This window comes from Lampris incognitus, chromosome 9 (assembly GCF_029633865.1).
Source record: "Lampris incognitus isolate fLamInc1 chromosome 9, fLamInc1.hap2, whole genome shotgun sequence".
In the NCBI taxonomy this organism is placed as follows: domain Eukaryota; kingdom Metazoa; phylum Chordata; class Actinopteri; order Lampriformes; family Lampridae; genus Lampris; species Lampris incognitus.
In genome coordinates this window covers 37751825-37823913 of record NC_079219.1, presented here as the reverse complement: position 1 = coordinate 37823913, position 72089 = coordinate 37751825, and the positions used below count along the sequence as shown (strand labels likewise).

The following is a 72089-nucleotide window of genomic DNA, read 5'->3' as shown; positions in this document are numbered from 1 at the left end:
TCATCAATGAATCTGAAAGATTAATTAACGGAACTGAGGTTGTCTAAGGAAAATAAGACATACAGCTGCATATCATCAGCATAGGAATGGTAGGATATATTGGGATTTTGTATGATGGTACCAAGAGGGAGCATGTATCAGTAGGGCGGGTCATACTCAGGTGCCAACATAAATCTGAAAGAAATCCTAACATGTAGGGTATCTAAAGTATGTGTTTTTTTATGGGAAATTCAAATATGAGTTTATTTTTTGGATAGGATAACTCTAACCTACATCATTTTGTATTTAATTGTCAATTTTACCCTTTTGAACCCCATTTACAAGATATTAAAATATATAAGGGAAATCATTTATATTGACAAAGCCAAATCAAATTTACATATTTATTAACAGGTGAACTGCATGTATATCACTGGATACAATTACAAATATCTATCTCCTGACTTCTTGAACTTTGCCAGGTTGCACAAGTCCTGCTTTAAGTCATTCTTGGACATCAGCCTCCTGCTGGTCTCCTGAGCCCTGATCCCCCATCCCTCTTTTCCTGTGAGAAGTACTTAGCAGAAGTTTCAGTCACCATTTTAACAGCCCTCTCAATGCTTTGTGTGTGGCAAGGCCAGTTGAGCACCTCCATGGGGGTGTTGATGAAGTTCTTCACCTCCGAGGTGCTTAGGGAGCAGGTGAGAGGTGGCTCTGACACACCTTCTGACCAGCTGATCAAGTCACCAATGCTGGAAGCATCACAATTGATGTCAGGTGTCTTTCTGGTCCTGACAGAGGAGTTCCCCAGCTGAGTGTCTGGGTCCCCCTCTACCCTGGTGTCCAGGATTCTTTCTACCCCCTCAATCCTCTCCTTCTGACCCTCAGAGCACAGCAGTGTTTTGAGGATGGCTTCACTATGGGCATACCAAGCAGATCTTCTCACAGTCGGCATCACAAGGTCCAGCACCTCCTTCCTCTGGGACTTGAGACAGTCCAGCTGAAACAGGATGTGCCTAAGCCGTTCGATACATTAGTGCTTGACCTTCATGTTGAATCAACATGGATAATACACTCCAATGAATAATTCCACAATGAATTGCAGATTTTTCAGGTTCTTTCCTTTAATTTCATGTTTTGACACCCAGAGCCTGAGAAGTCTGTTCGCTGTGGTGAGTCAGCGGATGTGGCTTACTGATCCAATCTCCAACAGAGCCAGCCTTGCAGGAAGCACTCCACCCCTGACTGCACAGAAAACTTAATAGCCATAGTGTTGATCAGTTGAGAGCTCTTGAATGACCTTGTCAGGCAGCTTGATCAGAGGAGGGCCAACACAGATCCGGGTGAAGTTTGGATTGATATCCAAGTCTGTAGCAGAATGAAGGAGCTCTCCTATTGGACAGGATAATTTGTTGCCTGACAGAGTAGGGCCATCGAGGTCAACAATGAGATGGCGGGTGTCTGGGTGGCGTGGCAGTCTTTCCCCGTGTTGCCTCCGGCTTGGTTGGGCGTCCCTACAGAGACAATTGGCCATGTCTGCGGGTGGGAAGCTGGATGTGGGTATGTGTCCTGGTCGCTGCACTGGCGCCTCCTCTGGTCGGTCGCGGCACCTATTCAGGGGGGAGGAGGAACTGGGGGGAATAGCATGATCCTCCCATACGCTATGTCCCCCTGGTGAAACTCCTCACTGTCAGGTGAAAAGAAGCGGCTGGCGACTCCACTTGTATTGGAGGAGGCATGTGGTAGTCTGCAGCCCTTCCCGGATCGGCAGAGGGGGTGAAACAGCGTCCGGGACGGCTCGGAAGAGTGGGGTAATTGGCCAAGTACAACTGGGTAGAAAAAGGGGCAAAAACAAAAACAAACAAACAAAAACAAACAAACAACGAGACGGCGCAGGGGATGTTCACCAGCGTGCAGGTTGCACACTGTGGTGGCAAACTTTGTGATAAAAAGAAAATAGTCAGTCTTCTCTTTGAGTAAGTTTAATTCACAGAAAATTGCACGTACGTGGTCTCAGTCTCACCAAGGCAAGAAAGAGCCAAGAGCATTGGATACATGATTTTTTTTATAGGGTCAGACAAACAACTTGCATATGCAGGATGGAATGTGATTTTCTGCTGACACCATACAAAGGGAGCAGCCCCCCCCCATCTGCAGGTGCAAGCTACTCCCCCCTCTGCCATAGGATGGCCACGTACCAGCCATATTTGTCGTGGGGAAGAGCACTTATAGACTAAGTTAAACATGGAGAAAGCAGCCACTGTCTCAGCCCCAATGACGCACTGAGTACGTGACGTCTAACTAGAAACAAGTGGCTCTGTTTGTCTCAGTAAAAAGGTTACAGCAGAACCTGTATTAGCTTGTAATTTCCCATTACATTCCCCCCCTTTGAGCGTATCATGTTCACACAAAAAAACCCAAAACATAATTGTTATACCCCCTGGGGAACATCTTACCTCACACAGAATGACTGTGAAGCCTGTCTGTCAGTTATAAGTCAATTGAAATGCTTCAGATTTATATGAAAAACACTCCCTATAAACTCGGCAGTCCGACAGGAATCACAATTGTTGTGGTTTCACCGCCCCGAGCTGCTTCGCTGGCACGTTCGAGCCACTCCTCCAGCTCGGACGCGCCGGGAACATCCGAGTGCTCGGTTCGCGCTCTGAGGAGACGCGCGCAGCGCTGCACCAGGTGTTTGCCATCATCCATCAGGCACACCTGCGGCAATCAGGCAGCCCTCTACAAGAAGTCCCCCCAAAGGCCTCTCTGTGCTTCGACGTACTGAACCCTGCGGTAAAAGCTCTGAGAAGCCTAGTCCCGTGATTCCTAGCAACCCTTTTCTCGTGTCTGTTCCCACGCTGCTGTTTTGTTTTCCCTGTGTCGAACTCCTGTGTTCCTGTTTTTCGTCTCGCTGTTTTTGTTTCCCTCAAGACCCTCCCTCCGCGACTTCCACGGCTCCCCGCGTCTCCCTCGCTCCTCGTCCCCAGCGACCATCACGTTTCCCCGGACCCCCTCCAGCGATCTCCCTCCGCGTCTCTCTCCCCGGACCCCTCCCTTTGGAATTGACTTCCAGGATCACGGACTCGGACTTCCGCGGACAAGCCCTCGCTCAGCGGATTTGGACTTTGGTAGCCAGGCGCACGCACATCGTCACAACCTCCCCGCCAAACATTATTACACGTCGGTAAGATTTTGCAAGTTAGATACCAGCTTTCATTACGCACACGTAGTATATATCTCACAAACAGACCCCGCTATCTGCACCATACACCCCCCCCCCCTCACCTTAGATTCCCCTGTTATTATTTTGTGACAGTTTATCCTGCATTAAAAAAAATGCCTTCAGGTTTCTCAGTACTCTGTGTCCGTCTGCCTTGGGGTTTCGCTACTCTGGTCTTCATTCGAGTGGCATAACAACAATCATCCCGTGTCTTCTCGAACCAAACATCTCACTTCACTCTTGACTAGAAATGAGTAAAAGACTTGAGAAGTTACTGTATAGTAGGTTGCAGTATCACGAGGAGGCAAGATATAAGTTTACTGGTTTAATAGAGAACGATTGGTACATGGGTACTGTTATGTCTGCACACATCGACAGTGCTGCATTTGATTTGGTGCTGTTCTATTGTGCTGGGATCGATTGGTGATGCCTGCGGGCTCTGGGTTGTTTGATCGGGTCTGCCTTTGATGCTGAGTCAGTCTAAATAAAGAATGCAACGGAGAGGTTGTGTCGAGCGACAGCGCTGTGTCCTGAAGTGATTTAAAAATACAATATTGGCGACGAGGATGGCTGATATCTCTCTCCCACCACCTGCCCACTTCCTGGCATTACCTGGCGAGCCTCCGGTACCATGGACTCGCTGGCTACATAGTTTTGAAAATTACATCATCGCCTCAGGGCTCGACGACGTGAGCCAGGCTAGGAAGACGGCTCTGTTGCTACACTGCTTGGGAGCAGAGGGTCATCGTGTGCTCGGGACTCTGGGGAACGTCACAAGCTTTGACGAAGCTGTGGGACTTATGAGCACCCATTTCGCTGCTCCACAGAGTGCCCTCCTTCGGCGATTTATATTACGACAGCGACACCAACTGCCTGGTGAGTCTGTGCGGCAGTACGTAGCTAATTTGCGAGGGCTAGCTAGCTCATGCAAGTTTGGCGCGCTTCAGGACGAGAGGGTTCGCGACCAGCTAATCGAACACACCAACAACGCAAAGGTGCGTGAGACTCTCCTGCTGGAAAAAGACGATCTGCTGCTGTTCAGAGCAATTACCATCGCACTACAGGTTGAGGGAGCAGCTGAGTGTGCTGCTATGCTAAATACACAGCAAGTGGCCACCTCCAGTCAAGCTGCCAACGACTCCTCCCTCTACTCACGGCTGCCCCTCGGGACGCAACCCAACCAGAGCGAGGCGGGCGCCGACTCCACTGGGGACGTCTTGCAACTGCAACGACGGCGTTCTCGGCCCCGCCCTCAACAGTCCTGTGGTAACTGTGGGTCTCGGTCTCATGTTTCAAGGGCTCAGAACTGCCCTGCCCGTGGCCAGACATGCCGTAGCTGCGGTAAGCACAATCACTTTGCCAACGTCTGTCGATCTTCCCCGGCTGGGTCAGAGGGCCACACCCCCCCAGTCTTCAACCGCCGTCATTCACAAGGTGGGCTCTGGGCCAGTGTCATTCAAATCATGCACAGTCAACACTAATGATGTGTGCATCCCCTTGCTGTTGGACACCGGTGCAAGTGTGTCTCTCCTGAATGTTGATACCTACAGTCAATTTTTCGGTTCACTGCCACTGTCCGCACCCTCAGCTATCCTCTGTGGGTATGGTGACTCCAAAATCGATCTGGTTGGCTCTCTCCAAGTGACTGTCCGCTATGGAACCAAGCTGGTGCCCAATGCAGTTTTTCATGTGGCATGCCGTGGGGCCAACCTGATGGGCCTGGACCTGTTCTCCGCTCTGGGGTTCTCCCTCTTAGACACAAGGGGGGCAGCAATCCTGACTGTTGCCACACCTTGGCAGCAGAAGTGGCCATCGCTGTTTATGGGGCTGGGCTGCCTCTCCGCCTTCACCCATCAACCTCTCCTCGACCCTGCTGTGAAATCTGTCATCCAACCACTGCGCCGCATCCCGTTGGCTCTCCGTGATGGGGTCTCCGCCGAGCTGCAACAACTGCTGGAAGCTGTCATCATTGAACCGGTGGACGCGTCACCTTGGGTCTCAAACCTCGTGGTGGCTAAGAAGAAGTCGGGGGGCCTGCGTGTCTGCGTCGATCTACGTGCAGTAAATAAGGCAGTGGTCCCTGATAAGTATCCACTGCCCACCTCAGAAGAACTCACTGCTCAGTTCTATGGCTCTGAGGTGTTCTCCAAGCTCGACCTCAGACAGGAGTACTTACAGGTGCCCCTCCACCCCAGCAGCCGAAACCTCACAGCCTTTGTGACACACGCAGGAGTGTTTCACTACACCAGGATGCCTTTCGGTCTCAGCTCCGCCCCTAGCTACTTCCAGAAAATCATGGTCCCCGTGCTGGCTGGCATACTGGGCGTGGCCATTTATCTGGACGATATAGTGGTACACGGGCCCACCAGTGAAATCCACGACAAGCGCCTCAACATGGTCTTCGCAGCCCTGTCCAAGCACAAGCTAACTCTCAATGCTGGGAAATGTGTCCTCTCTGTGCCAGCCATCGACTTCGTGGGGTTCCGGCTGTCAGCGAGCGGTGTAACTCCACTACAATCCAACGTGGACGCCATTCAGGCCATCCCTGAGCCCAGCTCGGCCGCCCAGGTCGCCTCCTTCCTGGGTATGACAAGTTACTACCTGAGGTTTCTTCCCCAGTACTCTGCGACCACAGCCCCCCTGCGCCAGCTGCTGCGTAAGGACGAGCCATGGGTGTGGTCAAAGGCATGCAGTGACGCTGTGCGTGATCTCAAGACTCAACTGACTTCCCCACCAGTGTTGGCTCACTTCGACATCTCCAGCTCCACCTTTGTGACCTGTGACACATCAGCCACAGCGATAGGGGCTGTGCTGTCTCAAACCCAGAACGGTGTGGAGAAGCCCATTGCCTTCGCCTCCCGTGCCCTCAACCTGACCGAGCAGCGGTACTCCATGGGTGAGCGTGAGGCGTTCGCCTGTATCTGGGCTTGTGAAAGGTGGCACCTCTACCTCTATGGCCGCTCCTTCACCCTCAGGACAGATCACCAGGCCCTGACAGCGCTGCTGTCCACATCTGGGACAGACCACAAACCCCTGAGGCTGCACCGCTGGTCTGACCGCCTCCGCCAGTACAACTTCAGCCTGCAGTTCACCCCAGGCAGAGACAATGTTGTCGCCGACCTGCTCTCTCGCTCTGTCTCCACCCCAGCTCCACAGACGGACACTGACTGTGTGGAAAAGGACATTGTCCAAATGCTACACACACCCCTCCGGGCCACTGTCTCTCTGCAGGAGCTGAGGGCAGCCTCCGAACAGGACCCTGTCCTCTCCCAGCTCCGCACCTACATCCAGAACGGCTGGCCTCACAAGGTCCCAGAGGAGCTGGCTGCGTTCGCCCGAGTCAGACAGGAGCTCTCCTGCTGGAACGACACCTGCGTGGCACGTGGGTTTTGCACAGTTGTCCCAGCTGCTCTCCGTGCACGTGTTTTGAATACGGCCACCTGGGCATTGTGAAACTGAAACAGCGCTGCCGAGACCTGGTGTGGTGGCCGGGGATAGACAGAGATATTGAGGCTCTGGTGAAGGACTGTTCTGCCTGCCTTGTGAGTGGCAAGACTGGCCACCAGGCTCCCCCACCCCTGCAACCTCTCGCCTGGCCCTCTCAGCCCTGGGAACACCTGCAGTTGGACATTTGTGGTGAGATCCATGGAGTTCCCCACCACCAACGCTTCATGGTGGTCGCCTACGATCTACACTCAAAATGGCCTGAACTCACCACTTCCGGCACTGTGACCTCACAGATCATCATCGACTTCCTGGACTCTCTTTTCTCTCGCTGGGGCCTCCCAAAGACCATCACCACTGACAACGGCCCTCAGCTGGTCTCTGCTGAGTTCACTGCTTATCTCGAAAGCAAGGGCATCCGTCATATACGCACTGCGTACTACCACCCCCAGGCCAATGGCAGCGTTGAACGTTTTCACCAGTCACTGAAGAACGGCCTCAGAGCACACATGGCCCAAGGGTGCTCTTTCACGCAGGCCATCCGTCACACTCTGCTGCACTATCAGGCCACACAGCACTCGACCACAGGCGTCTCCCCAGCCTCTCTCATGCTAGGCCGGGAACTGTGCATGCCCCTTGACAGGCTCCGCCCCTCCACACCTCAGGCACCTCCCTCTGGGGTCAGAGCCTCAGTCACTCGTCAGCAGACGCGGATGAAGCAACGGTTTGACCAGTCAAAACGAACCAGGGTGCCAGACATCAATGTGTCAGACTGGGTCAGGGTCCGCAGGCCCCACAGGGACAATAAAATGGCTTCATACTGGTCCTCTCCTCTCCAAGTCACCCGTCAGCTGGGCCCAGCCACTGACCTCCTCAGCGATGGCACTTGGTGGCACTCCAGTCGTCTACGGAAGGTGTCAGCTCCGCCACACACGGCTGGTGACACAACCATAGCCATTCCCTCAGCATGGCGAGACGCCCCGGGGCTACATGCAGCTCCTACACGGGCCCCAGACATTTCTGGGCCTCAGCTTCCCCTGCCATCTCCCTCCCCACCTCGGCCTGCCCAGCCTCAGGCCGCCCCGCGACCTGTTCGCACACATTTACGCCCTGGCCACCTAGAGGACTTTGTGTCAACCTTTCATGTTTGAAATCCTGCCGGGGGGGGGGGGAATGTTATGTCTGCACACATCGACAGTGCTGCATTTGATTTGGTGCTGTTCTATTGTGCTGGGATCGATTGGTGATGCCTGCGGGCTCTGGGTTGTTTGATCGGGTCTGCCTTTGATGCTGAGTCAGTCTAAATAAAGAATGCCACGGAGAGGTTGTGTCGAGCGACAGCGCTGTGTCCTGAAGTGATTTAAAAATACAATAGGTACACTACAATCGGATGCGCTGTCACTACACTGAATGCCCTCTAGCGGCAACGTAGCATTTATAGTCCACTGTATTAATGCGAACAATAAAGTAGTCCCACAACACATCTCCTTTCCTTTGAGACAGTGCTTTCTATATGAACATATTATAAGGAAACATTTTTGTTAAAGTTAACTTACGAAACATTTCAAAGTGATTGCATTTCCAAACTGAACATCAACAAGTCATTAAACAAGAATTAGTCCTACTCTAAGATGATCTGGGTAGACTGCCAGTCACCAGCACAGTTGCAGTGGATTATTCTGCCACTCAATGCATACTGTGTACTATTCTGGAACAAAGTCTTTAAATCTTTCTGGGGGTCTAACAACTCGGCCACGAGATGTCATTTTCTCTTGGGCTTGTGGTACCTCTGCTGCAGCAGGCAGATCCTCGTGGGAAGCGGGTAGGTCTGGCATGTTGTCGTTGGCAGCAGGTGGGTGTGGTACATCGCTTTCAGGTTGTCCTTCAGGTGGAAGCGTGGCAGTGCTAGTGATTGGTTTCAGGTGACGTCGGTTTCAGTGAAGGACCCCTCTCTCCGTCTGTACAAGTTAAGACCTAGGTGTGTCACATTGTCGTATGACTTGCATTTCTCACCCATCCCTGCTCATTGTCCAGCTTTACAGCCACTCTGGCACCTGGATGGAGTATTGGTAAGTCTCTGACATTGTTTCTCCTATTGTAGTTACGTCTGTAGCTTTGTTTTGCCCTTTCATCAGCTAGTCTCACCTGCTCAAAGTCTGGCCATGCCGGCTGTAGGTTTAACTTGAGTGTGGGGACCATTGTCTTGATTTGCCTGCCCAGCATGAGTTGTGCTGGGCTCACTCCAGTGGCTTGAAGTGGTGTTGCTCTGTAGCTCATCAGAGCTGTGAAGGGGTCAGGCTGTTTCAGGATCTTTTTCGCTGTCTGCACCGCCCTTTCTGCTTCTTCATTGGATTGAGCATAGTGGGGACTCGAGGTGATGTGCTGGAAATCAAAGTCAGTAGCAAACTGGTCAAAGGCTTGTCCAGTGAACTGTGGGCCGTTATCCGTTACAAGAACATCAGGGCATCCCCAGCGTGAAAACGTGTTCTTTAAGCGTGCTCTGGTAGTCTCTCCTGACAGGTTCTGTAGGTAGGCTATTTCTATATATCTGGAAAAGTAATCTACAACTACCAAGTAATGTTTCTTGTCTACCTCACAGATGTCCGCAGCTACCCTCTCCCAGGGGCGGTTTGGTAATGGAGTTGTCATGAGAGGTTCTCTCCTTTGACTTGGCCTTGACTGTTGACAGTGTCTGCAACTACTGACCATGTTCTCAATATCTTTCCCTATCCCAGGCCACCAGACACTTTGTTGGGCATGCTCCCTGCATTTAACGATGCCCTGGTGGCCATCATGACTATTCTTTCTCCATGTAACAACAGGTCTTGGGAGAAAGAGAGGTGCTGTTGTGCGGTGTAGTATGGCTTTACCTGGTGGATGTCCGCTGCGTGTCTGGGCCACCCAGCACACACGTACTGCTTCACCATCTGTAGTTCCTCATCTTGCTCGGTCTGCTCTTTGACCATGTCTAGCTTTGTGGGTGATATGGGCCACGTAGTGTGGACAGCCTCCTCAAGTGCCCTGATGTCGCTGATGAGCTCTGCGATCTCTTGGGTGACTGCCGGTCTTGGATGTCTGGAGAGAGTGTCAGCAACAACCAGCAGCTTGCCTGGAACATACTCTGCCATTGGATTGAACCGCATCATCCTCATAAGTAGCCTCTGACAGCGTAACGGCACTGAATCAAGGTCTTTGTTGTTGAACAGTGGTACGAGTGGTTTATGGTCTGTGTGAAGGGTAAAGCTATCTAAACCATAGAGGACCCTAGAGAACTTTTCACATGCTCACATAGCTGCCAAACATTCTTTTCCTATTTGTGCATAGCGCACCTCTGTGTCCATGAGGGTTCGTGAGCAATATGCCACTGGCTTTAACTGTCCATCGTGGTCCTGTAGTAAAACCCCCCCTAGGCCGTGGCTACTAGCATCAGCACTGACTATTGTGGGCTTGTTGGTATCATAGAAGGCTAACACTGGTGCTTCTGAGATGAGCAGCTTCACCTTTCTGAAGGCCTCGTCTTGTACTGCACTCCAGACCCATGCCGTGTCTCCTCTCAGTAGGTCGTTGAGTGGTTTTGTCACTTCCGATAGATGTGGAAGGTACCTGCCCAGGTAGTGGACCATCCCTAGCACCCGTCTGAGTTCTGTGGTGTTCCTTGGTGGCCCCAGCTGTGTGATGGCCTCGACCTTCGCTGTGTCTGGGCGGACCCCATCCTTGTCTATGATGTGTCCTAGGTAGCGGAGCTATGTCTGGCGCAGGAGACATTTCTCATTGTTGAGCTGTCATCCTGCCTCTTCAAGCGTCTGGAGCATGTTCTGAAGTCTTTGCTCGTGTTCCTCTGGCGTGTTTGCATATACCAGGATGTCATCCATGAAGACGATGACGCGTTCCTGGTGCTGCAGGACCTTTGACATTTCTCGTTGGAATATTTCTGGAGCACTAGTAATACCGAATGGGACCCGATGGAAAAAGTACCTTCCAAACGGTGTGATGAAAGTAGTGAGCTTGGCGCTTTCTTCATCTAGTGGCAGTTACCAGAAGCCACTGGCTGCATCTAAGAGTGAGAACACCTGTGCATTGGCTAGCTCTGGAAGAATGTCGTCCATGGTAGGTAGGATGTACTTCTCTCTTTTGACTGCCTTGTTTAGTTGCTTGAGGTCAACACAGATTCTCACCTCTCCATTCTTCTTTGGGACAGGAACCATGGCTGCACACCAAGGTGTTGGCTCTTGGATCTCCTCTATCACGCCACTTTTAACCATCCTGTCCAGCTCCTTTTTCACTTTAGGAAGCATGTGTACCGAGACACGCCGAGAAGTATTGACACTATACGGCTCAGCATCTTCTTTCAGGCTTATCTTGATTGGCTCTATCTTTAAGAGACCTATCTGGGGTGGGCAAGCACTACTGAGCTCCTCAATTCTTTTCACTAAGCCCATGGCGACTGCTACGTTCCTGCCTAGCAGATTGTTAACATTTGACCCTGTTATCACATATACTGTAAACATAAACTGGCGGCCTTTTACTCTGGTTGTGACTGTGAACTGCCCTACACACATCAGTTTGCCTCCTGGGCTCACTAGGTGGGTCGTAGCATTCTGCAGTTGGGGTTTGTGTTTTAGGCTTTGAAAGGTGCTTTCAGATATGACAGTCGCGTCAGGTCCCGTGTCTATTTTAAAGTTTACATTCGTCCCTTTTATTGGCAGCTTCACAGTCCATGCTTTGTCTGAGTCAGTTGTTTGGTTTATCTCTCCTAGAAAATGTCTCGCTTCTACTTCCTCTTGCGGTGTAGTTACTTCATTGACCACACGGGTGAGACATACTGCAGCATAATGGCATATCTTTCTACAGATTCTACATTTCTGGCAGGACAAAAGCCTGCTTTTCCATGAGGTCTGCCACATCTGTTACACTTGTATCCATTTGTGTTACCTCTTGTTTCTTGTGCATTTGTGGCTCTTCTTCGTCCAGTCCTGTCGTAGCCTGCCGTTCTCCCTCTCTTACCACCACGGGGTGTGTATCTGCTGCTAGCCACTTCGTCTAGCTGTGTGCTACAGTTAGCTGCAGCTCCTTGCTCGCTAACATGACTCTTCACTTGCTCTGACTGCCTCACTAGCTCGACTGCTTTGTTTAGAGTCAAATCCGGCATCAACTGTAATTTCTCTGACAGCTCTCTGTCTAATATCCCTACGACCAGTCTGTCTCGGATATTTTCCTCCTTTACAGCCGCGAATGAACATGTGGATGCCAGCTCATGCAAACTCCTAATATACTGTTCTGCAGACTCACCCTGCTTTTGCATCCGCTGGTGAAACTTGGCGCGTTGGTGTGAATAACATTGACTTTGGGCACAAAATAATTTTCTAGTTTCTGTAACACCGTTTCATAATCATCTTCCTTTTCATCCGCTCCGAACGTGAACGTCTTGTAGACTTTTTCAGCCTCTTTGCCCAACGAATATAGCAACGTACTGACTTGTATTTCTCCGTCTTTCTTATGGAGCTCCGTTGCAGTCCTGTAACGTTGGAAGCGTTGGCGCCACTCCGGCCATTGTTCTGGGTGAGTGAAATCAAAGTTTTCTGGCGGTGAGAATTTCGCCATTTCGTCCGATTGTCTTCTGTGGCTATGGGTACGTAGACTTCTGACACCATGTATAGTAGGTTGCAGTATCACGAGGAGGCAAGATATAAGTTTACTGGTTTAATAGAGAACGACTGGTACATGGGTACACTACAATCAGATGCGCTGTCACTACACTGAATGCCCTCTAGCGGCAACGTAGCATTTATAGGCCACTGTATTAATGCGAACAATAAAGTAGTACCCCAACACAGTTACCTACACTAATTTGAGCGGTTATATCACAAGAAAAATCCAGTGTTGACATTTGGGAAAAACTTATATGAATGCTCAAAATTCATCAAAAACACAACATAGTCCCCAATAACATTAAATGGTGAAACAATACATGGAATAAACCATGAGTAAATGATGAAACAATAAATGGAATGAAAATCCATTATCCATCCATCCATTATCTGAACTGCTTATCCTGCTCGCGGGGATGCAATGAACAATACATGGAATAAAAACTGTTGAGCTGGGGTGGGTGCGCGATCTTCTTGTTGCGTATGGAGGATAAGCAAAGCTTGACTCGGGTTTTCTCTTTAGCCGTTAACGTTGGGCATATTTATTTGGGCAAATACAGCAGGTCTTAGCTCTCCACTACCGACTCTTACAACACACACTGTCGCACACAGAGAACGTGGCGACGTCATATCTGAATGTACCGTAATACAATGAGTAAGGGCGCCATCAACTAACAACACTTAACACCCCCACTAGCTCTTGGCTCACTTGGTTACCTGGAAAACAAAACAACAAAACATATGGCTGCTTCTTTACCTTGACAATGAGAACACACTCTGCATTTCTAAGTGCCAAACATGTCTTGAGCAAACCTCTTTAGCTTTAGCTTGGTGCCTGGCTTTGTCATTACATCAGCGATCATTTGCTCAGTAGGACAGTATCCAAGATGACCTTTCCATTATTTACAGTTTCCCTTATGAAGTGGTACTTAATATCAATGTGCTTGCACCTCTGCCTGTTTACTAGGTTTCTGTCTAGGACTATAGTACCTTTGTTGTCTTCATACGCCTTTGTTTGTGCATGTTGGTATTTGTCTATAACTCTGAGTAGCTGTTCTAGGTAGATACATTCCTGTATGGCTAATGCTAAGTACATGTACTCTGCTTCGCAAGTAGATCGTGCTACTGTCGGTTGTTTTCTTGTCTTCCATGAGATCAAAGTGCTTCCTTCACTTAGACTGACACAATAGCCTGACGTACTACGTCTGATTGTTACATCTGATGCCCAGTCAGCATCACTGTACACTCTTAGACCTAGTCTCTCCATGTCATTTCTCTTGAAGTATAACTCTTGTTCTGCTGTACCTTTGAGGTATCTGAACACGTGTTTTACAGTGTTCCAGTGTTCTTCTGTTGGTTCAGCAAAGTGCTGAGATAGTTTACTGTCCACGAAACTTATATCTGGTCGAGTGCACGTGGACAAGTAAATTAAACTTCCTACTGCCTCTCTGTACTTTCTTGGCTCTTTCATTTTTTCAGCATTTTCTGAGTACTCAAGTTTTGGCTCACATGGAATCTCTCTGGACCTGCAATCCTGCATTTCAAATCTCTCCAGTATTTTGCTCACATATCTCTTCTGTGACATTTTAACTTGACCTTCTGCTTGCTCAAAATCTATCTCCAAGAAATATTTCAACTTTCCCAGGTCTTTCATTTTGAACCTTTCAGTCAGCATCCCCTTTACACTTTTCAGTACACCCTTGTCGCTAGCTGCTATGATCAGATCATCGACCCATATTATCAAGATTACCTTTTCGTTATGTTTTTCTCTTGTATACACAGTGATCAGCGGGATTCTGTACAAAACCATTTTCACTCAAACATGTATGTAACATAGTGTTCCATTTTCTGCCTGACTGCTTTAGACCACAGAGAGACTTATGCAACTTGCATACTAGCTTTTCACACGTTTCTACTTTTTCTCATAACCTTCTGGTTGCTCTATATAGATTTCAGTCAACTGGTGCATGCAAATAGGCTGTCTTAACGTCCATCTGGTGTAAGACTAGGTTCTCCTGCGCTACCTTCTCCATGACCCCTCTTACACATGTCATTATCAGCTGTGGGTGAGAATGTCTCCTCGTAGGCAGTTCCTGGTTTCTGACTGTATCCTTTTGCTATGAATCTCGCCTTGTACTTATCTGATCCATCAATGTCACACTTGAGTGTGTAGACCCATCTACCCCCCCCCCACACACACACACTGCCTGTTTACCTGGTGGCAACTGGGTGAGGCTGAAGGTCTCGTTCTCCTCCAGTGATCGCATCTCCTCGTTCATGGCATTTTTCCACTGCCTTGATTTGGTTGATGCTATGGCGTCCTGGTAGGTTTGGGGAATGTCACATACTGCTCTATAACAAGAGTCCACGTATGTTTGCAGTTTGTCCTCTGTATCCTCAGTCTTGAATTCCTGTGGGTGCGCTGGTCTCCTCTTGGTTCGGTTCCTTCTGATTACAGTCTCGGTGACTTTGCCCGGCTGTGTGAGTTCAGTCTGTTCAGGTAGTTTTTCGGTAGTTTTGGGAGAAGAAGAAAATGAACAGCGTCTCAGTGACGTAATCAATCCGCGCATGCAAGCGCAACACCGCCCACTTGTGGCCAAACAAAGTCGTAAACAAAATAATAGTACACAGTACCACATAGTCATACAAATACACTGGTGTCATATCTCAACAGGTTGTTTTTATCGTAGCCAATGAAAACACCTTGCTCGCACCTAGAGTCTAGCTTCCCTTTCTCTTGCTTGTAAGCAAAACAGATTGATCCACATTTCTGCAGTTTGGATATATTTGCTTTCTTGCCTTTGAACAGCTCGTATGGCGTTTTCCTTGTGTGCCTGTTGTAGCACCTGTTCCTCAGAAGCTGCTGTCTGCATAGTGTAGTTCCATAGCTTATCTGGTAACCTCGCTTTTTATTAGTAAGCATCTGCTCATATCAGAGAGAGTTCGCCAACCTTTCTCTGCTGTGCCATTTTGGTGGGGTGAATAGGGCACAGACGTCTCGTGTCTAATCCTATTCTTGGTTAACAGTGCCTGGAAGTTTCGGTTTATAAACTCAGTGCCGTTATTTGAACGGATACACTTGACTTCTCCGTAAGGTGCTATGTCTGCTAAGAACCTTTCTGTGGCTTGCACTGTATCACTCTTGGACCTTAGAAAATACACCAGCACGGTACATGAGTAGTCGTCTGTAAAAGACTGCATATCTGTACCCAGGGTCCGAAATTAACACTCACCACCCGCCAAGGGCGAGTAGATTTTCTGATAGGCGAGTAAATCTCAGAAGCCTACCCGCCAAATGGCGAGCAACAAAAAAAGTGAAATCCAATTAACCCCCCCCCATCTCTCTCCCTCTCTCTCTCTCCTTAGCAACAGCAATAACACAGCAACAACAATAACAGAAATTAACCAACCAAAGTGCATTAGAAAAATAACATAGCGACAGCAATAACAGAAATTAACCAATCAAAGTGCATTAGAATGTTGCTAGACACTACTGGCGGGTGACATTACGCACACGCTCGAGAGGAACAACGACAGCAGCACCCGTCAAACTTGGTACTAGCCTACTCTATTCTTTTAACTAACGTTAGCGAACAACACCGGTTACGTGGCGATATTTAGAAGGCGCAAAACCACCATCAAAAAGACAACCATGCCTCGACGAGGAGGAAGAAGCCACCATCACCACCAAACCGAAAAAAAGAAAGTTTAGTGAAAAGTGGGGGTATGACGATAAAAGAGCTACGAGAGGCTGGCTGGAGTATAATGCACAGACCGTTACACTACCCTGGTCCTTCAGGAAGCGCTTCTGACACCAATGTAGCGAGTTAAGGGGGCAGCCTGGGACCGCCACAGCCGGGACGCGAACCCGTGTCTCCCACACCGCAAGCGACAACGTTAACCAGTCGATTAAAGGGTCCGACCTGTTAGCCAAGAGCTATTCATCCGTGATCGTTACATTGCCCACTTCCTTCGAGATTCGCGTCCCCGCGAATCGCCACAGCCAGGACGCGAACGTGGGGCTCCCGCACCCCGGACGACTACGTTAACCAGTCGACTAAAGGGTCCGACCCGTTAGCCAAGGGCTACCGAGCCTATTCATCCGTGATCGTTACATTATTATTACTGTTAGCTATATTAGCTATCAATAATAGCAAGTAGCAAGCTTAGCTTGGAGCAGACAGATATTTTTGTTGATTTTGGATGGATTAAACTGGCCACGGGATCTGCTATACTGCGAAATCCATTGCTGACGTTGCGCTTCTTGTGTACCGTTTGACACTCAAGTAAAGCCAAAAATATTGGCGTTATGGTTGACCCCAGCCTTTCGTTTGATGAGCAAAATTAAAGAAATCACCAAAACAGTTTTTTTAATTACATAACATAGTTAAATTCTATCTTTCCTGTCCATGTCTGATGCAGAGATTCTAATTCATGTATTTGTTTCATCCAGATTTGATCACTGTAATGTTCTGTTTTCAGGTCTACCACATGCTAGTACTTAAAGTCTTCAGACGGTTCAACATGCTGCAGGTAGAATCCTAACTAAAACTAGAAAATTTGACCATATTACACCAATTCTTGCCTCCTTTCATTGGCTTCTTATCCATGTTGGATCAGACTTCAAGTTGCTTCTATTGACTTATAAAATCCGACTTATAAAATTCTAAATGGGCTTGCCCCATCTTACCTGTCTGATCTCCTTAAACCATCTATTCCATCTCAGCTCTCAAAATACAGGGCTCCTGTGTGCACTCACATTTAAAAAGAAGTCAGCTGGTGGTGAGGCCTTTTCCCATTGGGCCCCTTTCTTGTGGAATAATTTGCCTGCTGCCATCAGGCAATCAGACTCTGTTGAGTCCTTTAAATCTAAACTTAAAACTCATCTTTTTGCCTTAACCTACAGTTGGTTGCCTTTAAATTGAGTATTTCATGACCTGTACTGCATGGCGGGTCGGTTTCTGTCTCAATAAATTTACCAAGCACGGTTATAGCGATGAGATTATAGCATATAGATTGATTGTTGCAACAGTTTCCTTCTCTCACGTCTTTTCTCTCTCTCTGAATGATGTTTTCTCTTCTCTCTTCTCCTGTGTATGTGAATGGTGTGATGTGAGTCTCCCCCATGTGCATGTGTAATCTGTCCTCCTCCCAGGTCTCCATGGTGATGGCGGTCACCACCTGGACCCTGCTCGGCATCCTCCTCATCACAGTCTTTACATATCTTATACATCCATATAATTTTGCTATTCTGTTTCAGTGTTATATCCTTCTCTCTCTCCGATGTGTGACTAAGGTCTTTTCTTGTCTCTTCTCGTATGTGAATGTTGTGATGTGACTCTCCTCTGTGTGTGTATGCTGTCTGTCCTCCTGCCAGGTCTACATGGTGATCATGTGGCTCAGGTCCTAGGCTGTTCTAGTGGCATCTGGACACTGGTTGGAGTTCTCATCATATTCTTCATATATTTTATAACTTTGTCATACTCTTTCAATGTTGTATTCTGGAAATTGTGTTTAATTCTGTACACACAACATCCATTGCAAGTCTTTCCATCGTGGGAGAGAGATCCCTCTTCTGTTTTTCTCCCTGAGGTTTCTTCATATTTTTTGTCTCCCTGTTAAAGGTTTTTTTATAGGGAGTTGCTCCTTATCCAATGTGAGGGTCTGAGGGCAGGATGTTGTATAGCTGTAAAGCCCCTTGAGACAAAATTGTAATTTGTGAAATTGAGCTATACAAATAAAATTGACTTGATTTGATTTGGAGTGCCCTGAAGAAGGCTGTGCACAGGAGATACCCTCGCAATTTGATGGATCTAGAACGTTTTTGCAAGAAGAGTGAGAAAATATTGCCAAGCCAAGATGTGCAAAGCTGACTGACTCTAACCCAAAAAGACTGGGTGCTGTAATAAAAAGCAAAAGTTGCTTCAACAAAGTATTAGATGTGTAGTATTAAGGTGTGCACACTTATGCAGCCAGGTTATTTTAAGTTTTTTATTTTTTTTCCTAAAATGTTTTTTTTCCACTTGAATTTTATGTTTCCATTTTTTTAAAAAGTGGAAAAATTTCTGACATGATTTATCTTTGTTGCATTTTTTTACATCATAAAAACTTGACATTTTAACAGGGGTATGTAGACTTTTTATACCCTGCGTGCGTGTGTGCATGCATGCATGCGTGTTTGTGTAGCAACTGGATCGCTCAGTAGGTAAGAATGTTGGCTTTCCCGCCGGATATTGGGGATTCAAACCCTGGTTGGGGCAAGTCTCCAGTAAGAGTCCATGGCTTACACTCCTAATGTTATACAAGCCAGCTACCTCAGACATGGGTGAGAGTAACATGAATAGAGTTATACAGGCTTGGACGTCACCTGGGTTAACAAGGTCTGCACCAGGTGTTGGAGAATCAGGACAACCTGATGAGAAATGGACTACTGGAACAAGACATTCATGGACAAGGGCCGAGAACCTGGAACTAATGCAATGCTACTATAACAGCAGCTATGCGAAGTGTATGTGGGAACTGTGGACCAATAGGAGACCTACTTCCACACTGACTCAAAAGCAGCTAGTAGCTCAATGCTTGAACATCAATAGAAGGAAGCTACTGTCACAACTTGAGATGGAAAGGCTCCAATAAGAAGACTTTACAATTCAGGCCACCCAGCAGGCATTCGATACATGAGGACAGACTCCAACCAGCTGAAACAATCCTATCAGCCATGACAGCTGAAGCTACTGAGGTTCAAATGAGCATCATGGCCCGACTAAAGACAGTCAACCCTGGGGCTTGGCTTCCATGACTCAGTGACAAAGTACCATCACAAAGTCTGCTTGCGGATATGAACATAGCCTTATGCAATATCTCAACAGCAACCATAACAGAGACCAACGAGCTTGTTTATGCCACTGCAGCCATAATCCTGGAGATGCATGGGTGCAGGATTAAGAACACAGGTCAGCAACAATACCCTATATGGAAGAGAAGGCTGGAAGCTATGATCAAATCAGCATGGAACAGTGTTAGCCAGTTAACAGAGGTGCAGGAAGGTGTGATGAAAGACAGGTTGTGGTTGAAGAAGTACAGCAAGACGTCCATAAGTGAGGCCCTGGAAACTGCCAAACAAAGGCTGACAGCTCTGGCTGCTTGGCTGAAGAGATACACTAGAGAAGCAGAAGCCAAAAGAGTAAATGGCAGGTTCCTCAAAGAAACATCCAATTTGTACTCCCAGCTACAATGTAATAAAGGAACAACATCAGACCCACCCAGAGCAGAGACCAAGTGATACTGGAAGGATATATGGTAAAAGGAGACACCATACAACACCAATGCTCAGTGGCTGGTGGACCTAAGAGCAGACCACAGCAATATCCCAGAAAAGGAACCAGTTATCATCACAGTGGCCGACATTCAGTGACAAGTCTCACACATGGACTGGACTGCACCAGGCCCTGACATGAGTCATGACTAGTGGCTGAAGAAGCCAACAGCACTTCATGAATGCCTGGTGACACAAATGCTAACATCAGGGGTCTCACCCTGACTGTCTAACACAGGAGAGAACAATACTGATCATTAAGAATCCCCACAAGGGTACAACGCCTTAAAACTACCAGCCAGTAACCTTTCTCTCCATAACATGGAAGATCCTGTCAGGCATCATAGCAGCTAACCTGAAAGGGCACATGAGTAAATAGCCTGACCCCTGACCAAGGCAATGGAAAGAAGAACTGAAGTTGGTCCCCAGGCACTGCAGCTGCCCACTGCTACAAGCATAGGATGGGTTAAATGCAGAAAACAAATTTAATTGTAACCAAACAATTATACAATGACAAAATGAGGTGGCTTTCTTCTTTTTTTCTTCTTTTACATGAGTGAAACTCAGAAAGGAATTTGGAACAACACCAGAGGGTCAAAGCATCATCTACTGGTTGATAGAGCAGTCACCCAAGACTAAGACCAAACAGACCAACCTGAGCACAGCCTGGATGGAATACAAGAAAGCCTATGATTCAATGCCCCACACACGGCTACTGGAGTGCTTGCCACTATGCAAAGCCAAGTGGACACTAAGCCTTCACCAAGAACTCAATGTGGCTGTTGAAAGCAGCATTAGAAGCCAACTGCACTATCCCCACTGCTGTTCTGCATAGGCCTGAAGCCCCTCAGTCAGATCTTCACAAAGAAGTGGAGTCACCATCAGCTGCTTCCTATACATGGATGACATCTAGCTGTATGCCAGCAATGAGCGAGACATTGACTCGCTGATTTACCTCACGAGGATCTGCAGCAATGGCATTGGGATGTCATTCTGACTGGACAAGTGCAGTTGGATGGTGGCAAAAAGAGGAAAGATGGTGAGGACTGAAGGGGTTGAATTACCAGATGGCAGGATAACAGACATACAGGGCAGTTACAAGGACCTGGATATTCCACAGACAAATGGAAACCATGAGGAGGCAGCAAGGAGGTCAGTTACAGCCAAATACCTCCAGAGAGTGAGGCAGCTCAATGGGAAGAATAAGATCCAAGCCATCAACACATATGCCCTACCAGTCATCCAATATTCAACTGGAATAATAAGCTGGCCAAAGGAGGAGGTAAAGGCCACAGTTATCAGGACACAGAAACTCCTCACAGTGCACAGAGGGTTCCACCCTAAATCCAGCAGCCTGAGACTGTATGATAAGTGAAAAGATGGGGGCAGAGGATTAGTGAGTGTCAGAGCCACCATCGAGGATGAATCAAGGAAAATCCACAAGTACACCAGAAAGAAAGAGCCCCCCCCCCCCCAGGGAGGAACTGCTGAGTGAGTACCTCAGGTAGCAGAAGACAGACAGTGGGGAGGAAGAAGAAGAGGGGGTATCATGGAAGACCAAGCCCCTCCATGGGATGTACCATTGACAGATAGAAGATGTGGCTGACATGATGAACTGGCACTCAGCTTCAGATCAGTTGATACAGTGGTCTACCACACCAGAAAAGACCCAAGATGCAGGCTGTGCAAAGATGCTCCTGAGACAGTGCAGCACTTAGTAGCATGGTGTAAAATACTAGCTGGGAAAGTGTACACTGAAAGGCATAACCAAGTGGCTGGAATAGTGTACAGGAACATCTGTACTGAATACAGATTGGACGTCCCCAAGTCCAAATGGAAGACATCACCAAAGGTGGTTGAGAATGGCAGAGCTAAGATCCTGTGGGACTTCCAGCTCCAGACTGACAAACAGGTGCTGGCTAACCAACCAGACATTGTGGTGGTCAACAAGGAACAGAAGACAGCAGTAGTGATCGATGTAACAATTCAGAGTGACTGCAACAAGAAGAAGAATGTGCATGAGAAGCTAGAGAAATACCAAGTGTTGAAGAAAGAACTAGATCGGATGTGGAATGTGAAATCCACAGTAGTCCCAGTGATAATAAGAGCACTAGGGACTGTGACCCCCAAACTGGGAGAGTGGCTCGATCAGATTCCAGGAACAACATGAGGTCTCTGTCCATAAGAGTGCAGTTCTAGGAACAGCTAAGATACTTTGCAGAACCCTCAAAATCTCAGGCCTCTGGTAAAGGACCCAAGCTTGAGGAAGACACACACCACCTGAAAAAAAAGGGTACGAGGGATATTTTCTTTATATAGTATAGTTTGTTTGAATACACATCTCAGTTGGCAGTCGTAGCATTTTGTTAGGTCTGTTCAACCTTTCATTTGGCAGAGAGGAAATCTCGTCTCTTTATTAGTTTGTTTATCTCTCTATAGCTCATTTAACTTGGGTAGACAAGCAGGGAAGTCTCACAATTCGGCTAGTCCACAGTTCCAAAAAAAAAAAAATCCCATCACACTGGCTCACACTCATCACATCTCCAGCTGTGGTCTGCTGTGATTTACCATGTTTTGCATCAACAAAGGGCAAGAGAAGGAAGAATAAAACTGCAAACATCTGATATGCTTCATGGAAAGATTTCCAAAAAAATGTTGGTGTGTTTTCTCGCCCTAATTTCCCCCCCGGTTCTATGGCTATCTGCTTTTGCATTCTTTGCCTCTTGTGTCCTTCTTAAACTGAAAATGGTACAACTGTTGTAAATAACTGTTAGGAAAGTTTGAAACAATTACAGGATGTAGCCAGTTTCTCGGATGTTTTTTTTCCCCTCTCTATTTTGGTTGAGTCACAGAAAGTTGAGTCAGTTCATCTGGACACAACGTTTATTGACAGAAACGTTTCATCACTCATCTAAGTGACCTCTTCAGTCTCAACTGACTGCAGGTATCCTTGCCCTTATAAACATAGAGTGGCATAATGACCGAAAACAACGATCGGTCTCATATGCAAATTGCCGTGCCCATTAACTAGCGTTGCAATGGAAATGTGTACTATTTACAGAGGATTGGGAAATGGTTGCAATCACAACAATGTAAAATTTACATCCCCCGGTTCAGTGATGGTCGTTCCCTCTTCACATAAATGGTGTCTTTAACTCCATGTTCAAACCAGCGTTCCTCCCTATCAAGGTTGTGCACATCCTCATCCTTTAAAGAGTGGCCATTGGCCTGTAGATGGGTGTAGACTGTGGAGTCCTGGCCTGGCGCGTTAGCTCTTCTGTATTGTGCCATCCTCTTGGTCAACATGTTTGGTTTATCCGGTGTACAAGTCACGGCAATCCTCCCCACATTTAACAGTGTACACTATTGCTCTGTTTGTGCTGGGGGACCTGATCCTCGGGGTGGGCCAATCTCTGGCCCAGCGTGTTTTGGGTTTTGAAAGCAACCAAGATGCGGTGTTTGGAAAATACACGTCTCAACTGTTCCGACACTCCCACCTGTAATTAACCTGTAATTTTTCACATCCTCCCAGGTGAACTTAATGTGGCTGCACACAGAGTTAATGTGGTCAGTGAAATGTGGTACATCCTGAGATTTAATTCTAACCCAGGTGTCGTCCACAAATCTAAACCAATGGCTAAGTGGTGCCCCTGGATAGGACATCAGAGTCCTCTTTTTCACTTCCTCCATATACAAGTTGGCCACTACAGGTGAAACTAATAGGAACCCATAGCACACCCATGCCTCTGCCTATAGTACTGCCCCCTATCGATTGAAACTGAAGAGGTCACTTAGATGAGTGATGAAACGTTTCTCTCAATAAACATTTTGTCCAGATGAACTGATTCAACTGGATTATTGAGCATGCATTAAAAAAAAAATTGGTTGAGCTTATTCCTTTACGAGAGTTAAGGGACAGTCCTCTGCAGATGGTACACAAACAACACAAAGAGGCTATGCGTTTTGACAAGGATGGTCTCATTTTTCCCCCACTGTAAATGTTCTGTCATTACAATGACTTTGATAATTGGATTTATATTCAATATTTCAAAGGTTATATTGAAGCAGAAGGTTTGATTTTGGGTTAACTCAACAGTAATACTGTCCCAACATTTGTGATTTTAATTTACACTGTGAGCATGACACCGAGTTTCATTTGGTTTTCTTTTTTTATTCTTTATTTTTTTTTACACTCACCTTATAATGACAAAAAAATAAAATAATTAAACAGGGTGCAATGAAGATAAATCATTTAATGTAAAAACCAGGGTTGGGGTCAACTGTTCAGCTGTTCTTATTAAGCAGATTTGAGATTCAGTTCACATATATGTCACTTGAAAGCCAAATAATCAAAATTTCTATTTAAATATTAACGTAAGACAATAATAAGCAAACTGAAATTCAATAGGAGACATTTGGTTTTGTGAGCCTTGTGATCCATTAACATCACAACAGCTCAAACTATCTTGCAAAAATGGAGGCCTGAAAATACAGATGGTGTCAATTGGTTATCAATTTGCAAGTCATCCATAAAATTCAGCTTTGACCAAAATCCCAATTCAAACACAGGCTACAGCGTATTCAAAAGTGCTATTTTGTTCTCAAGCCTGAGATTCAACAGAATTACAAATCAAGAGACGACAACAGCCAACATTTTGGCCTTTACATACAAAGTCATTCCTTCAACATTGGCACTTTCTCATCTGCATAAGAGAAAACAAACTTCCCTGATGTTTGCAATAAATTAAATCAATAAACACTAGCCAAACTTAATACACAACAAGGACATTCGGTCCTTTTGACTTTTTTTAAACAGAATGAAGCTCATACAGTGTAATATAAAAATATCAACTAAAGGGGAAGGAATGTTTTACTTTGCCTAAAGACAGCAGTGTACCTGGGTTGTAGAAGAATAACTATTGCACTTTCATCCAATCTGCGACAGACACAAATGGGGTTACAATCAGCAGAATATAGCACAATCAATCCCCAAATACTGTTCCCCTTACATTCACATAAACCATACTGCAGTCCTGCCCAGTAGTGTGCCCACATATCTATGTGATGTTACATCTATCATGCATCCACACACACCAAGAAACTCTCGCTAAACATAATCCCTCTATTTCACACACACACACACACACACACACACACACCCCTGCAATTTACTTTTTTGCCCTCCCAACAGCACACCACAGAGGCAAACATCCAAAATCGATGACCCATCTCCAGTTTCACACCTGACAACCCCCACATGACTCTTTCTGGACAGGAAGCAGGTGTCTAGTAGCAAGACAGGACGTCCGAGGGGAAGAGATGAGCACACTGAGGGGACGCGTGCTCCTACTTTAGAGCTACTCTTTTAATTCACTTGAATTGGGACTGGAATTAAGAGAGACAATACTTGTGACTGCAGGAAAATACCTTATGAGTGAATGTGTGTACACATGCACGTGTGTGCACATGCACAAACACACACACACAGACAATCATCATCATCATACACACACACACACACACACACACACACAGAGTCATCATCATAGTCATCACACACACAGCCACTTTCTCTTCCATTATAACACACACACACACACAGACAGTCATCATCATCATCATCATCATCATCATCGCACACAGCCAAACACTCTCTTCCATTTTAATACACACAGACACACACACACACACCATCATCATACACACACACACAGCCAAACACTTTCTCTTCCATTTTAACACATACACACACACATACGCACTGTCGTCATCATCATCATCACCACACACAGCCAAACATTCTCTTCCATTTGAACACACACACCATCATCATCATCATCATCATCACACACACACACACACACACACACACACACACACACACACACACACACACACACAAGCAAACACTCTCTTCCATTTTAACACCAACAGACACACACACACAGATACACACACACACACACACACACCATCATCACCATCACACACAGCCAAACATTCTCTTCCATTTTAACACACACACACACACACACACACACACACACACACACACACACACACACACACACACACACAGGCAAAAGCAGGTGATAGTTCCATCTGCATTATCTCCCTTTGGCCTATTATTTCTTTGTTACTAAATAATAATTTCCAGCAACAGTGGGAAAACATGAACACAATTCAGTCTATCACTTAAAAACAAGACAGTATTTTATAAAAGATAAAGATGTTTAAAATCACATCCTCTGTCCAAAATCCATTTGGTTTAAGTGTACCGAGTGTACAGTTTGCAATCGTAGACTCATAATGAGTGTTTATTTGAATGAAAGCAAACACAAATGTGTGTACAAATTTGTTTTTCCAAGAAAATGATGAAAAAAAGTGTGTCTACATTAGTGTGGTATGTTGTCACATATCTATAATAGGCATTTAAGTACGATTTGGAAATTGCTTGCAAACAAGCAAGTTAGAGGAAAGCTTGTACCAAAAATGTTTCCTTTGAATAGGCATGGTTTCTGGGCAAGGTGCCTCTTGTTCAAAAAATACCTTCTTTGCACCTCTGTGGATTCAAGATTTAGCGAACATGATTGTTGGGGAGTGTGTGTGTGTGTGTGTGTGTGTGTGTGTGTGTGTGTGTGTGTGTGTGTGTGTGTGTGTGTGCTGAGTCCTGAGCAGGCAGGTCCTTAGCTGTCCACCACTTGGTGTGGCAGAGTGACAGAGGAGCCATTGATAAAAGAGCCTTGTTTGTCTCTCCCCTTTAGAAAGTAGGTGAGCAGCTCTCCTTTTCCCTTCACAAAGATTGGACCTCTCCGTACAAAACGGAAGCCATACTCCTTCAGAATGCTGTAGCAGTCCTCAACCACCTGGGGGAGATAAAGAGTGAGTGTATAACAGTGGTCGGAGTGTATTCATCTCAATGTACTACAACTTACACGGATGAGCCAAGACATTATAACCACCCGCCTAATGTGTTGTTGGTCCTCCATGTGCTGCCAAAACAGCGCTGACCCGCCAAGGCATGGACTCTATAAGACCCCTAAAGGTTTCTTGTGGTATGTGGCACTAAACACATTAGCAGCAGATCCTTCAAGTCCTATAAGTTGCAAGGTAGAGCTGCTATGGACCATACTTGTCGGTCCAACACATCCCACAGATGCTCAGTCAGATTGAGATTTGGAGAATTTGGAGGCCAGGCAACACCTTGAATACTTCATCATGTTCTTCAAACCATTCCCGAACAATCTGTGCAGTGAAGCAGGGAGCATTATCCTGCTGAAAGAGGCCACTGCTATCAGGGAATACCATTGCTATGAAAGGGTGTACCTTGTCTGCAAAAATGTTTAGATAGGTTGCACATGTCAAACTGACATCCACATGAATGGCTAGACCCAGGGTTTCCCAGCAGAATATTGTCCAGAGCATCACACTCCCTCCACCGGCTTGTTGTCTCCCCACAGTGCATCCTGGTGCCATCACTTCACCAGGTAAACGGTGCACACGTACCCGACCATCCACGTGATCTAAAAGAAAACGGGACTCATCGGACCAGGTGACCTTCTTCTACTGCTCCAAGATCCAGTTCCAACACTCGTGCCCATTGTAGGTGCTTTTGACAGTGGACAGGGGTCATCATGTGCACTCTGACCAGTCTGTGACTACACAGTTCCATATGCATCATGGTGCGATGCACTGTGTGTTGTGACACATTCCTCCCGTAACCATCATTAAAATTTTCTGTGACTTGTGACACAGTAGACCGTCTGTCAGTTCGCACCAGACGGGATAGCCTCCGTTGCCCTCACGCATAGATGAGCCTTGGGCACCCAACACCCTGTCGCCAGTTTGTGGTTTGTCTCTCCTCGGACCACAGTCTATAGGTACTCGCCACTGCTGACCAGGAACACCCCACAAGCCTTGCCATTTCAGAGATGCTCTGTCCCAGTTGTCTGGCCATAACAATTTGGCCCTTTTTGAAATTGCTCAGGTCTTTACTCCTGCCCATTTCTCCTGCATCCAACACACTGACTACAAGAACTTATTGTTCGTTTACCATCTAATCTACCCAGACCTTGACATGTGACCTTGTTTGGAGATGGTCAATGTTAGTCGGTTCGCCTGTGAGTGGTCATAATGTTTTGGCTCATCAGTGTATGTTAATTTCCTGGCTAATTCCTCTTTGAAATGGCTAAAATCAAAGTCCTTATCCAAGATGTCATTACACAAAGGAACACTAGGCTTCCATAGGCCTTAATTTGAAATAACCTTTTAATGACAGTATTTTAAAATCTTTTCTTTCTTATGTAGCTGGAACAGCTGGTCGATATGTTGATGATGGAATGAGATAAGTTAGAGCTACACAACATCCTATATCTTGCCACCTGTTATAATTAAGCGGCAATCTGATTCACTGTATTTGTGTTATCTAGGAAAGCTTGTCTGTTTGCATAGATTGTGTGTCAAATAATCCATGAAACAAAGGAAGCTAGCTTTACCTGGATGTTGCCCATTACCCCTGTTGACTCCATACGACTGGCCACATTCACAGTGTTGCCCCAGATGTCATAGTGGGGTTTCCGGGCACCAATCACTCCTGCTAAGACTCCACCTTTATTTAGACCTGGAAACAATTTCTGACATTAGCATGTGGAAGGATTATAAAATAAGACAATTTAACATTTAAAATTCAATACACCCAATTGTGCATGCTAACTCAGACAAAGACACAGAAACACACCTGACAGGTTAGCACTGACCTATCCGAAGCATGAAGTTGTTGAACGACTGGTAGTTAATGTTCATGAGTGTGACTTTCATGGCAAGAGCGAAGTCAGCCAGGTCTGCTAAGTGTTGCCAGCGTTCTCGATCTGACAGCTCTTCCTTCTGCCAAGCAAAAACAGTTTAAACATACCACAGCTTTTCACTGTCTCAATAGTCATTACTATCCACCTTTGCCACCGCTAGATAGCTTCTTTCATTACAAAGCTTTTGTTCTGACCTAAGTATCCCTCTATCAACACATCACCCACTCCCAACAGCTAGTCTCTTGTCTATCGCTTGACATTTTAAGGCATACAGCTGGAGAAGCCACAATGTTAACCTTCAAGCAGGCGTAGCCATTGCTAATGTCAGGGGTGACGCCGGATGCTGCCATGTAGGTGCTGCCGATGGTCTTGATCTTTGTAATGCAGCGGAACTGAGACTCATCCAGCAGCTGTCAGAAACAGGGCAAAAGGTTATTAGTTCCATTTATATTGGAAACTGTAACTACTAGAGCTTCAATCTCCCGCTTATGTTCCACAAATAAGAGCACTGTTGTTTATCAAGTGAGCATCTTGATGGTTAAAGGATATGTGCGGTTATAATTGCATGTCTATACTTCAAAGGGTAGGATCACGAGTTCAGTTTAAGATGATCACTGCAACACAGAATGCTTTCAGACCAAGGCACTACCAAACCAGAGAGGCATAACAATGAACCCTGCTTAGCTGCTAGACTACTAACTAGAACTAGCCGTAGGTCCCATATTACCCCTATTCTTGAATCCCTCCATTGGTTTCCCGTAAAATTCAGAATAATCTATAAGATCTTATTGTTTACATTTTTCAAACTTATATTTATTGGATTTTGCATTTTACAAATCACAGAATCCACATATGAAATAAATCCAGTATTATTCCCATCCCTCCCCTGCTCCCCAACATGTCCCCCCCCCAAACATCCTTCAAAATGACATCAAGTACAAATAAATATACGACAGATATATAACGACCTCATTCACATAAACACAGACAAGGGAGAAAAGAATTTTTTTTTTTAAAATGAATAATAAAAAATAAATAAATACACTCATTTTTATCTTTTTAAACTAATTCTTCATTAGACTGCTACAGTTCTGCACCAACCAAGAAATTATTAGGTTATAAACTATCCCAGTCTGTTATTTGTGTTAGGTTATCATAGTAGGTAAGAAAAGGCCTGCCTCCAGACTCTTTCATGATCTTGCCCCCAGTTACATTTCTGATCTTCTCATTCCTCATTCGACTTCCCGACCACTCCAATCCTCAAACCTCAGACTTTTATCCATCCCTCACTCCAACTGCAAAACAAAAGGTGACCACGCCTTTGCAGTTTTAGCCCCAAGCCTCTGGAATAATCTTCCCCAATCCATTAGATTCGCTGAATCTTTAGACTGTTTTAAGCGGCTTCTAAAAACCCATCTCTTCAGGCAAGCCTTTTTATAGATCCCCACCCCCCTGCCTTTCTGGTTTGGTTCGTTAATAGCTCGGTCTGTTATGTCATTTCTTATATTCATTCAATTTATTTTATGTATTTATTTGTATTTTGTGTATTGAGTGTAAAGCACTTTGTAACTGTATGCTTTTACAAGTGTTATATGAATAAAATTTTGCTTGCTTGCTTACACTGTCAAAATCGGAGATGATCTCGTTGAGAAACCTTAGGCATTCAATTCCTCCATTATTGATGCTCTCCTCTGTGTAAAAGTCTGAGAAGTTGGGTATGGAGGCGAACATTACTCCAATCTCATCATAAGATTGGCTGTACAGTTCCTAAAAGATAGGTAAGAAGGGTAAGAAAAAGAACAAAGAGGGATATGGTATTCTGAAAATTACACATTTACTTCTTTTTCTATCGCTATTCTGACCCTATACTGATATGTACCTATGTCCATCATATCCATCATATCCATCTATCTATCTATCTAAATCAAATCATAATATGTTAATGATGTAACTCAGCATATCAGTAAATTGTTATTAAATCCTATTCAAACAGACTGAACTCTTGGTTTGTGACTTAAATCTTTATAAACATATAGTCCTAAGTAAAACATGGATCAGGTGTCTGTAGATTTGGGTTTGTGTTACCTCATCCCTTTTCTTGGAGCCCAGAAAGTGGCGTGCTACATGTTCTGGCAGCATGTTTGTTACTAGTGCTTCATTCCAGCGCCTCATCTCATAGACCTTCTCCTTCTGCTCGTGGACCTCAATCTTCCACAGGAACAAGGTACGAGCTAGCTTCTCCACCTGAAGCCACATGAAAGGTGGATTAGATTGTGACTGCAGATTGTGACAAATTAGCTCAGCATGCTGTAAAGTCAAATGTGGTCACATTTACTTACATGGCGGGAAAAGTAATAGAAGCTGACCATCATGATGAAGATCATAATAGTCATTGTAAACTTGGAGGGCACAAGGGACGATCTGAAAACAAGACAAAAAAAATGACAATACGACAGTTTCATAGACTGACTTCAAGCCTTAAAACCAATAGTTAAATTTCAGAGCTTTATATTCATACACCACAACTTTTTTTCCCAACCCTTCATACAAACAGACCATAAAAGCTTATTTCTCACCTATAGCCTTGAAACCGAGACATGTCATAACGGTCAAATATGTCCCTCCAACTGTAGATGTTGACAATTCCCGTTGCCAAGGTGATGAGCAGCATAAGTGTGAGCTTGACCATGTGGCTGACCTGCACCAGCATGGTGGTTGCCATGAGTGCAAGTACTGAGATGTAGCTGTAATACTTGGGGTTGTCTAGACAACCCTCTGGGCCAGACAACATGAAAGAGGAGGGGGAGGAAGGCGCCACTGTAGCACTGCCTGAAGCAGGTGGAGTCTGAGGCAGACAGCTCAGCTAGATGGGACAGACACAGGAGAGAAAGACAGAGGAGTAGTTACAAATAAAGGAACAGAGTTAAGACAGCAGCCAGGTAAAATAGTAAGGGGGCAGATGATTTAATCTGTGAGCCACACTAGAGATATTATTCTCAGGACATCATGTCCTCTCAGGATGTATCAAGACCCTACCAACCCAGTGACTCCACTTATAAAAGGCTTTCTAACAAGTTGTTGAACTCATTTTAATCAGCAAGTATTCCAAGCAAATTCTCACTCCCAACTTAAAGACGCCATGTGTTAGTGTGGAAACGTGTGTTCTTGTAGTTTTTAGATATGTGTTTTTGTCTTTGTGTTGCACTGCTGTGGGCTGGGGGAAATGATGTTTCGTTTCATTTCATGTGTGCAAGTGCATGAAATGAAATGACAAAGTGTTTCTGATTCTGATACATGGACAAATGAACAAACAAATCAGGGAAGGAGTGCACACACTGTATAATTCTGAGAGTGCTGCAACAGTCATGAGGTGTATCACTCCCCTGACGTTTCATCAAAATCCAATGACTGGGATATCACATGTGATGCATGGATGAGCAAATGATTTATGTGGCACTTGCCTTAGGCCAATTGGGGTAATGCTGTTCCCAACAAATAATGACTCCAAGGACAAACCATGTGCCAAACTACCCAGTTTGCGAGTCATTTTTCTCTGAGAAAAAGAAGGAAGGTGACTCACCATGTCTACAATATCTGCCATGGTGAGGATGAAGATGGCTGCCATAGCCCAAGTGTTCCGTGCCCAGCGAGTGTGGTCGATCCAGGTGGAGAAAGACACCAACTTCTTAGGAAAGACCTGACACAAACATCCCATTTCAATTATCTTTACGTAAGGCAAGTTTTTTTATATAGCTCATTTCACACATGAAGACAATTCAAAGTGGTTTTTACGTAAAGGCATAAAAAGACGATAGCAAACAAGATAAAAAGATTAAATAACAAGAAGAATATCAAAAGAATAAGATAAGGAATTAGAAAAGAGAAGTTAAAGAGTCGTAGGCATTTCAAGGGTGTGCAAGATGTTGCTGAGCTTACTATAGTCTAGTGAGTAACATGACTAATGGTGGATTACTTATGCTCAAGGCTCAGCGTTTTCGGTTTTTACCGATTTTCACTGAAAAATCATGTGAGGTTATGTAACAGTGTCCTCTTGGGGCGAAATTCAGCATGCTGGATGGCTTTGAAAAATAAAAACCGAAAACGCTGAGCCTTGCTTATGCTGCATTTGATATTTGAGTTTTTTATGTTTATTGTTTTTAAAATTTGTGAGGATATCATTGTATTAGGGCAGCATGGGGGCACAGTGGTTAGCACGGTCGCCTCACAGCAGGATGGTCCTGGGTTTGAGCGCTGGGGTAGTCCAACCTTGGGGGTTGTTCCAGGTCATCCCCTGTGTGGAGTTTGCATGTTCTCCCCATGTCTGTGTGGGTTTCCCCCAGGTGCTCCGGTTTTCTCCCGCAGTCCAAAGACATGTAGGTCAGGTGAATTGGCCATACTAAATTTTCCCTAGGTGTTAATATGTCGGCCCTTGTGATGGCCTGGCAGCCTGTCTAGGTTGTCTCCCCGCCTGCCGCCCAATGACTGCTGGGATAGGCTCCAGCATCCCGCAACCCCAATTGGGATAAGCGGCTTGGATAATGGATGGATGGATCATTGTTTTAAGTGAAATGACAGCAGGTATAAATGTTTTTTGTACACATGACTGTTTTTATACACATATAAGTAATGCACACATGCTTCTGTTAATGGACAGTGTTCATGCTGTCTCTGTGGTCTGTGGGTGACTGAGTGAGTGGGTGTGAATTCACCCATGTTGTACATGGGGTGAAAAGCCTAGGGAGGAATATTGCTTTTTAGGGTGTCACCAGTCAATATTAGCAGCTGGTTACATAACTCTAAACATCAATACATTTGAATTTCCATGATCACGTTAATGAGGTTAAATCAGAAAGTGCTGGAACATGCAGCAAGAACCAGTAGCTAGCAGAAAGTGTTGTCAACTATTATGTGACAAGGGTCTGTTCTTTCTGTGTTACATCAACTCAGTATTGATATGGGATCATAATGAACATAGATATTACTTTATGCATGTGTGTACTGTAGTGTGCCTTGGAGTGAAGAGAAAAGTTTCTTTTCAACAGCATAACAGAAATCCAGACTGAAAGCTAAACAGAGGTGAATGTGTGTGTACTGCATCTTACTCGGGGGAAGATGGCGGCCAAAGAGCAGATGGTAAGGATGAGCAGCAGGACCTCTCCCACAGCGAGGGTAATGTAGTTCACAAACAGCCTGTCAATCAACAAATGTACAGAATGGACACATGAAGAAAACAGAAGAAAATCACTAAGGATGAAAAAAAAAAGTCTGAGGATTAAAGATTGAAATGAAAAAGACTATACTGATAGCACAAATTACTACTTTCAGCTGCTCCCGTTAAGGGTCGCCACAGTGGATCATCCGTTTCCATCTCTTCCTGTCCTCTGCATCTTCCTCTGTCACACCAGCCACCTGCATGTCCTCTCTCTCACCACATCCATAAACTTCCTCTTCTCCTCTTTCCTGGCAGCTCCATATTCAGCATCCTTCTCCCAATATACCCAGCATCTCTTCTCCACACATGTCCAAACCATCTCAATCTTGTCTCTCTTGCTTTGTCTCCAAACCGTCCAACTGTCCGTCTAATATACTCGTTCCTAATCCTGTCCTTCTTCATCACTCCCAATGAAAATCTTAGCATATTCAACTCTGCCACCTCCAGCTCCACCTCCAGTCTTTTTGTCAGTGCCACTGTCTCCAAACCATATAACATAGCTGGTCTCAGAACCATCCTGTAAACTTTCCCTTTAACTCTTGCTGGTACCCTTCTGTCGCAAATCACTCCTGACACTCTTCTCTACCCACTCCACCCTGCCTGCACTCTCTTCTTCACCTCTCTACTGCACTCCCCGTTACTTTGGACAGTTGACCCAAAGTATTTAAACTCATACGCCTTCGTCACCTCTACTCCTTGCATCCTCATCTTTCCATACTGATAGTGCAAACTAAAATGCCAAAAAAGAAAAAACGAAAAAAAGAACTAAATGTTCTCGATGAAAAGTGAGTGAACTACAGTTGAGCGAGGCAGAGAGTAATGATGAGAGTCATGATACTCTGACTGTTAAACTCACCCCGGGTCTATGAGAGCCCCCACAGCTGCTGTGAAGAAGAGAACGACACAAGAGCAGCTGAAAGCGGCCCCGCTCTGCTTCTCCTTTTCCACAGAGTACCGTGTTTCCAGGTCAGGGTTCACAAAACGCAGCGACAAGCGGTTTGTGTGCTTGCCCTTCAGACTGAAACACATTGAAAAAAATTGAACGGATTCACTGTATGTTCATGAAAGGAGGACTGTCACTGTTGCAATGTTAACAATCAAAAATTATGGATAACAATAGGACTAGGAGGAAAATCGGGATGGATGATTGTCCGTGCACAGCGGGGAAATTTTTGATTTTTTTCCTTGAGACAAAGGCTTACAAAATTGAAGGATTCACACAATTATGACCACAGATTCCCCTACAGTAGGCATCCATCATTTACATTAGATGGAGATGACTGAAACAAAAAGAAATCGTAGCGTATCGTCATTCTCACACAGATGGTTTTTACTTACGCTTGTACAGTCTCTCTCTCCAACAGAGCTTCATTGAGGAGTTTGTTGAGTTCCTGTTCATTTTCTTGAGCGTCGATCACTCTTTCCGCCAAGTCCCGCAACCGCAATCTTCGCCGAGGGTTAGGGAAAGATGGATTCACAACCTAAAGTCCAAAGAGGAGGGTGGGACTTTTTTATATATTGTATTTTTTATACCTTACACCACAAAATCTGAATACATTCAATAGTCAATCGGAATAATCTTTATTTGGCCATGTATGTTTACATATACATAGAATTTGACTGTTTTAGTGGCTCTCAATGTATTTACATATAGTAACAACACAACAATCTTCAGGAATACAAGGAATGACTACGTACAGGTGAAACAGGAAGGCAATAGTGCAATGGTGTTGAGTGCAAAGATGCTGGAATAAATGTTAGCAGGTTACTTATTTAATGAGGTAGGTGAACATGACAGAATAGGCATGTAGATACGTACAATATGCAGTATACATCGATCAGCCAAAAACATTAAAACCACCTGCCCAATATTGTGTAGGTCCCCCTCGTGCCATCAAAACAGCTCTGACCTGGGCGTCCGGGTAGCGTGGCGGTCTATTCCATTGCCTACCAACACGGGGATCCCAGTTCGAATCCTCGTGTTGCCTCCGGCTTGGTCAGGCATCTCTACAAACACAATTGGCTGTGTCTGTTGGTGTGTAGTTGGATGTAGGTATGTGTCCTGGTCGCTGCACTGGCGTCTCCTCTGGTCGGTCAGGTCGCCTGTTCAGGGGGGAGGGGGAACTGGGGGGAATAGCGTGATCCTCCCTCGCGCTGGGTCCAATTTTACCCCCACTGCCCCCCCCCCGTCCCTTTCAGCCGTCCTGATTTTAATGTTGGAATTTGCTCCTGTATCTCCTCAGTTACTCGTTAATACTGTAGTGTAGACCTCATGCATCCCTCCTCCAGTCCCTGTGATATACACTCACTGGCCACTTTATTAGGTACACCTTGCTAGTACCGGGTTGGACCCCCTTTTGCCTTCAGAACTGCCTTAATCCTTCGTGGCATAGATTCAACAAGGTACTGGAAACATTCCGCCGAGACTTTGGTCCATATTGACATGATAGCATCACGCAGTTGCTGCAGATGCTGCACATCCATGATGCGAATCTCCCGGTCCACCACATCCCAAAGGTGCTCTATTGGATTGAGATCCAGTGACTGTGGAGGCCATTTGAGTACAGTGAACTCATTGTCATGTTCAAGAAACCAGTCTGAGATGATTCGAGCTTCATGACATGGCGCGTCATCCTGCTGGAAGTAGCCATCAGAAGATGGGAACACTGTGGTCATAAAGGGATGGACATGGTCAGCAACAATACTCAGGTAGGCTGTGGCGTTGATACGATGCTCAATTGGTACTAAGGGGCCCAAAGTGTGCCAAGAAAATATCCCCCACACCATTACACCACCACCACCAGCCTGAACCGTTGATACAAGGCAGGATGGATCCATGCTTTCATGTTGTTGACGCCAAATTCTGACCCTACCATCCGAATGTCACAGCAGAAATCGAGACTCATCAGACCAGGCAACGTTTTTCCAATCTTCTATTGTCCAGTTTTGGTGAGCCTGTGCGAATTGTAGCCTCAGTTTCCTGTTCTTAGCTGACAGGAGTGGCACCCGGTGGGGTCTTCTGCTGCTGTAGCCCATCTGCCTCAAGGTTCGACGTGTTGTGCATTCAGAGATGCTCTTCTACATACCTCGGTTGTAATGAGTGGTTATTTGAGTTACTGTTGCCTTTCTATCAGCTCGAACCAGTCTGGCCATTCTCCTCTGACCTCTGGCATCAACAAGGCATTTTCGCTCACAGAACTGCCGCTCACTGGATATTTTCTCTTTTTCGGACCATTCTCTGTAAACCCTAGAGATGGTTGTGCGTGAAAATCCCAGTAGATCAGCAGTTTCTGAAATACTCAGACCAGCCCGTCTGGCACCAACAACCATGCCACGTTCAAAGTCACTTAAATCACCTTTCTTCCCCATTCTGATGCTCGGTTTGAACTGCAGCAGATCGTCTTGACCATGTCTACATGCCTAAATGCATTGAGTTGCTGCCATGTGATTGGCTGACTAGAAATTTGCGTTAACGAGCAGTTGGACAGGTGTGCCTAATAAAGTGGCCGGTGAGTGTAGTTCCAACAACATTTTTAAAATCCATCCTCCATGGCTTAGGTTCCAGCCTGCTCTCTATCATCAACTGCTCACTTACATCCGAGTCTCTACCTGACTACTTTAAAATTGCCGGTGTTCAGCTCCTCCTCAAAAAACCTTCCCTTGATCTGGCAGGGTAGAGGATTAGAGCCCCATTTCCAAATTGTCTTTCTTATCCAAAATCCAAAATCCTTGGAAAATTTGTTGCAGACCAAATCCTGCAGCTGACTGAGGGTCATAACATGTTTGATAAATTTCAATCTGGCTTTCGTCACAAGCATAGTACTGAGCCTGCATTACTAAGTGTCCAATGACATTCTTATGCATGCTGATAAAGGTGAATACACTATTCTTATTCTCCAAGATTTAACTGCTGCCTTTGATACCATCGATCGTGCCATCTTACTTGACAGGTTGGAGAACTGGGTTGGCATTTCTGGTACAGTGTTTAAATCAGTTTCACTCTTATCTGACAAATAGATATTTTAATGTTTGTATTATCAATCTTGTATCCTCGTCACCTCCCCTACTGTGTGGAGTCCCTCAAGGGTCTGTCCTTGGGCCAATCCTCTTCTCTTTATACATGCTTCCTCTGGGTCATTTGTTTAGCCACTTTCAGGACATGTCATCCCACTGTTATGCCGATGATACACAGATTGATTTCTCTGCCAAACCCAATAACCTGAATCAACTGTCCTCCCTCCATGATTGCTTAGCTGCCACCAAAGCCTGGATGTCCCTTAATTCCTCCATCTAAACCCCGACAAAATTGAAGTTCTCTTAATTGGTCCTGAGAACTTTGCCACTGAAGTTGATCAGTTTATTGCTCCACTTTATTTAAACATCAAACCTAACGCAAAAAATCTTGGTATCATCTTTGACCAGAATATCTTCAGATCACCATGTTACTAAACTTGTACAATCTTGTTTTCTTCAGCTACGAAATATTGCAAAAATATTTGTCTTTTAAAGATGTCGAAAAATTAATTCACACTTTCATTTTCTCCCATCTAGATTACTGTAACTCACTCTACTCTGGCTTCAACCAAGCTACTTTAAATCGTCTACAGTTGGTTCAGAATGTAGCTGCTAGACTACTAATTAGAACTAGCCGTAGGTCCCATATTACCCCTATTCTTGCACCCCTCCATTGGCTTCCCATAATATTCAGAATAATCTATAAGATTTATTGGTTATATTTAAAGCACTGCATGATCTTGCCCCCAGTCATATTTCTGATCTTCTCATTCCTCAGTCGACTTCCCGACCACTCCGATCCTCAAACCTCGGTCTTCTATCCATCCCTCACTTCAACCGCAAAACAAAATGTGACCACGCCTTTGCAGTTTTAGCCCCAAGCCTCTGGAATAAAATCCCCCAATCCATTAGATTCGCTGAATCTTTGGACTGTTTTAAGCGGCTTCTAAAAACCCATCTTTTTAGGCAAGCCTTTTTATATATTCCCACCCCTGACTTCTGTTTTGTTTCATTTTTAGCTTGGTCTGTTACTCCTGATGCCATGTTTTTATATTCATTCAATTTATTTTATGTATTATTCATATTTTGTGTATGGAGTCTAAAGCACTTTGTAACTGTGTGTTTTTAAAAGTGCTACATAAATAAAATTTGGTTGCTTGCTTTGCTTGCTACGTCCCCCTGGTGAAACTCCTCACTGTCAGGTGAAAAGAAGCGGCTGGCGACTCCACATGTATCGGAGAAGGCATGTGGTAGTCTATAGCCCTCCTCGGATTGGCAGAGGGGGTGGAGCAGCAGTGACCGGAAAGGCTCGGAAGAGTGGGGTAATCGGCTGGATACAACTGGGGAGAAAAAGGGGGGTAAAAAAAAAAGGCTCTGACCTGTCAAGGCATGGACTCCGCAAGACCTCTGAAGGTGTCCTCAAGTATCTTGCACCAAGATGTTAGCAGGAGATCCTTTAAGACCTGTAAGTTGCGAGGCGGGGCCTCCATGGATCGGACTTGTTTTTCCAGAACTTCCCAGAGATGCTCGATCAGTTTGACATCTGGGTAATTTGGAGGCCAAGGCAACACGCTGAATTCTTTGTCATGTTCCTCAAACCATTCCTGAACAATTTTTGCAGTGTGGCAGTGCACAATATCATGCTGAAAGAGGCCACTGCCATCTGGGAATACCGTTGCCATGAAGGGGTGTACCTGGTCTGCAGTGATGTGTAGGTAGGTGGTACAAAGAAAAATCCACATGAATGCCAGGACCCAAAGTTTCCCAGCAGAACATTGCCCAGAGCATCACACTGCCTCCACCAGCTTGTCTTCTTCCCATAGTGTATCCTGGTGCCATCCCTTTCCCCAGTAAATGACACACATGCTCCCAGCCATCCACATGATGTAAAAGAAAACATGATTCATCAGACCAGACCACATTCGTCCACTGCCCCATGGTCCAGTTCCGATGTTCATGTGCCCATTGTGGGCGCTTTTGAAGGTGGACAGGATTCATCATGGGCACTTTGACAGGTCAGCAGCTACACAACTTGATACACAGTAAGCTGTGATAGACTGTGTTCTGACAGCTATCATAGCCAGGATTGATTTTTTCAGCAATTTGAGTTACAGTAGCTCTTCCGTGGGATCGGACCAGACGAGCTAGCCTTCGCTCCCAACGTGCATCAGTGAGCCTTGAGCACCCATGACTCTGTTACCAGTTCACCAATTGTCCTTCCTTGGACCACTTTTGGTAGGTACTGGCCACTGCATATCAGGAACACCCCACAAGACCTGCCGTTTTGGAGACGCTCTGACCCAGTTGTCTAGCCATCACAATTTGGCCCTTGTCAAATGTTCAGATCCTCATGCGTGCCCATTTTTCCTGCTTCCAACACATCAACTTCAAGAACTGACTGTTCACTCACTTGCTGCCTAATATATCCCACCCCTTGACAGGTGCCATTGTAATGACATAATCAATACTATTTACTTACTGGTCAGTGGTTTCAATGTTTGGCTGATCAGTGTATACAGTGTGCTAAGATTTACTCTGACAATGTTAAGAGTTCAGAGTGACAGCCTGCAGAAAGAAACTTCTTGTGTCCGGTTGTTTTGGGGTACAACGCTCTGTAGCCCCTATCAGAGGGGAAGTGTTGGAACAGGGAATGGTGGGTCTGCAGTGATGTTGCCTACCCATTTCCTGACTCTGGAGATGTGTAAGAACTGAATGGAGGGCAGGTCGGTACCAATGATTTTCTCTGCAGTCCTGACTGACCATTGTAGCCTGTTCCTGTCCTGTTTGGTGGCCGATCCAAATCAGACAGTGATGCATGTGTAGAGTGCAGATTGGATTGTTGCAGAGTAGAACAGAATCAGCATTTCCTGAGGCAGGTTGAATGTCCTGAGCTGATGGAAAATGTACATCCTCTGCTGGGCCTTTTTGATGATTGTGTCTGTTGGACACCCACCTTAGGTCCTGAGATATTGTGGAGCCAAGAAACAAGAAATGCAAAGGTTTCCACAGTTCTGTGAGTATGGTAACGGGGGGGGGGGGGGGCTGTCATCTCCACAGTTTTGAGCGTGTTCAGCTCCAGGTTGTTATGACTGCTCCAGAGAGCCAGCTGTTCAACCTCCTGTCTCTATGCAGATTTGTCACCATCTTGGATGAGGCTGCTGATCGTTATGTCATCTGCAAACATCAAGAGTTTAGCAGATGTGTCTCCTGAGATGCAGCCATTTGTGTAGTGGGAGAAGAACAGAGGGGAGCGCACACATCCCTGGGGGCAGCCAGTACTGATTGCCAGGCATTGGATGTGATTTAATTTGTACATTGGTCTGTGGCAGCAATTACAGTTGTGAGTCTTCTCAAATGTCTGTATCAGCCTTGCACAGTTAAATTTTCACATTTTTGCCTATTTCCCCATGCAAAGATGTTCCAACTCTGCCAATTTAGGAGAATCGGTTAGCAGGAGTTTCCAGGTCATACCAAAGATTTTCATTGGGATTTAATTCTTGGAGTTTGGCTGGGCTATTCCAGAATACTAACCTTCTTTACTAAAAACCATTCCTTCTTTTAAAGACCATTATTTTGTAGCATTTGTAGAGCTTGCTGTGTGCTTTGGGTCATTGTTTTGTTAGAACACCAGTCTTCACCCTATGCAGATCTCTTGCTGACCGAAACAGATTCTCAAGCCTCAAAGATTTGACTGTATTTGGCTCCATCCATCTTGCCCTTGATAACAGCAAACTTCCCTGTCTCTCTTGCTGATGATCAACTCCATTAGCATGATGCTGCCACCACCATACTTGATGGAGAGATGTTGTTACCCGGATGTTGGACTTTTTGGTTTCAGCCAAACATAGTGCTTTGCTTTCAGGCAAAATAGCTCAACTTTAGTCTCATCTCACCACAATATCCTCATCCACAAGGTCTCAGATTCTGTCACATGGCTTCTTGCAATCTCCAGGCCTGACCTAATGTTGGCTTTTCTAAGAGGGGGCTTCGTTCTAAGCCACATTCCCACATCTCACCAAATCCGTAAAGTCTTGAAGAGACGGCTGATCTCTCTGGACAGTTTCTCTCATTCTATGGCATTAAATTGGTATCAAAAGTTGTCCACAAAGATCTATAGAGTTGTAGTTGTATTGTGTTTCTCATACTTGTATATTGATATTTACAAATGTGTAAAATAACACCTGGAAAATATAAACCCAAACTGTAGTTTTATATAACCATCTGGAAATATATCTAAAAAAGATTTATACTTGAACACAAAATTCAACTGTATGTAAATCACTGTGTACAAGTATAATGGTACATGTAACATATGATACAAACATACCATCTAACATGCAACTCTCTGTCTACACTCACAGATCTTTGAATGCAGTTTCATGTATTTGTATGATCAAGCCAGTTGGGATGGAGGATTTTACATCCTCATGGAATAGCCAATCGAGGAGCCATATTTTTCCCACCATTGTGCAACAAGGAAGGTTCAAAGCTTAGCCGATGTTTTTCTAACTATTGCCAACTTTTTGCCTCCAAACAACTTTGTCTTAACGTTCCATGAGCAGTTCCTTGGCCTTCTTGACAGCACGACTCATTTGCTTTGCTGAGTGGTCTGAACTCACAAACAAGGGGACATTGTTCATGTTTTTAGTAGGATCGCTCAAGAAAATTGAATATATTGGCCCATTTTAAGTTGATAATACAAAGGCAGTGAACACATCAGTTTTTTTTCCTCACATGATTAGTTTTAATATGATTCTAAAACAATCTAATTTAATTTCACTTTAACATTATTTCTACTGGAGAAGAAAAAAAAATCCCATGTAAATGCATTTCAATTCAACTTTGCAACACAGCATAACCAGAAATTAATGAATGAAGCTGCGGTATTGGTATGATCAATTCTAATCCAAGTAATATGGACGATCTTCACTTACTCTTGTGTCAAGTTCCTCGGGTTCCTCAGGTGTTGTGCATGTTGTGTTGACACTTCCGTTGCACTCTGTAGTGTTGATCAAAAGTGGGGAGTTTCCATTGGATGAGGTCACAGACAGCTTCTGATGGGAAACAAGGAGTCACTCAAGTGCAGAACAATAATCAGTGATTACTGTGATAGGTCTGTAACTGAAATGTGACTGAGGGAGAAAACTTAACTGAAAGATTGGCCCATTTGTCATTCTGTCACACTGTTATAGTCATTAAAAGGCAAAGTTAAATCAAGCTAATAAAATTAAATATTTCACTTCGGTGTACCTATGTGAAATCACATTTCGACAAAAACAATCATCTGTGTTCCTTATTGGGTAGTATCTGACTGATAAACTCAAACATTTGTATTCATCGTTGAAAAGGCTCAGGTTCAGGGCCAGGACCTTCTCACCATGAACTGACTATGCTCCAAACTATTGCACAGCTCTCATAATTTGTTCCTCAAATTCAAATGAAGTTATGGCAATACACAAAGCAAAAATGTACTAGATTCTTTGACACATTTAGCTTTTCTGCATCATTACAATGATGCATGGCTACGTAATTAGCAAAATCTTTTCTGTAATCCAAATAAAACACATGGTTGAGTTGGTAAATACTTAAAACCATCGTAAATTGTCTAAAAGATCTAAGAGTAAGTAAGCACTCATCTGCCTACTCGCATTTAGTCCATGTATATGTACAGAACAACGATGTTGGTGTCCATGTATAAAGGATATAAAGGAGTGTGAATGTAGAGGACAGTGATGGAGGTGTCCATGTATAAAGGATATAAAGGTAGAGGGCAGTGAGTCCCAGTGCATCCTAGGGTGTATCTTCAAGTCATTCAAAGAGAGACAGGTGACAGCTTGCAAAGACGGCAATTGGGGCAAGAAGGGGTAGCAGCTCAACCTGCATCTTTCATGAGGAAGAACCCCCCCCCCCAAAAAGCTACAGAACACACAGGGATATACTCCCAGGGGAGCCCGGGGGGGGGGGTGAGAACCCCAATAGGATGGCCCTAATGATGACGACCTTGGCAAACAGATTATCAACAACGACAACTCGAAGACGCATTTGTGGCAAGGTCTGCAAGAACGAGCAGCGCAGCACACAGGATCCACTCCTGGTGAGACGCAGGAGGAGCCCAGCTTGGAGACACCCTACAGAGCCCAGTACCTCCATGTGCTAAGCTCTCTGGCTCCCATCATGTCCTCTGTGTCCTGGAAAAGGTGCACTCAAGCACATCCTTGGCAGCTGTCCATCAGCCCTGGGGGAGGGCCATTACTGCTGGCGACATGACTAGGTACTGAAGACAGAGGACATCTCCAAAGCTGTGGCCAACAACAAGCAAGCCCATGGACAGAGGACCATTGCCTTTGTCAGGGCTGGTGAGCAGCCTCAGTCACAGCCCAGATCAGCAGCCGGTCTCCTCAACTCTGCGCCAGACGTGGAGCTGTGAGTCAACTTGGGGGGGCAGCTAAGGTTCCCAGACCACATTATGACAACTTTGTTGAGGCCAGACATAGTGCTATCGTCAGCCTCTTCAAAACAGGTGCTCCTTATAAAGATGATTGTTCCCTGGGAGGACCGGATAGAGGAGGCAAATGAGCAGAAGCAGTCCAAGTACCAGGAGCTGGTGAATCAGTGCTGGGGGAGAAGCTGGAAAGTGCGTTGTGAGCCAATTGAAGTGGGGTGTAGAGGCTTTGCTGGTCGCTCACTGTGCAAGGTCTACGCTCTACTTGGCACCACTGGGGCTGCTAAAAGGAAAGTCATCAAGTTTTCCATGGAGGCTGCAGAGAGGGCCTCCAGATGGCTTTGGATCAGAAGGAGTGATCTGTGGGCCAATAATGCTGGGACACAAGCCAGGGCCTGATCAACCCTGGCTGGGTTGCCTGAGCAAGGGTGTATGATGTTGAAAGACCCGAAACACCTGAGGATCTCAGAAAACATCACTGATGATGTGTCCCAGTGCATCCTAGGATGTATATTTTCAAGCCATGGTGGTATAGACTAAAGGTGTCAGTGTTGTGGTAGAAATATCTCATCCCAGCTTCTCACAAATCAATCCAGAGAGTTTATCAGTCTAACACACTGGACCCCGCATGTGTGGCCTATGTCACATGGGTTTCAATGTCTTTGATGCCCCCAAAATGATGTAGGAAACAGGATAATCTTAATATGCGTTATCCCCCAGGCATGAGAAAAAAACCCCATACATTTTCTTTTTAAAATAGGGAATGTGATGTGTCTCATGTTTTGTTGGATCAACATGAGGACAATCAGTATAACCATCTTTCAACCATACCAACATGTTTTTTATCTAAAAAAAAAAAAAATCATATTCATATTCATAATTACTACTACTACTTTCGGCTGCTCCCATTAGGGGTTGCCACAGCAGATCATCCGTTTCCATTTCTTCCTGTATTCTCAGTCTTCCTCTGTCACATCAGCCACCTGCATGTCCTCCCTCACCACATCCATAAACCTCCTCTTTGGCCTTCCTCTTTTCCTCTTCCCTGGCAGCTCCATATTCAGCATCCTTCTCCCAATATACCCAGCATTTCTCCTCCACACATGTCCAAGCCATCTCAATCTTGCCTCTTTTGCTTTGTCTCCAAACCGTACAACTTGAGCGGTCCCTCTATTATAATCGTTCCTAAGCCTGTCCTTCTTCGTCACTCCAAGTGAAAATCTTAGCATCTTCAACTCTGCCACCTCCAGCTCCACCTCCTGTCTTCTCATCAGTGCCACTGTCTCCAAACCATACAGCATAGTTGGTCTCACAACCATCTTGTAAACCTTACCTTTAACTCTTGCTGGCGCCCTTCTGTCGCAAATCACTCCTGACACTCTTCTCCACCCACTCCACCCTGCCTGCACTCTCTTCTTCACCTCTCTCCTGCACTCCCCGATACTTTGGACAGTTGACCCCAAGTATTTAAACTCATATGCCTACATCACCTCCACTCCTTGCATCCTGACCATTCCACTGTCCTCCTTCTCATTCATGCATAGGTATTCCATCTTGCTCCATTGCATACCTCCACCTCCCCAGGCTCTCCTCAACCTGCACCCTACTCTCGCTATAGATCACAATGTCATCCGCGAACATCATCATCCATGGAGACTGCTGCCTGATCTTGTCTGTCAACCTGTCCATTACCATTGCAAACAAGAAAGGGCTCAGAGCCAATCCTTGATGTAATCCCACCTCCATCTTGAACCCATCTGTCCTTCCAACCGCACACCTCACCATTGTCACACTTCCCTCATACATATCCTGCACCACTCCTATATACTTTTCTGCAACTCTTGACTTCCTCATACAATACCACACCTCCTCTCTTGGCACCCTGTCGTATGCTTTCTCTAAATCCACAAAGACACAATGCAGCTCCTTCTGGCCTTCTCTATACTTCTCCATCATCATTGTCAAAGCAAACATTGCATCTGTGGTGCTCTTTCGTGGCATGAAACCATACTGCTGCTCGCTAATCGTCACCGCTCCTCTTAACCTAGCTTCTATTACTCTTTCCAATATCTTTATGCTGTGGCTGGTCAACTTTATACCTCTGTATCATATTCATAATTTGATATTACTGAAATGCCATTTTACATTTCATAATTTCAGAAAACATTTGTGAAAGAAAGCCACTTTATTTTACACTGTATTCTAACAATGAATTGTATTCTTGCAGTGAATGTGTTCTCTGCATTTAACCCATCCTATTGTATAGGAGCAGCGGGCAGCTGCAGCACCCGGGGACCAACTCCAGTTCTTCTTTCCATTGCCTTGCTCAGGGGCACAGACAGGAGTATCAAGCCTAACATGCATGTCTTTTTGATGGTGGGAGGAAACTGGAGCACCCGGAGAAAACTCACGCAGACACTGGGAGAACTCCACTAGGAAAGGACCTGGGATGGCCTGGGGTTCAAACCCAGGACCTTCTTGCTGTGCGGCAACAGTGCTAACCACTGGGCCACCGTGCAAAGACATCTAATACTCTGTGTATCAGCAAGCCAAAATGGAACATTATAAAGACCTTTGAACGGCAAATATCTTTTACCCAAGTGTGTTTGTAGTACATTGCAACAGTGTGCCAACTTTCTGTTTCATCCATCCATCCATCCATTATCTTAACCATTTATCCTGCTCTCAGGGTCGCGGGGATGCTGGAGCCTATTCCAGCAGTCATTGGGTGGCAGGCGGGAAGACACCCTGGACAGGCCACCAGGCCATCACAGGGTCAACACACACACATACACCCACACACATTCATACCTAGGGACAATTTAGTATGGCCGATTCACCTGACTTACATGTCTTTGGACTGTGGGAGGAAACCGGAGACCCTGGAGGAAACACACACAGACACGGGGAGAATATGCAAACTCCACACAGAGGATGACCCGGGATGACCCACCAAGGTTGGACTACCCCGGGACTCGAACTCAGGACCTTCTTGTTGTCAGGCGACTGCGCTAACCACTATGCCACCATGCCGCCCCTTTCTGTTGCAGTCATTTAACAATACTCACCACCCCATTGATGCCATTCTTTCCCAAAGGCCCTTTAGGGACAACCACCAGGTAGGTCTCAATGCCCCTCTCCTTCAGGTAGTCACAGCGGTCTCCCCCATTCCCTGGCTCCACATCAAACTCGCCATGAAGGCACTCCATGGTGCTCTGGGAGATGTGCACACGACTAGACCATGAACAATAATACAGTAGAAGTCATTGCTCAGACAAGATACTGGTTTTGTGGCAGAAGGAGATTCAAACTACATAATGAAAGCGCCTCAGTCACTCCGACAGAATCATTTGCTTATTTGACCACACTGAATACACACACACACAAACATTATTTACACACACACAAACATTATTCGAATTAGTTTTATCTCTAAACAGATACTGCTTGCATAGAAATAGATACTACAGAGGGGCTGTGGTTACACTTGCAAAATTCTAAATTTGACTGCATGTCATTATGTTGCTAGAACTAACTGATGGGCTTATGAGAACAGACAATATCATTTTACCCTGGTATTCCTCCTGCCTCCATCTTGTTGGCTACAGTGACATCAGTGGACCAAACGTCATACTGCCAGCGTTTCTGACCCAGTACACCCCCCAGGACAGTACCACTGTGGACTCCCACACGCATGTCCACATCTGTCTGAGTTTTCTCACGAACATACCTGTTGGTTAAAATAGCAACTGCATTAAAGAAAATGTAGTCTCATCCACAAATCCATCCATCTATGCCTCCATCCAACTGTCCATCTGCAAGCCTATCTCCACTTTTTGCTCCCTCCTTTTTTCCCCCAATTGTATTTGGCCAATGCCCCACTCTTTCGAGCCATCCCGGTCGCTGCTCCACCCCCTCTGCCGATCCGGGTAGGGCTGCAGACTACCACACGCCTCCTCTGATACATGTGGAGTCACCAGCCACTTCTTTTCACCTGACACTGAGGAGTTTCACCAGGGGGACCTATCACGTGGGAGGATCACGCTATTGCCCCGAGTTCCCCCTCCCCCCTGAACAGGTGCCCCGACCAACCAGAGGAGGCGCTAGTGCAGTGATCAGGACACATACCCACATCCAGCTTCCCACCTGCAGACGCGGCCAATTGTGTCTGTACAGACGCCTGACCAAGCTGGAGGTAACACGGGGATTCGAACTGGCAATCCCCATGTTGGTAGACAAATGACTGCTACACTACCCGGACACCCTCCACTTTTAATTAAAGTAATTTTTATCCACTTCCTGAAAATCAGCCCAAATAGCATGCCATTCTGCCACCTGCCTCTTTCTCCTCAAGGTCTCTCTATCCTCTCCTTACATTTTTTTTTTGTTTTTGGATTCCCCCCTTTTTCTTCCCAATTGTATCCGGCCAATTACCCCACCCTACCGAGCCATCCCGTTCATTTCCCCGCCCCCTCTGCCAAACCGGGGAGGGCTGCAGACAACCACATGTCTCCCCTGATATATGTGGAGTCTCCAGCTGCTTCTTTTCACCTGACAGTGAGAGGTTTCACCAGGGGGACGTAGCGCGTAGGAGGATCACGCTATTCCCCCCAGTCCGCCGCCGCCAAACAGGTGCCCCGATCGATCAGAGGAGGCGCTAGTGCAGCGACCAGGACACATACCCGAATCCATTTCCCCACCCGCAGACACAGCCAATTGTTTCTGTAGGGACGCCCGAGCAAGCCGCAGGCAACATGGGGATTCGAACCGGCAATCCCCGTGTTGGTAGGCAATGGAATAGACCACTACGCCATCCAGACGCCCCCTCCTCTCCTTACTTTACTCACTCCTTTCTTCTCCTCCCCGCCAACCTAAAACCCCCACTTACGAGATTGCCTCCACCATGGCCAGACCCATCATAATAGAGCACGCAGCATGGTCCTCTCTATAATCTGGCAAGCCACATATACAGTAGTAGCAGTCTCCCAGGATCTTGATTCTCAGCTGGTGATATTTCTATAAAGACAGGTAACATTTATGTCACAAAGGCATAGACTTGAGTTTTGATATTTAGGATTATTTCTACCTCAATAGACAAGATAGAGTATGGTTAGTGTTACTGCTGAGGAGCAGACTGATATATTCACACTCCAATTCTGTGTGCCATTAAGTGACTGATTATGTAAACGAATAGTTATTGCATACGAGTAGATAAAAGATAAATGAAAATAGTAAAAATTTTATGTAGTTATGTATTTAACAATGTAATATGAAAAGTAATTCATATATAGTAAACATTTTATGCAATTATTTAACAATGTAATATGAAAAGCAATTCATATATAAAATGCAACTTGATTGATATATATATATATATATATATAAAACTTTGTTAAAAAAACACTCAATGGTAGGGAAAGTGCTCATCCAGCTGGTAGTTAAGTAAATTCTTTATGAGACAATATTGACTAACTGGATTATTTTGCTCTTGACTAACTGTGTTTATATATATATATATATATATATATATATATATACTCATATATATGCAGATGCGCATAGCATGATATCAGTGATACAGTGCCTTGCAAAAGTATTCAACCCCCTTGACAGTCATCACTAATTTCTTGATTATAAAAGATACTCACATATGTGCCTGAACAATATTATTTTTGTGAGCCTATAAAGCAAAAATAAGTTATGTTTCGTGACTTTTTTTAAAATAAATTAAAAACTAAAATACATTGCTTGGATAAGTATTCAACCCCCACATAGCAATACTTTGTAGAATATCCTTTTGCTGCAATAACAGCCATGATTCTCTTGGGAATTTGCACATTCCTCTGAAATAATTTTTAGCCATTCGTCTTGGCAGAATTTGTACAGGTCTTGCAGGTTGGTGGGATGGCGCCTCTTGACTGCGATTTTCAGTCTGTGCCACAGATTTTCAATGGGGTTGAGGTCCGGATTTTGACTTGGCCACTCCAAAAACGTTCACCTTTTTGTTGCTGAGCCATGCCATTTTTGCTTTAGCCTTGTGCTTCGGATCATTGTCCTGCTGGAAGGTGAACTTTCTCCCAAGCTTCTGTTTTATGGCAAATTGCAACTGGTTTTCTTCCAATATTCCCCTGTATTTAGCTCCATCCATTCTTCCCTCAACTTGAACACAGTTCCCAGTGCCCACAGAGAAAAAGCAACCCTATAGCATTATGCTGCCGCCGCCATGCTTCACTGTAGGGAGGGTGTTTTTTTAGGGCATGAGCAGTGTTAGGTTTGCGCCACATAACGATTTGAGTTTTGGCCAAAAAGCTCAACTTTCATCTAATCTGACCACAAAACTTCTACCCACATCCAAACTGGGTCTCTCTCATGCTTGGTAGCAAACTCCAAGCGTAATTTTATATGCATAGTTTTGAGCAACGGCTTCTTTCTTGCCACGCTCCCATACAGGCCACATTTATGGAGGGCGCATGAAACCCGTTCACTTCCGGTGTAGGAATATGGCTGCGCGAATTCACATTTGCGGCGGCATCACTCAGTGCAGTCCATGCAGTGTCTTTGTCCATGTCTGCGTCGAAGTTTTGTCTTCGTTTGATGGCATGGAGAGCGGGGCAGGCTAAGCTAACTGCTAGCCCATGAAGACCAGCAGTTCTGATAACACCGAGGGCAGTCTGGCGACGGCCTCACCTGGCGTTGACTGTGGTGTTTTGATGTCATGAGGAGTGCGGGAATGTGTGTCGAGGGTGTCTGGCTGGCAGACCTGGCTCTGGATCGGCTAGGAGAGCTTGTCCTGCTTCGTCCGGTGGACCCGGGGACCACAGCCCCTGCCTGGAAACGCCGAGGGCGGTCTGACAGGACATGGCTGTGGGGCAGGCTAAGCTAACTGCTAGCCCATGCAGACCGGCGGTTCCGACATTCATCCTGGCTGGCGTTCGTTCCCTTGGACAGGGATTTTTTTTTTTTAAGTTTTGATATAGGTGTTAGTTTGGATGTGTGTTCTTGTAGTTTTTGGATGTGTTTTTGTCTTTGTGTTGTACTGCTGTGGGCTGGGGGAAACGGCATTTTGTTTCATTTCATGTACGCAAGTGCATGAAGTGAAATGACAAATAAAAGTGTTCCTGATTCCTGATATGGTTGACTCATGCATATTTACTCCAGTTTCAGCCACTGACCTCTGGAGCTCCTTCAAAGTGATTGCAGGATCATCTGTGGCTTTCCTCACCAGTCCACATCTTGCTTGGACACTTAGCTTTGAGGGACGGCCTGCCCTACAAAGCATCTGGGTGGTGTCATACAGCTTCCACTTTCTGACAATGGATCCAACAGTGTTCCATGGGACATCCAAACACTTGGATATTGTTTTGTATCCCTTTCCCACCTTCAGTATTATGCTCCTTTGTCTTTATTTTCAGATGGCGTTCACGCCCGGCTAATGAACTTACAGAGTGCTTTTTATACTCATAAATGAGACCGTTAATGTAATATCTTACAGCTGCACACTAATTATGTCCAATTGTGTTAACCTGAGTTTGTTATAGGAATAATTTGTCAGGCGTCCGGGTAGCGTAGTGGTCTATTCTGTTGCCTACCAACACGGGGATCTCCAGTTCGAATCCCCATGTTACCTCCGGCTTGGTCAGGCGTCCCTACAGACACACAATTGGCCATGTCTGCAGATGGGAAGCTGGATGTGGGTATGTGTCCCGGTCGCTGCACTAGCGCCTCCTCTGGTCGGTCAGGGCACCTGTTCAGGGGAGAGGGGGGGAATAGCGTGATCCTCCCACGCGCTATGCCCCCCTGGCGGAACTCCTCACTGTGAGGTGAAAAGAAGCGGCTGACAACTCCACATGTATCAGAGGAGACGAGATAGTCTGAAGCCCTCCCCGGACCAGCAGAGGGGGTGGAGCAGTGACTGGGACAGCTCGGGAGAATGGGGTGATTGGCCAAGTACAATTGGGAAAAAAAACGGGGAAAAAAAGAGAAATAATTTGTCATGTGTGTAAACTTGGAGCTTTCAGAGCAAATGGAGTTGAATACTTATGGAAGCACTATAGTTTAGTTTTTAATTTAGTAATAAAACTTATTTTGGCTTTGGGAACATGCTGTTAAGAGTTCACAAAATAATATTGTTCAGGAACAGATGTGTGAGTATCTTTTATAATCCAGAAATTAGTGATGAGTGTAAAGGGGGGTTGAATACTTTTGCAAGGCACTGTATGTGCATCGTTTGGTATTGTGAAACTTACTGCTGCTAACTTGTCAAAGCGGGCAAACAGCTCATTAAGAAGCTTCACCAGCTCCTGAGCACTGCAGGAGGATGACAGCTGGGTGAAGCCCACAATGTCTGCAAACAAAATACTGCAGGGAGGGGGGAACAGGGCACAACGTGTCACCATATTACATACTGCCCAATTTTACATTGTGAAATATATTTTGATTTACATGACGTGATATTTGAGAACAAAGTCAAATTCTTAGAGGATGAAAAAGTAAAGTAAGCAAATTATTTTTTTTGGTTGTTCTGAGGCAAATGTAATAATTTTGCTTGACCTGGGCTATGTGAACGAGATTTACCTGCACCATGAACAGTCGGGTGTGAAATGCGTGGTAGTGCGTTACCTGACATTTTCATGTCTGTACATGTACATGGTGTTAAACTGCTGCATCTCTTTCTGACTGGCCTCTTTCTTCATATCCTGGAGCATCTCATCTGCTATGTGCTTTGGAAGGATGGATAGCAACAGGCGTTCCTATGCAGAAGAGACATGCAACTGATATCAAACAAAGTCACCCTTGTATAACATATATGTCAATGCCCTGCACTGTCCCGATGCTCAAGTGGTCACACAAACACAAAAACTTCGCACTTTTAATGTATAGGATACTTGAACTTGTCTGTGAATGTTCTCATTCATCCAGGTCATGGTTATCTAAAGGAGTTGAATCAAGTGCAACTGGACTTGGTATATATCCGTGAAGACGTTTCGCCTCTCATCCAAGAAGCTTCCGCAGTTCGTGCCTTTCTGACTAGACCAAGCTAGTCTGACTGGCTGCTGATGAGACTCAGAATTTATCCTCTAGGAGTCGTTGTCAGAGCTACAGATGTCCATGGTTCTTTGTGTCCTGATGTTTACCAATGCCCGTTGCTAACAGAGCCATAGATATGAGTGGCTCTTTTGTGCACCGATGTTTGGCCGCGCCCGTTGTTATCGGAGCTATTGATATGCGTGGCTCTCCTGTGCTCCGATGTCCGGCCGCGCCCGTCGCCATCGGAGCTACTGATTTGCATTTGTTTAGCAGCGACAGTCGTTGGAGGTGTTAGTTTCGACTTCATTATTCAGTGGTCACGAGAGTCGTTGGAGCCGTTAGTGACCGACTGTTGTTCTTGGAGGCTAGGCTTCTTGAGTCTCCTGGGTAGAGATGAAAGGACGGCATTGTAAGCAGGAGATAGGTGGTGTCGCAGACCTCCTCCTCTGTTGAGGAGACCCCAGAAACATACGGGATGACTGTGCTCCGAGAAACTCAGGAGAATTTTCAACAAACACCGCATCCTGGTATACTTCAAACCCAGCAACATACTCCGACAAAGACTGGTTCATCCCAAAGACCGTGTACCACACACCCAAAAAAGCAATCTGGTGTATGCTGTACAATGCAATGAGGATTGCACTGACCTATACATAGGAGAAACCAAACAACCACTGCACAAACGGATGGCCCAACACAGAAGGCCAAACTCCTCAGGACAAGACTCAGCAGTCTATCTACACCTAAAGGAGTAGACACACTCCTTCGAGGACAGCAACGTCACATTTTGGACAGAGAAGATAGATGGTTTGAAAGAGGAGTGAAGGAAGCCATCTATGTGAAACTGGAAAAACCATCCCTCAACAGAGGAGGAGGTCTGCGACACCACCTATCTCCCCCTTACAATGCCGTCCTTTCATCTCTACCCAGGAGACTCAGGAAGCCTAGCCTCCAAGAACAACAGTCGGTCACCAACGTCTCCAACGACTCTCGTGACCACTGAACAATGAAGTCGAAACTAACACCCCCAACGACCGTCACTGCTAAAAAAAATGCAAATCAATAGCTCCGATGGCGACGGGCGCGGCTGGACATCGGAGCACAGGAGAGCCATACATATCAATAGCTCCGATAACAACGGGCGCAGGCAAACATCGGTGCACAAAAGAGCCACTCATACCTATGGCTCTGTTAGCGACGGGCGTTGGTAAACATCGGAACACAAAGAGCCATGGACATCTATAGCTCTGACAACGACTCCTAGAGGATAAATTCTGAGTCTCATCAGCAGCCAGTCAGACTAGCCTGGTCTAGTCAGAAAGGCACGAACTGAGGAAGCCTCTTGGATGAGAGGCGAAACATCTTCACGGATATATACCAAGTCCAGTTGCACTTGATTCAACTCCTTGGGATACTTGAACTTGTATGATCGCATTTTGATGGATTCTGATGTCAATCATTAAACCACTTTATAGGACCAAGACGAATGCCTATCTCACAGTTTCCATGGACCCTTGACCCGCAGGCCTTGTTAGGATAAGAGCAAATCAACAGCATGCGGAAGAAAAACACAGAGAGAGAGAGAGAGAGAGAGGGGATGCATCTGGAAATGGTTTAGAGAGCATTGTTTACAGAGAGCTGCACGTCCTCAAACTGTCAGTCATCGTGGCTGAAAAGATCCTGCTCTCGATAACCCAGTATGTGTATTTTACTCGTCACAGAGCCCAAATGTACTTAACAGAAAAAAGGTAAACACACACTGCACTTGTCTGCTCTGTACATAGATGTTTAATATGTACTGGCACACATACAAGTCTCCAAGTGGAAGGGAGGAAAATAGCATGGCAGGTTTCAATATTCTTATCAAAACCTGACTAGAGAGGAAAATGGGTGAGCAAGTCAGCACTGTGATTACAGCTGACACCGTCTCAGGAGGTTGGTTGCCATGGTAACTTGCAGCGACCGGATGCTCCTTGATTGGCTGGCGGCCCTCGTCTCCCAGCAGCCCATGCTTCACTATTAGTATTCTGGGAGTTTCTCCTCTCATGGTCTTATCAGACCTTTTCCGCTCTCAATCTCTTGCTCTCTCTCCCTCTTTTTCACACAAACCTTTCACTCCCCACTTCCATAATCATCCCTCTTCATTCCCTCTCTTCTTTGCCTTTTCTCTCTCTCACTATCTAAAGCACAGACAATCTGTTCCATAAATAGCAGCAATCAAGAATGCCCCCTGGCCACCGCTGTGAGGTAGAAGGGTAACAGACTAATACAATGCTCACTCAAACAGATATATGCCAAACATACTAGCACACACACCCCACACTTGTGCAAACACTGACGTCTTACAGGCACACATTTTACCACTCCACTCACTTGTTGTGCATCACACAAAATTATGTGGAACTATCTGAAGTAGCAGCCTGCGCCTGCAATCCATAATGACTAACAAAATAAAGTTGCAACACTAAACTGAATCGAAAGTCATTCCAGTTATCCTTGCACCGCAGCCTGCCAAACAACTTTACATCAATTGTTGTACAAATACAAAAATCTGCATCCATTTGGCTAGTCCAAATGTTTATTTTGACTGTGTCACTATCTTCTCCTCAGTAGCACCTCACACACATGCACCCACACATACATATTCATACTGTGTGTTTTCCCCATCTCACCTGTTGCTGGCTCTGTTCTTCCAGGTTGAGTTTGACCTCCAGTGACTGCCTCGCCTCCAGGAAGGCTTTGCGATGCTTGCGGTCAGCCATGTAGTACGACATGACTCCCACAGTGATGGCACATGTATATATTACAATGTTGGCCAGCAGCTTGAGAACACAATATAATATCTTGGTTAGAGATCTACATTAGAACCCATACAGTCTCCAGTAGTGATAATCTTTCCAAGAGATTTCTATATCTGAATAATATTGTGCCAATAGCTGACTTCATTTTGATCTTGGGGTCAAAAGATGCATATATATATATATATAAGTATTAGCAGAACCTGGGTAAAATTTATATCTAGGAAAGCATTCTAGACATAATGGAAACTTGGCCTGGTGATGTTATCTATTCCTGTAAATCAAATTTTGTTGAAGAAATAATGAAATACCCTAATGATAAGGCAGACTGAAGCTTACTTGACAACAAAATGTTTACTGTCGGCAAGAGTACCATAAACAGTCTTGAACACTCCATTTCAAAAGAGTAAACGGGCCCGACAGTGAGCACTACAGATATACTGTATACTGTACACCATCTGAGCACTCAGTGATGCTTACAAACTTAAAAGAAAAAGGTTTTGCTTTGTCAGGTAAACATCTGAAAAAAAGGTCTGTGCGCCACTTCTCATTAATTTCAGTTCATCTGGGTTCTTAAAGAGTAATTAAACGCCAGACCATTTTAGTGTGTTTGCTGACATCTACAGGTTAAAAATCATGTAAACGTTAAAGACATGGCAGGCTGGTCTTGGTACTCTGATGTTAGCATAGCAGGATAAAAACTGCTGCAGCTAATAACATAAATAATCGCTCACCTATCAGCACTGACAGACAGACAAAAACAGACAGACAGACAGAACCAGCACTAACAACAGTCAATGCTGGTTCTTTGGTATATTTACATCCAGTAGATCCATTATTAATGTTGTTTCTGCAACTGTGTTTATCCTGCTATGCTAACATCACAGGGTACCAAGACCAGTCTGCCATGTCTTCAAACTTTTCATGATTTTCAACCTGTAGTTTTCAGCAAACATACTAAAATTGTCTGATGTTTAGTTACTCTTTAAGGGATAAAACTTTGTCTGAGCATTCATCTTCTACCAACCTACAGACAGAACCTAAAATCCGCAAGGCCTGTGGTTAAAACTGTGATGAAATGGACCAATGAGTCAAAACTGGAGCTCCAGGCCTCCCTTGACTGCACTGATTGGAGTGATTGAGGCAGCATCTACAGATCTGGATGAACTTACTGACACTGTGACATCATACATCAGCTTTTGTGAGGATGCAAGGGTCTCATGACAGGATGTTGTGTTGCTGTAAAAATAGCCCCTTGAGGCAAATTTGTAATTTGTCATATTGAGCTATACAAATAAAATTGACTTGACTTGGCTTCAGCCTAAATTTAAAATATGCCCTAAAACTATCCATTCACTTGACAATCAAGATTGCAGTAAGAGAAAGAAAATATTCTATTTTGTGTGCTTATGGCATATGGCACCTGAAAAATGTGTGCCAGCATGTGACTTGATAACTGAGTCAACATCTCTAGTTTATCATTTGATCCATTAATATTTTTATATCAGCTGTTCCACTTGGCAGGAGTGTCTTCCACACTGCCACGTCACAAAAAACTACACGAATGCCTGTGTCATCCTCCTTTATGTTGCAACATAATAAAACTGCAAATCACCTCTCACTGCAAGTCCAGCACTGGAACTTCCCATCCCACTCCACTTTCCTATCCCCCAGTCTCACCTGTCTGCCCAGTGATGCCCCCTGGATGTCCTCCTGCTGTTGCTGGGCAATGGTGACCCCGAGCACCAGGGTATGCACTCCGCAGGACACGGCTGTGATCAGTACAATGGGTGTGAGCCTCAGGGGCAGAGTCAGGAAGAAGGAGAAACTGAAGAAGGCCTGCCAGCCCACCGTGTCGCTGGCCTGGTGGAAGCGGGCATAGTTCAGACCAAGGTAGCAAAATATCTGGGCGACTATTAGCACCCAAAGAGCATAGGGCACCATCCTCCTTGAGACACGGTCTGGTAGTAGGCCATAGCAGCACAGCAGGTACAGTAAGATGTCTGCTGCTAGTCCCACGGACGCCACCACTACAGACGCCAGTTTTTCACTGGTGTAAACCACTGCGCACATGATGATGATGTAGCTGTCAAAGAGGGCAGCAAACACCACCAACACCAGAAGGGTTTCATGTCTCTGTCGTCTGAAGTAGGTCTGGTAGAGGTTCTCTAGTGACTCAGGGGCGAAGGTGAGACGCATGAAGCGTGGCAGGCACAGACAGCAACCCGAGCTACGAACTGTGACTTCATGTGTGCACCCAACTGCCTGGCCGGGGTCAGATGGGAGGGTCACTGAGCAATCCGCAGAATACTCTGCTGAGTACTCCGGCTCCGAAAAAGCCCGGTTCCGAGGCATGACAAATGCTCAGCAGTTCCTTTTTGGGTTTTGTTTCTTTTTTCTCTAATGAAGAATAGTAAGCTGTCTGCTATTTTACAGGTGTAGGTGGAATGTCGTGGTAACTTTCAGGCATAAATCAAGCCCGAGCATCTAGTCTTTTTTTTCTTCTTCTTTTATTCTGCTATATAACTACCTCTTTAGCCCTGAGATGCCACAGATGTGGAGTGAATCATAAGTAATGTCTTGATTGTCAGACCTTGTACAGTGGAAAGATTTCTGCTGACATAGTTATGCCAATATTCATTCAACAGATAGCTGTCCGTTGACTCAGTGAAGTACGCCTACTCTTCTATTACACAGATGAGCTGTGCAGTTTTTGTTTCCACTTACAAGTGCTTAGTGAATACGATTTCTTCACCATGTCTATTCCTACTAAGTACCGCATATTTGTGGCACATGGCAGAGCCAACGTTCAACTCACTAACGATAGAAATAAAATCATGTGTATGATCGAGTGACCCTCTCTCATTTCTTCATTCCTCTGGAGTGGGCAACGGTGTTGATTTTGGGCATCCATCGTCACACTTCACATGGCCTATAAAAAAGGGAAACATTGGGGTAGATTTAGCCCCTACAACAAAACAAGCTCAGATACAGATGCATATGTTCCATATTGTAAACAATGTGATTGCACAAGGGCACTGCACGTTTCATGAGACCATAATGACCATAAATGAGACAGACCATAATGTGATTATGGGTATGGCTAAAATGGATGGAGTGGTTTTTGCCTCTGTCTCTTATGTAGCCTTACAAGTGGAGTCAATTCAACAGGCCTGCCTACATGTTGCACTCCAACAAGACAATGGAGATGGAGAAGTTTAAAAAAAACGAATGTCAAAAAATGGCATCAATCAAGGCAGAAGAAGCTTGTCACGTACGGTATAGTAATACCGGGCCTGTAAACTTGATCTCTCATATATATAAATTTGCTAATATTTCAAAAAGTACCCAGGATGGCTAAAGCTAAAGCCAACAGTCATGTATCTAATGAGTAAAGCAAATGTTTCAAACGTCTGTTTTCTGTATCGGCATCCTTCAACTACAGCAAGCATCTATTTGTCAACCTATACACATATGACGTATATTGACGTATGGTTTTCAGTTTAGCTGCTTTTTCCCCGGGCAGCGTGCCTGGCATCTCATCCCCCTCCACTCCTCTGTGGCAGTCCACCAGACGCTGTGAAAACGATCTGCATGTTTGTTGCATCCTCTTACCGTCACTACAAACCGCTCCCGGTCGCCTTTCGCTGGCATCGCATCTCTGTTCGGAACAGGCTAGCGGCGTCCACACCGTGAGACCGAGTCTCCGACATTCGAGACGCAAACAGACATGAGACTGCGGACGGACTATGACACGGCTCCGACGCGCGCCTCTCCGGCTCGGCTGTTTACTGTGGCTCCGGCTCGCCTTCCGCAGCTCTTTAGCCACCCCCCCCCCTCCGGACAACGACGTCACGTCGATGCTTGTTTGAGTTTGAGGGTTTACACATTTGAACAATCGAAGTTTTCTGGTATTACTGATGCACAAGATCCGTTAACGCGGAAGCAAAGGGGGGGGGGTCTATCTTGGTGTTGTCCTTAGGGTATAGTAGCCCCGGTTCAGATTAAGTTCTGCTTTATGAAACTGCAGGGTTGTGTGTGTGGGTGTGTGTGTGTGTGTGTGTGTATGCATATATGTATGTATATGTATATGTATGTGTATGTAAAACTATAGGTTAGGTATAGCTATATAGGTTAGGTATAGTTTATATATATATAATATAATAGAGAGAGAGAGAGAGAGAGAGAGAGAGAGAGTTATATATATATAGTTATATAGTTTTATATATAGTTATATATGGTTAGTTATTAGATAGATAGATAGATAGATAGATAGATAGATAGATAGATAGATAGATAGATAGATAGATAGATAGATAGATAGATAGATATCTAGCCATCCATTATCCAAACCGCTTATCCTGCTCTCAGGGTCGCGGGGATGCTAGAGCCTATCCCAGCAGTCATTGGGTGGCAGGACAGGCCGCCAGACCATCACAGGGCCGGCCCACACACACACACACACACACACACACACACACACACACACACACACACACACACACACACACAGGGACAATTTAACATGGCCAATTCACCTTACCTGCATGTCTTTGAACTGCAAGTTCAGACTTTTGGGGTAACATTTAGAATTAGGTTAAGGTTAGGATAAAGGTTTAGCAATGTTTATTCTGATGGTTAGGGTTAGGGGTGAGGGAATGAATGTAGTCAAGGTACTTGCAAATAGAAAAAAACATTGTGTGTGTTTGTTTGTGTGTGTGCGTGTGTGTGTGTGTGCGTGTGTGTGTGTATGTATGTCAAGATAAAGACACAGCAGAGATGGCATGTTGAAGTGGATTTTGTGGAAAGATCGCATTCAGGCTAGAAAAAAAGTTCTTTGCACATAGCCTAGGTAAAAATCAACTGACTGCATTTTATTTGACAATATTGTAATGTCTATGGGCCTTTCTGCATCTGAACTAGACTAAATTGAACTACCGCACATAACCTGTTGGAGACTGACTACTGTCAATGACATCGCCAGCAGGCCTCTATTGATTGTTCCACTGAAACCCTGTACTGTGCTTCTGATCAATACCCAGACTGAGCCAGCCATCAACGGGAAGCATTTCATAAGCCTTATCTCACACATTCTGCATCCCAGTCAACACTCTTTCCAATCACACTTGCTCTTTCATTGTTTGAAGAGCAGCTATATGCGCACATACTTGCTTTAGTATCCTTTAAGTGATTTACATACATTCCCTTTTTGTATGGAGAGTATTGTTGATTCAGCACTACTTCATATGTGGTGTAGCTTATAAAACCATGTGGGCATCAACGGTTTTAAATTGACTGCTTAATTGCTGATGTCTTTTTGTGGGGAGACAGATTGCCCAAGAGTACAGCCAACACCATAATCAACACATGTCACAGCTTCGACGTCATCAAAACTGGAGTGTGGACGCATATGTGAAAGAGAGTGAAGGAAGGACAGGAATGCATAAATTGACAGCTGACGGCAAAGAGTGGCTTACTGTTTGGTCAACAGGGCTGCAAGGATGTGATTTTTGCCCCAACAATTTAACATCAGTATCAAGATCATTTGCTTGAGCAAACTGCCCCCGATTTATAACTTCAATTAAAAACCACAATTAAACCCTCCATGTCTTCACAAGTCATACTGTCATGAGAAGCAATTTAAAAGATATAAACACAACCAATGCTATCACGAGTAGCTGTTTAAAAACTTAAACATTCTACTTGTCAGATCTCAAGGGCTGTGACCTTGGAAATGGTGATTGAACCCCCTTGAAAGGTCAGGATGTCTAAGGATCTTTAAAGACAAACATGTAATTGACCCTGGCCTGCATTCACTTTTGGCTACTGATAGGCCCACATAGCTGAAGACATTTTTCCCCCCCTTTTTCTCCCCAGTTGTATCTGGCCAATTACCCCGCTCTTTTCAGTACTATCTGCTGCTTGCTGCCAACTACTGCAACTACTACTACTACTACTACTACTAATAATAATAATAATAATTTAATGTAGTGGTATAGGAATGATATACCAGAATATTTTTTGTAATTCTAATGGAAGGAGGCCCACCTGTGGTCGAAAAGTGCCACTTACGTCGAGGGACATCGCTGCTGTTCTCGTTTGACGTCATCACGCAGTACGTGCTGCTGACGTGTAAGTAGGGAAGTGGATATCCGGCGTTTTGATATAGCAAGTTGTTAGCTAGTTGTTAGCTTTTTAGTTTGATCAAGTCTTGCCGATAACAGTTGACAATGGGATCGTCAATTTTACCACGTAGCTGACAAGACAACATTGGAAAAGAAATAGAATCAACTGCACAGGTAATAATTATGCACCTAATACGTCACGAATAGCAACTAAAGTCATTGTAGATAGCTAACTCTAGCATACATATACGATATTGTCAATTTAGCTGGTATCACCCACATAACGTTACGCTAGCGAACGCCAGAATAATGGATTTTCAGTTGTAAGTTAGCTCTTAACTGTCACCTTTGTTCAGTTTTTCGTCTTGTCATATTGTACCTGTTTTGACTGCAGTGTTCAGAGCTGCCAGATTAGCCAATCACCCAGCAGCGAGAATAGTCAATCCACCTTGGGTTTTTAGTGTTGGTGAGAAATTGGTAAAAGACACGATAGATAGCTTGAACCAAGTATGAAAACGTATCACTCACTTAAATAGACTGATACAAGCCACACAGAATGACATCTAATGGATACGGGGCAGTCGTCACAACAGCGCAAAAGTCGACCACTTAACAGGTTTGAATAAAAAAGGGACATTAACCAGCAGTAAACCAGATGACAATGAAGAACAGCGTCCTATGGCCCTAGCACCTGTTCTGCATCAGGAACGTTTGCCTGGTATTCTTAGTTTGATCAGCATGCTCTGGATATAAGTACTCTGCGTTGATGTGCCATGTTTCCCAACACTGGCAGCTTTCTATCTTTCTTTCACTTTGGCAGTTACGTTTTATGAAGAAGCCTTAGAGACTTACCACATAAAGATGGGGAAGCGGAAGGTACCAGATCTGTACAGAGCTCCTTTCCCCTTGTACGCAATCAAGGTAGACCCTAAAACAAGGATGGTGATCACTGCAGGAGGAGGCGGGGCTTCCAAAACAGGCATAAAAAATGCAGTGGTAAGCACTGAGCATCGTTTGTTTTGGAACCAACATAAATAAAGTGATTATATTCTTTATGCGTAATGCTTCATATAAGAACATTTTTGCTGATTACATAACATCACACCACTGGCATGCATACTACCATTCACCTAACTGTTGTGCGTAATATGTTTATTTCTGCTATTGTGTGACTATTGTTCGTAATAATATGTGGAATGTCTGCTATTGTCCATGAATGTATTGTGCTGCAGAGCTGAACATGCTGTACTGAAAACAAATTCCACCGGCCTTGGTTGTGTGGCTAATACTTAATCTATCTATCTATCTATCTATCTATCTATCTATCTATCTATCTATCTATCTATCTATCTATCTATCTATCTAGCATTGATGACATTAATTATCCAAAGGAGTTGAATCAAGTGCAACTGGACTGGGTATAACCATAACCTGGATGAATGAGAACATTCACAGACACGACATTAATTATGTGTAGACTGACACTTTTTCAAAATCAGTTTGCTAAAGCAGAGCTAATAAACTATCTATCTATCTATCTATCTATCTATCTATCTATCTATCTATCTATCTATCTATCTATCTATCTATCTATCATTGATGACATTAATTGTGTGTAGACTGACACTTTTTCAAAATCAGCCTGCTAAAGCAGAACTTGGCTGTCTTTTTCAGCATTTTCTAAGTTTGGAGTTGGTTGGAGACCACCAGTACAGTGCCACTCTGATTCATTCTCATGACACTGATACACGTGCTACTATGAACATGGCCATAGGTGGTGGTGTCATCGCTGCAGGGCAAGATGGCACCTGTTGCTTGATGCGCTTTAAACAGCGTCAGCAAAAAGTTGAGCGCAAAACTGCAAAAGAGGGTAAGGGAAGAAATGACTTGACTCTACAGAAACCACCTGCAATCTAATTTTCTTCATGGAAAAGCTGTAATAAGTCTCCCCAGTGGGTCTCGTTTTTACAGTAAAAACTTGTCCCTCCCAGCTGTTAACAGTGAAGAGCAAGGTGCTGCCAGGCGACGAGCTGGGAAAGGCAACAGAGATGGAAAAGGTGGAGCTGCAGCTGCTAGAGATGTGTCTGAGTTGAAGAATGAAACTGCCCAGATTTCTGTGACTAGTTTTGGTGAAGTGCAGTCAGACCTAAACCCCCAGGACCCGCTCCAGAAAGTTGTTCGGTTCAGCTCTGACTTAGGCCTTCTTCTGACAGGAGGCACAGATGGGCACGTCCGGGTGTGGGAGGTAAATGATCACCAAGCTACATAAACAGAATACATGACATCCCTTCTTGGTCTCAATCTTGTTTTTTATAGCAGTGTGTCTTTCCTCAGTACCCTTCCCTGAAGAAGAAGTTTGACTTCAAAGCACACAAAGGAGAGATTGAAGACTTGGATATGAGCCCAGGAAATAAGGTTTCACCTTGTCACACCTTGGTCTGGAGTTTTTATTCGGATGTCCCATGACAGCATATTCATAAACTTGCTAAAAACAGATGATTTTTTTGTTTGTTTGTTTCCATGTAGCATCTTGTGACTGTAGGTAGAGACTTTGTCTGCAGTGTATGGAGTGGAAACCAACTGGCCTTGAATCTTCGCTGGAATGACACCATGCCTCAGATTGAGGACAAGACATACCGCTATATGGCTTGCAGGCACAAACTGTTTTTTTTTCTCGTGTGTGTGTGTGTGTGTGTGTGTGTGTGTGTGTGTGTGTGTGTGTGTGTGTGTGTGTAGATAAGTAAATTCTTTATGGGACAGTACAAGCCTGTTTCATGCCATAAGCAATCATCAGCAATGGACAGCTGATGATTGCTTATGGCATGAAACAGGCTTGTACTGTCCAATAAAGAATTTACTTGACTCTGGATTATTGTGCTCCTTTTTTGTTGAGCACTTTCCCAACCGTTGAGTGTTTCTTTTAACAAAGTTATATATATATATATATACACACACGCACACATACATGCATACACACACCGCTGATCCTGCTCTGAGGGTCACGGGGATGCTGGAGCCTATACCAGCAGTCATTAGGCAGCAGGCAGGGAGACACCCTGGACAGGCTGCCAGGCCATCACAGGGCTGACACACACACACATTCACAGCTAGGGGCAATTCAGTATGGCCGATTCACCTGACCTACATGTCTTTGGACTGTGGGAGGAAACCGGAGCACCCAGAGGAAACCCACGCAGACACGAGGGGAACACACAAAGTCCACACACACACACACACACATAATATATATATATCCCACCTTTTCACCATTATCAAATGTTAATTACTTGTGATTTATGTTTTTGTTAAATTTAGGTTTGGTAAGGTGGAAGACCAAAAAGATGCCCTTAGGCTTTATTCTGTGCAGATCCCCCATAAACGAGATAGGAAACCACCTCCATGCTACCTCACTAAATGGGATGGAAAGAGCTTCCTTCCGATGCTGACAGCACCCTGTGGCAGTGAAGTTATCTCCTGTATGACAGTCAGGTGAGGGAAGCTGAACTGTTTGATTTGAAGGCTTTGGTTAGGCTACACTTTTTCATGTCAGTATGTGGCCCATAGACACAGAGACATTCTACGGAAAACTTTAGGGTGCTATATGATTAATTAATGAGTAGTATGGGTTGAGCATTAGTACTCGGTTCATTATAAAATTGTATCCTATTTTGCATTTTCTTTTAATGCTGTGGGCTGGTGCGTAGGACGTTAAAATGTTAAAGTGCTACTTCATGATTCTTTCATGCAAGATCTACTCTTATTTTCTTTGACAGTGACTCGGGAACATTTCTTGGCCTTGGAACTGTGACAGGATCGGTAGCTATCTTTATTGCTTTCTCGCTACAGGTAAAAGAAAAATTAAACGCACGCCAATACATACACATTCATGAACTTGATGACAGCTGATATGCAAATTTAATGTCAGTCAATCTTATGATCATTTATCCTTTCTTTTTATCTCTGTAGAAGTTATACTATGTGCAGGAATCCCATGGCATTGTAGTGACAGATCTGGCTTTTCTGCCGGAAACATTTAAAGGCAAAAGTATCAAGGGGAACAATGAGGAAGCCTTACTAAGCGTAGCTGTGGACAGCAGATGTCAGGTGCATGCCATCCACAACCGAAGTAAGTGATCACCAAAATAATGCACTTTGAAACAATGTACTGTTTACCCCAGGTCCCCTCATCCTTTCCTTTTTCCTCCACCTTCATCTTGGCAGGATCCTTCCCTCTGTGGCTGGTGCTGTTTTTCTGTGGCCTGATGGTGGTGGGAATAATCCTCCTCCTGCAATACCTCTTCCCAGGCTTCATTTGAAACATCCAAACAATTGTAGAGAGAGCCTGGACAGATCTTAGATGACTTTCCTTGCCACTATCAACATCAGCAATCCTCACTCCCACCACGGACTTCATTTCCCATCTGACCGTTACCAGACCGCAACTCCCATCTGACTCTTAGCCCATTCCTCTAAAGTATCTTCAAACTTCACGTTGGACTCTAAATTGCTTTTATACCCCCTTAAACATTGTTCCGGATTGAATGTAAAAAAAAAAAAAAACAGCATGAGAGACTCTAAGGTTTTATTTGTTTTGACAGACATGATTTGTATCAATCACTGTTGATTTTTTTTTTTTGTACAATGTTGGGGAGTGACGGGTTCAGGTTCATAAAATTGTCATCATGAATGTGGAAAACGAGGGATTTTTATTCAGATATTTAAGCAATAGTGTATAAATATATAAATATGCTTTAAAATCACTGGTGTATAATAATGTCTGATTTTATTCTATGTACGGGCAGAGTTGATCAGAACCCACCATCTGCAGTTGTCTCTGGCAAAACAGGACATTTAGTGAATTTCTACTGTTTCATCCACTAGTGGGCAACAAAGACCGTCGCTATGGTTTCCCTTACTAGATAGGACGGGAAGGCTGGGTAGCATGCAAAACAGGTAGTAAACTAGATTTGAATTTAGGATGTTGCAGAGAGGCCTTAGCCTCCTATCATGACCTGCTTAAAGCCTGCCATTACCATTTGAGGATAATGTACAGAGTTGCATAAAAATGAATATTCAATCCGTCTTTGGCATCATCCTTGAGCACTTTTTTCCCCCCCACACAGCCGTATGATGTATTAGATTAACTTTGCTTTGAATTTACAGTGCCAGTGTTCAGGGTTGTCTGATGGTTAAACATAAAATTCTACTCAGGGTTTCTACAATGTATACCCTCCTGGACAGTTCCATATTACCTGTTAACATGTATGAAGTACTGTTGATGTGTATGAAGCACTTGTCATTTAAAAGTATGGAGCTAGTTAACTATTTAATATTGACTAAACTAAAATGAGTTTTACCCCAGCGCACCCTTTTCTATAAAGAACTATTGGATTTCAATTTTATTTCAACACCCCTCTATATCCTTCTGCAGATGTAAGAATTTCAAATCAAATTTTGAATTTCATTGAAATTAATGTGAACTGAAAGTGGATATTAGTGCATTAAAGATATCCTATTTACAGGTTTGCCATTATATGACATCAAACTGAAAAATAATGGTGTCTCTGTGCATAACTGCCCAGTAGCAGGGATCACTACGTCCATGTGGTCAACAGACAGTGAAGACCTTGCCATAAATGGCAACGGCTGAATTTCTGTTTTCTTGGCGCACATAGATGTAATGGCATGTTGCGTAATGTGGATTTCTTATATTTCCCCAGTATACTGGTAGGATATTATAGCTGATCTTAAAAGTCTTTGGGGAGTGTTATTTATGCCAGATGTCTTCACAATCTTGTGCTGTGCACACAAGTAAAGATAGTTTGATAAGAGCACACCAAGTGCTTAATTTCAAATGTAAGTATTCCCCTGAAGACAGTCAGTGAACCCTCTCGAATGACTGACAACTTCAGGTCTGACTTCAGCATCACTCTGGCACTCACTCCACTGTACCATTCACGAAAATATTAAAAAACTACATCTTCTGTGATGAGAGCTGAAGCTGTTGAATGGGAAGAAGCAAGAGGCGTTTTGTAACGGAACCCGTGCAAATTTAAACACTAACCCGTACAAATTTAAAGAAACACTAACTTTCCAGAGTTTGAGGCTAATTTGGCTTTCTTTCAACCAGCCAAGCTATTGGAGGCTTTGTTGAGGTTTAAGGGTCTTTCACGGTGGAGCGATGCCCCTTCTCTCTTCATGATCTTCTCCACCCTCTTAGAAATAATGCCACCAGTTCAGCTGTTTGTTCCTCGGCCCGTCTGAGCATCAGTTCCACTCGTCTGCCCTCGGCCGCATCTCACCGAACTGGCATTACTGCGAAGTCTGTGGAGTTGCCATGATACACCAGCTCTCATTCAAAGCATAATGGTAGACAAAGATCAATGTTAGGGATGGGAGGAGCTGTACAATGAAAGGAGAGTACATAAACCAGGTTGTTGACTGCACCACTTTAAGATCCTTTTTTTTTCTTCAGGAGAACATTTTGAAAGTAATTGTTTGGCATCCATTGAGATTCTGGCTACAGTGCAACTGGCTTTACCTAGAATAAATTGAGTTTTGACACATTGAATAATGGCTCTTTTTACCTACATCCACCATGCAATAATGTCCTTCGAAAAAAGTACTAAAGCCAGTGATGTGTGGTGGAATACAAAGGTGTGGATTCTTCCAATGAATATCTGTTATAGCTGCAATGTTTCCCCCATAGAAAAACGCAAACAGCACAGATGAACACAAATTTACAAGCTTCCCCCCCCCCTTTTCTTGATTTTTCCAAAAGGTGGCACCATGTGTCTGGGAAATGTAAGCATAGCGGCCTAGTGGTGGAAATCCCCATATTGTTGATTTAACCTACATTCTGTGCAGTTGAAGAACATATCTAAACCCCTGAAGACGTGTTATTGGGGTTGGGTTGGGTTGGGTTGGGTTGGGTTGGGTGGGGGGTTGATCCACATCTCGTCTTCATCTCAGACACTGGTGTCTAGATGCTATGTAGGTGTCAAGTGTCAGACTATAATGATAGTCTTTAAAACACCAACAAGTCAAACTGAGCTCATTTGTTTGGAGGTATTTGTGTGTGTGTGTGTGTGTGTGTGTGTGTGTGTGTGTGTGTGTGTGTGTGTGTGTGTGTGTAAGGGAAAGAGATCACTCATCATCTTGTACGTTCTGAAATACGTACTTAACAGAGATGACATGACGCTGTAAGAGGTCAGCAGTCATGTTAATGCAGACCCCCAAATCACCAACCTCATGCAATTTTTTCACAAAGTTGTGAACTAGAATTCAGACGTTTTCCAAGTACACACCTCCACCCCCCACCCCCCACCATCAGCAGCGGGCAGGAAACCCAGCGCCCACCTCTCACCTACATTGCAGTCCGGCAGGAAATGAAGTCCCCAGACAGGCCAGTGTCTCAGACTCCCTAAAAGAGGAACAAATGCCGTCTCTTTCTCAAACATTTCAAATACCCAGAAGGCCCGCTGGCAGACCAGCCAGGCCAGTTATAGGTTTTTAATTTGTTTAAAGTATTGACTGGTGACATCAGGTAACAACTCGATGAAGTGGAGAGGGAAACCTGTGCTGTTTTATCCTGGCGGCTGACGGACAACTGCATTTATTTTGGCAGATTTATGGTAATTAGGGAAAGAGCCAGAAGGATTTCACTCTTACCTAAAATGACCATGGGCAGTCAAATTGATGGCTGTTTTTTAAACTCTGTAGTCTGTCAAGATAAATACCCAATTGAGAAATAATATGGTAGTATGTCTGTTAGGAAATAACTGACACCAAAATTAAAATGTTAACAACTATAATATTACTTTTAACAATTCAAACTTCAGAGAGACATGGTCGAACTTGAATAGCAAATTTGAAAAAAGTGAAAATATTAACTGCAAAACAAAACGGAAAGCACACTGCTAATCTAAGAAACGTAACAAAGCCTATAAAACGCGAAAGGATAAAAAAAAGAAAGAACTGATAATAACCATTAAACAGTCCCAAACAACGACCGGAACTGAAAACTACTAGAACGACCATGGGTCTTCAAAATGACCGCCACGGTTTTTAACTCTATATTCTGCCACGATAAATACCTACTTGAGATATTAATCCATTGCGTATGTTAGTATGTCTATTAAGAAACGACGAACACCAAAATTAACATATTAACAACTTTTAATAATATTTTTCAAACAATTTAAAATGGCCGCTGTCCAACGCCTGTAAACACTGCAAGGCCTCGGTGGTAGTCATGGCGCGTCTGTAACGGCGTCTGTAACCAGACATGTTGGCAATAATCAAAAACCAAGTTTAGACTATTTCTCTGCCCTGGAGGACGCTAGTGTGTTTCCAGAACAGAGCAATGAACTTCGCGAAGGAACTGATGCGACCAACACACGCCATAAATAGTGACATGACGCGCACGATAATGCGCAAATTACGCGCGGTCATTTTGACCGCTCATGGTCGTTTTAGGTAGATCTTAACATAACTTTTTTTATGCAATTTATATAAAACTCATCTTAATGAAACTATATGCAATTTTAGTAGCATTCACAGAGCGGCAGGTCTGTATCTTTTTTTCACAAAGTTATTAAACTTCGAAAATCCAAAATCGCCAAATTGACGGCCTTGGTCGTTCTAGTGTTTAAGGTGTCCTATTGAATATTATGAGTTGTTTGCCGGGTAACCCCGCTTGTTTCCCTCCCGGGAATGGTGTAGTGTTTTACAAGGCATCCAAAAGGCCACAGTATACCTTGACTACCTCATTCTCTTGATTTACACTTTTCATGTGTGCGCTGTGGGAATGCTGCTTTTTCATTAATTTGGGATGTGGCAGTTTACGATGATAAAAGTTTTCACCCGGCCATTCCCTGACTTTAGCTAATGGCAGCCCTGCTGCAGAGAGTCTCGCTCAATTAAAAAGAGCCTTCTGTTCTTTCTGCCCTCTCTCACCTCTGGTGTAAAAACACAGCTGCCCGGTGGGAGACAGTTATGCTATCAGAGAGCGGAGCTTTGAATGGTTTTCAAATGTGTGAGATAGAAATCATAAAACATGCATGTTTCCACTATAAATACAGGCTTCTCCCATTGCTGCTTCACTCGAGCTGAAGATCAAGCATTTCAAATTAGAGTGAAAAAATGCGTTCTCTCAGATGAAAAACGTTTCCCGGGGTCAAAAGCATATAAAATGCCAAATGCCTATTAAATGCAGTACACTTAAGCAAGCATCAGGGATAATGTGAAACAGACAAGAAAGGCAAACATTAAACATTAGCTGCTGGTGCTTCTGTTAACACGTCAGACGACTAAGAGGCCACGGAAATAACAAAACGCTCAATAAGCTGTGCATTAAGGTGCGCTGCTCACAACACAAGGTGAAAACCATTATAACATCTAGGTCAATCACGTGTACCTGTGAGTTATGAGAGATTAATAAGACAACAATTTCTCGGTGGTTTGGCTTTTAAAATTGTGATTTTTGAAATCTAGCGTTAGCTTGTATACTTGGACTTCTTCATATCACATTAGTTTACTGATAAAGACAAAAGATTGACAAAGCTTTGACAAATAGTAATGTCTCAATCAAGTGTAGCAGGGCAAAGCAGAGAGTTGAGAGTATGGCAAGATGAGTCCAATCATATTGTAACGACCACAGATGACTAGACTCGCTGGCCCTTGGCTAACGGGTCGGACCCTTTAGTTGACTGGTTAGACAGCGCCCGGGTTCGCTTCCCGGCTGCCCCCTGAATTTGCTACATTGGTGTCAGAAGTGGGACGGTGAGGCTATCGGAAGCGCGTGTGCCCAGAGGCGTGAGGGAGCTGATTTCCCGAAGGAGGGGGTAGGGACACCAACGTAACAAATTCGGGGGGCAGCCGGGAACCGCCGCAGTTGGGATGCGAACCCGAGTCTCAAGCACCACGGGCGACTACGTTAACCAGTCGACTAAAGGGTCGGACCCGTTAGCCAAGAGCTAGCGAGTCTATTCATCCGTGATCGTTACACTACCCCCCTCCTTCAGCATACATGCTCTCTCACGCCTCTGGGCGCACGC

At 44.8% G+C, this 72089-nt stretch overlaps 2 protein-coding genes across 2 annotated transcripts; one reads left to right on the top strand and one right to left on the bottom strand.

Annotated features, from left to right (window-relative positions):
- Nucleotides 1-26295: 26295 nt before the first annotated feature.
- On the bottom strand, nt 26296-58429 carry adcy3a (adenylate cyclase 3a). Its single transcript, XM_056286026.1, has 20 exons — nt 57587-58429; nt 55781-55930; nt 52701-52831; nt 52328-52439; nt 48970-49097; nt 47653-47811; nt 47150-47315; nt 42574-42693; nt 34964-35106; nt 34482-34643; nt 33516-33603; nt 31994-32110; nt 30990-31276; nt 30753-30834; nt 30499-30657; nt 30034-30180; nt 28710-28823; nt 28366-28492; nt 28105-28229; nt 26296-26475 (listed from the first exon to the last, which is right to left on the bottom strand). The coding sequence occupies exons 1-20, from the start codon at nt 58259-58261 to the stop codon at nt 26296-26298; spliced, it is 3372 nt and encodes a 1123-aa protein (XP_056142001.1). The 5' UTR covers nt 58262-58429.
- Nucleotides 58430-62058: 3629 nt separating this feature from the next.
- preb (prolactin regulatory element binding) lies at nt 62059-67540 on the top strand. Its single transcript, XM_056286255.1, has 10 exons — nt 62059-62205; nt 62852-63027; nt 63706-63901; nt 64023-64276; nt 64366-64446; nt 64558-64685; nt 65347-65520; nt 65805-65877; nt 65998-66157; nt 66253-67540. The coding sequence occupies exons 2-10, from the start codon at nt 62893-62895 to the stop codon at nt 66345-66347; spliced, it is 1296 nt and encodes a 431-aa protein (XP_056142230.1). The 5' UTR covers nt 62059-62205; nt 62852-62892; the 3' UTR covers nt 66348-67540.
- Nucleotides 67541-72089: the final 4549 nt, after the last annotated feature.

What these genes read in the sequence shown, in the direction of transcription:
- preb (XM_056286255.1), top strand. Translation starts at nt 62,893, where the DNA reads ATGGGGAAGCGGAAGGTACCAGATCTGTACAGAGCTCCTTTCCCCTTG. An exon ending in GGCACGTCCGGGTGTGGGAG is followed by an intron (nt 64,277 to 64,365) that starts GTAAATGATCAC and finishes GTCTTTCCTCAG; the next exon opens with TACCCTTCCCTGAAGAAGAA. An exon ending in ATATGAGCCCAGGAAATAAG is followed by an intron (nt 64,447 to 64,557) that starts GTTTCACCTTGT and finishes GTTTCCATGTAG; the next exon opens with CATCTTGTGACTGTAGGTAG.
- adcy3a (XM_056286026.1), bottom strand. Translation starts at nt 58,261, where the DNA reads ATGCCTCGGAACCGGGCTTTTTCGGAGCCGGAGTACTCAGCAGAGTAT. An exon ending in TACAGACATGAAAATGTCAG is followed by an intron (nt 52,440 to 52,700) that starts GTAACGCACTAC and finishes CCCTCCCTGCAG; the next exon opens with TATTTTGTTTGCAGACATTG. An exon ending in GGGTAATGGGCAACATCCAG is followed by an intron (nt 26,476 to 28,104) that starts GTAAAGCTAGCT and finishes TATCTCCCCCAG; the next exon opens with GTGGTTGAGGACTGCTACAG.